The 69,207-nt window shown below is 51.8% G+C and overlaps 1 protein-coding gene and 1 pseudogene across 2 annotated transcripts; both read right to left on the bottom strand.

Moving 5' to 3' along the window:
* Window positions 1-33,761: 33,761 nt before the first annotated feature.
* On the bottom strand, window positions 33,762-34,601 carry GCG54_00015370 (uncharacterized protein; the record flags this gene model as incomplete). Its single annotated transcript, XM_045415163.1, has 2 exons — window positions 33,762-34,184; window positions 34,539-34,601. The coding sequence occupies 2 exons, from the start codon at window positions 34,599-34,601 to the stop codon at window positions 33,762-33,764; spliced, it is 486 nt and encodes a 161-aa protein (XP_045267145.1).
* A 3-nt stretch (window positions 34,602-34,604) lies between these two features.
* On the bottom strand, window positions 34,605-35,297 carry GCG54_00015369 (annotated as a pseudogene). Its single transcript is given in 4 exon segments — window positions 34,605-34,699; window positions 34,724-34,964; window positions 34,978-35,122; window positions 35,157-35,297. Coding segments are annotated over 4 exon segments (622 nt in total).
* Window positions 35,298-69,207: the final 33,910 nt, after the last annotated feature.

Here is a 69,207-nt window from a genome sequence, read left to right as displayed (position 1 = left end):
TAGGTAAGGCTTACAAATCGGTTTCTGAACGCTAAGGTTATCAATAGTGCCAACCTCAACATGCTCTAGACCTTGGAACAAAGAGATGGAGGAGATGAGGTCGGCGATCAAGCAGTCGGCTTCTGACTTATTTTTCCACGACTGAACATGTAAGCTTTTTGGCCTTCTAGCTGACGTGCTGGTGTACTGCTCAACCTCGAGCTCCTCGAACGCCAATGGACCCTTATTGATGACGAGAGTGTGAAGGTTCAGAAAATCAGCAGTCTGCAGAACAGTCGCGTCTGTGCTGGACAATCGCGTATACTCCAAGGTCGCCCGATTGATACATACTCTGCATCGACAACACAGACAGGAACTGGGATTGCGGATAATATGGATGCTATTGGCATATAATTGGATCTTGCCGTGCTTGATCTCCGCCCAGGTGATAGAAATCATACACACTTCTCTCCATATAGACGGATAGACTAGATAGAACCAATCCCATCAGACCATCAAAAAAAGGGATGAGGTGCTTTAGTGGTCTCCCTAGTGATATATAGCACGTGAAAACGTGGAGATCAATGTCTCGGGGCAGCTTTGCTGGCAGTCTCAGCGGAATACTTCTATCAGCAGTAAATTTGGGCCAGCCCATTGTAATTGGAATAAAGGAGGTTTCTTGGGGATCGATGTGTGGTGGCGTTAGAAGCTAGCAATGAAGAGAGTGCGGGGAATCGGGCTCAAAGGCATGTCGTTGGGTTAAGAGCTTTTATGCAGCCATGTGATTAAGAAGCTGCACCTCCTCGTTCGCGGATTGGTTCACTCCCCCCCGGTCTGGTCAGCCTGGAGTATGGTGCAGCCACCCAAGCTCCCACAGGGATGTGAGAATTTGAGCATGTATGTTCGTGGCGGACCATCAATCATTCTTAAAGTGAGGTATATCATTCTATGGGGGCACTTCTTTTCTTCAAGCATGCCGATGCAATCTACGATCGATCATCTTATGGTTACAGATTGAAAGCAAACATAAACCTCACCGTGAGAGCCATACAGCAATCAACAAGGTGCGCCTCCAGGCGGCAAACTGCGAAGAAGAAAAGTTAGGAGTGAAGAAAATACATCTCAATCGCCTGAACCCCAAAGCATTTGTTCTTGGGTCAGTCAGATGCCCATGTGCGAAATTAAAAGCGTAAATAGTCGCTCTCGGCTACTAAAGTCTCCTGAATAATGTGAAAGTCGGCATTCGAGGGCGTCGCAAGTTGCTGAATCGGCTCTCCAGCACGGAGCAGCTGCTCCGCTTTCGGCCCCGGAAACCGTCCGAAAGTGGGGCCTCTTCACGGCGTTCGCCGAGCTTGGTGGGCTGGTGTGTGCTTATCTAGGAACAAAGCGCGATGCCAGGTCTCATGATTTTGTCCATATAGAGACTTCGTCAAAATTATTTTAATGGTAAAAATTGCGATGCGTAGAGGCAACTCTCATTACTCCCGCCGAAACAACCGCACAGCCCAAGCCGGCGTCTGGCTTAATGGCATGTCTAGCGGAACGCCGCCCTATTACAAGGGACATCGCCCACTTTGCCGAATGCGGAACTCTTGTGTGAATGGCAAACCTGCCACCGGTACCATTCAATCCATTCACTTATCCACTTTGCGGTTGTGAACATGTCTTAATTTTGCAACCGGGGCCGCCGCAACCCTATCTACGCATGAAGACCGGCATCAGTTCGGGATCGGGAATTGATCATCGTTGTAAGCAGACATTCCTTCACATCGGGCTTTTCGAGCGATGGATAGTTTGAAGATGGCTGAGGTGTATGTCTACAGAAGCCAGTCCGCCCAGTGAAGACTTTCAGATGATGGGATTCTGACACCAGGGACAAGACTGCGAGTGCCGTGAGCGTAGACCATATTTCAAAACACACACTTCATGCGATGAAGATTGCTCGAGTTCTGACAGCAAGTTTTACAAGCAATGAAACCCAGCCAAGACTCAACTACAACTTCTTTCAAACAATCTTTTTCTTTCGACGCTTTCGTCACCATCTTTGTTAAGGATGCTGAGGCGAGGACTTAAATTAGAGTGCGTAATCGGTCTGGCTGTTGCTCTTCTGCATAATTAATACTTGTTCAAGATCTTCCGAAGCCCTCTGCAGCTTTCTTATAGCCGCCTTACCGGGGAAGAAACGAGGTTTCGGTCGATTGGTGGCTCTTACTGGAAGATCCATGGCACTAAGCCATATTTATTGACATTGCGCACGGCTCTTTCCAACATATAGTGGGGCATTCTTGGAAGGTATTCTCGCATTGGTGCTGGTGAAGAACTCAACTTGTCTCTGGTATAGGGAGGGCATGTTCAGGAATTTCAGGGCCACCGAGGGGGCATTTTCACCATGCATAGGTAGGGCATTCGAAAGGAGTATTTCCTCAACGAGCGCGCCCCTTCAGGGTGCTCTGGACAGGCGTTTCGCACTTCCAGGTGGTTCAATAGACGCACTGGTCTAGTTGTGAGTATTGTAAGACTTCCAGTCCATCCCAGAAGCTGAAAAGGGGTTTGGCTGAGTACACAGTCAGTGCAAGGAGATGTGCAGGCGGTCTGGGTGTCTTGCTTCACCCGTATTGGTTCTTTAAGGTGATAGATGAAGGAAGTCCGAAGGTCTGTCCCACTGTTGGCAGTGCGACTCTTTTTTTTCCGTGATTCATCAAACGACTGACTAGATCCACAACACACCATCATACCCTTACACAAGCAGTACTCGAGTGCAAACCTATCGTCACGCACTAAATGAACTTTCCGAGTAGAGACAAAGCTTGCCCGCCCAAGTTATTTCGCTGGATGCACTTCTTGGATGCTCATTTTCTTGTGGGCATCGGAAGATTGCGCCTTTCGTGCACCTCCCGATCATTCGCTGCTATAGGCGTGCGTCTCAATCGTGCCGGCTATTGAACTGTGGAAGCTGCAAATCTGACTACAAAGTGCTCAACTGGTGCCCCGGACGACTACGCTGATCATAGACAGGCAATCAAATAGCAACTCCGTATTGATAAGTCGCTCATCATCATCAAGCTTCTGTGTGCTTGATAAGCAATGTCTTCAGCGGAGAGTCTGTTGCTTTGGTGTAGCTACTGTAGTATATTAAGTGTACTTGTCTCTCCGTGAAGCAAATACAGACGGCATCATCCGGTGCGATTTCACTGAGATACTGATTTGATAAAGACGCTTACTTTGCATTTTGCAAGAAGGCGCAGTCTTCAAAAGATGGATGACAGCAATGTATTTGGGCTCCACGAACCCTACCAAAGCACTGTGTCCTCTGAACAGGATTAAAACGGGGCGTAATTAGTCGATCTGTCGGCGTTTTCACTGAATCTTCCTACATTATTAAGAAGACGAAATGCAATCCATAAATCAGTCATGGGATGGACCCAACAGCTTCCAACATGGTGAACAGGACATCTTGTCTCTATTCCATGAGAGTTGTTCTATGAGTCATTCAGCCTTTTGAATCGTTCATTCCAAACGGCCTCAACCAGGTCAGTGAACAGCGTTGGCCTTGAACATCACCTCTCTGGAATCCACAATGACCCTGTGGGCCAAAACAAATGGATGGATCTTAGGTATCTGAACCGGATACCTGTATCCGTCGTCAACCTTCAGGTTTGACGGTAAACGATCTGGAGCCCGACCCTTGATTGATTTCGCCAACGTTGTTCTGTCGAGTGTTAGCACAAAGCGACGCAGATCCTGAACGAGATAAGACTGTTATCTTTCGTATGCAAGACATTCTTTCGCTGCATAAGCCAGCGATGATGTTTTGATGAAAAACATTTGTCCTGATGACAGTTGAGAAAAGGCTTTGGTTGGGCTTGAGTTCAGTCCTAGGACTACCCGCTCCGATTGCACAAGACTTCGCTTGAAATCTCGTGCGGCTCATACGGATGCCGTTGTCGTCTGTATGGTCATAACCATCGCCGCTGTCCCACAAAATACTTTTGGGCAGCAGAATCAAGATGTCAACCACAGCCATAGCAAGCCAGACCATCGCCAGTTATGCAAGCAGCGATCTACCAATAGCCAATACGTTTCCGATGACACAACGCCGTCGGCCAGCCTGATCGTGTCTTAGCCAGAGGTATCGAATTCTTTCTCTGATCACTCAGACCCCAGTGGAAAGAGGGGTGCGCATCGTTTAAATCGGAATTTCAAAGTGCCGTCATATTCAACGGTCATGCGACTGACTAGTCATGCGACTGACTTAGCCTCGTTTGAGTCCCTCAAGATTCTCAGCGACTTTGCCGTTATAAGGTTTGACATTGCTCTCGGCGGAAGCGGAAACTGCAGTGCACATTTGCTCTCTTGCTTCTTATTGATTTGAGTGTTAATAATACGTCGCTAACATATTCGGTAGAAGAAAACTGAAGACTCGCACGAGAACAACACCTTCCTCGGAGAAACAGATAACCAGGCTTATGTTTTACTTAAGAGTATAATGAGGTTCATAAGGAGCTTGCCGCACCGCCCAGGCCCGCAGATGACGCCACGCATTTTCGCAGGTTGTCTGGCGTGGGGCCACAACTGAGTCACAGCTTCCCGTACCCGTCGATGTGGAGCAACCCGACACAGGCCTCGCCGATACCCAGCCGACAAAAAGACCCATGGCAATGGTCCAAGTGATCATTCCCACTCAAAAAGGTACAAACGACATGCAAGATTCTGGACAGGCTGCCTTGGAACCCAGGATTGGTGATCTCGGGAAAGCTTGGTTTCTTACCATGTCAAGAGAGAACGAAAAGAGAAATACGACAATCGTCGCCGCTCTGAGCTACTATCCAGGGTACGTTTCTAACTTCTCTTCCTGTTCAGAACCAGACCCTGCGAGCTGAATGTGTTCTCGAAGTAACATTTATCACTTGTCGCATGGGCTGCGTCCTTGGAATTTGGTGATTATCAGATTGTTCAACAATAATTATGTGCTGACAACGGAGCATGTTGTCGATCGTGAGACGCCAGCAACAGGTTGGTAATAGCAGCTACATTCTCCTTGACCGAGAACTGTCAAGAGGTGGACTCAATCAGTCGGTGCATGATCATTTTCGTAACGTTTTGAAGTTCTCCTTGTCTTTCTCTCTTGATTCTCAACTTCTGTCACGAACACAACTAGGCATCCCTGCCCGTGTCAGACATCAACGGACTGGCACTTGTCTCCATTACTCTCACGGCCTCGCATTGTCAGTAGCTTCAAGACATCACTTGAAGATGCCACTGAAAAAGATAGAGAGTACATATCCTCGTAGTCGGGCATTTTAGTTGAGGAGGCCAACTCCACACTCTGCAAATGAATGTTCCAGTCCCAGCTGGTGTTGAATCGTCATAACATACTGTCAAGATTGCTCGTTTCGGTCATCCCAATGTTTTCCAGGTCAATGTAGCCGTACAATTCCCATTGAGGCCACAGCGGTTGCGCATATCGAGATGTCCACCCTGAATAGTGAGGTGTGAATCTTGGGAACAGCAGTTTGTAGTAAGTGATTCAATTTATTGTGATTGATGTATTGCGATACGCGGGCTCACTCGCTCTCGGCTTCTTGTTTGTTGCCCAGAGTCCAATGTCATGCCTCGTCAGATTCAGGTTTGGTACACCTCGTGAAAACGACTCGCCGCCTGATTTGGCAATGTCAATCGTGCTCGGTGCCCCGGTCTCTGGAACCCAAGAAGGACCCCTGAGTATCTAATTTGCCAGGAACTTTCTCAAGCATGAGCGTTGAGCATTACTGTAGTCTTTCAATTCAGTGTAGCAAAACCGGATGGTTTTCTTCCAGAGCAGAGAGGAGTCGGATTTTCGCGATTAATGTCGACTCAGCAAGTCACAATGGAAAGGGCTGCTAGTGATTTTACATGAAATTTGTCAAACTGTTGAAATTATGTTTTTCAAGCCCCCTCCTGATCTTCCTATTCCATTTAGCCGTATCCCGTTTCACGGTCAGCGCCCCCCATAGGACCCCCCAAACGACAGATAAAATCATTCAAATATAAGTGTTCTAGTAGGCTTGGAACTTCATCATAGGAGGTAGCCAAATGACGTGGATCCCACTACTGAAGACGTGCATCACAAAGGCGCAAGCTTCCAACCGGCCTTTACCTGGCCTCGCAGTCGCAGGACATGTCCAACACATCATGGCGTCTTCCAACCGCAACAAATATTGCAGCTCACAACGGCCGAATCAAAAGGCGTCCATCATCGTTTTTACTCATTGAACCTGGCAGTCAACTCGATCATCCTATGCCCTCACTGAGCTCCGCCCAGGTGGGGCGGAGACGGGGAACTTCATCTCGTAGCCTGCATAATGATACGTCTGAACACCATGAGAGCCTACTCCTGGAATGATGATGACTACCATCCGAAGATAAAAGTTGCATACATGCTGACTTGACAAATATGCATACCATCGACACCGTCAAAGGGAGAGATCATTCTACGATTAGGGCCGTCTTTCTAGGTATCGACGAAACATTTGATGAAGTGTTCAGCATTCGCGGCTTGCTGGCGAGCAGAACAAGCAGTATACATCTGAAATCTGAGTCGGTGCACCTTTATTCATTATTTGTGCTTGAAGAACAGTTCCTGGTGATACGGGCATTCAAATCCGTTCATGAAGAGAGACAATTCGCATTTGAAGAGCATTCTGATGGTACCACAAGTTTTTACACCGAGAATAGAAAGTTTAGTGTCTTCATTGTACAATTTGCCCTCAATCTTCCCCAGATGTGAAATATATGTTTCATGGAACTTGCCACGTCTCTTCTTATACGCAGCCTGGATAGAAAGAACGCCGCTTACACACAAGAACCGTGTTCTAGATTCCTAGCTGTTGCGAATAATAGCCCCTCGTCATCATACACCGGTACGCTACGCTGTATCTTGTGTAGGACGGTGTTCCACTCAGTCTGTATACCAGGTGACATCGGCGCTGCCTGTGAACTGCTTCCAGTGGCATCAGCAGGGTAATCGTCGCCGGTGGTGATATAGAGCTTTGCGCGAGAACTCGCGCTTCAGCCTATTCCCTCATCAGCTAGCCAGATAGGCGTTTCGTCCAAAACCGGGATGGCATTTACCTTCGCGGCGTTTGTGGCGTTCGAAGCAGCAAATTAGGTGCTACGTATCTCGTCGATATTCTGGACAATGGCCCTGCGCAACGGTTCCTCTCACCTGAGCTCCGGACTCAAGGTTGTGACCGGGAAACCTTCAGGTATATCGGCCTGTTGCAGAGCATTCCTCAAGAATGTCGGGACACCGTTCTTGTACATACTACCCTTCTGTGATCGATGGAGATCAGCGTCTTCATCGTGTCATAGAAATGCATGCGTGTGCCAGCTTACCCGCGAGTTGTTAGGGGGATGCCGTGAGCTCACGGGCTGAGTCGCGGATTTCATTGGGACTGGAGCCATCGTGCAAAGTTTGCGGGGCTGCTTCGGTTTGTGCTGGACGCCCAGCTCTGATATCGAAGATAGGCTGAATGGCCTGAACGAATTCATGAACGTGATTGGACAGGCGACACATATGCCAAGCCCAAAAGAACGTGAAGATGGCGGTTAGGCAGGTGGTTTGCGACGGAAGACGGTCAAATGAATGATGTAGCAATTGAGGACGTCCTCACCGGGCAGCAGCATCTTCAACTGAATCTTCAACGGAACTGACACGTCAGGGACGAGAGCGCGTCCAAAGGTCTGGTCACACCCGATCCCACCCACCGACATCGTTTGAACAATGCATTCCTCCTCATTGCGGCCAGCCTTGCGACTCCTGCCGCCCCTGAAATCGATGAGAAGAGATCTTCATTTGATGGTTGGCCCTTGCCCTTTCTGTGAGTATTTCACAATCTCAGTGGGATGGAACCTGCTGTACCCAAGCGAGGCAAGTGACTCGACCCATTCTTGACCATGAAGACTTCGTCATCACTGACCCATGCTGTGGAGGACAAGTTACGGAGAAAGAAATAAGTGGGTATTTGGTGAACAGCAAGACAAGACTAAAAGCTAACCAGGAGTCAAAGATTTATGTCGCGCATCGTTGGCATTTCAGTGGTAGACGGCAGATTCATTGTGGTATCAGCGGGCTTTCAGAGTAGATTGCTGAGTCCGAACGGCATGTGGAAGCCGTTACGTTGATACAAGATGAGAGAAAGGTGGTCAAAGCGTCTACATTTGTTGTTAATTATTCAAGAAACTTGAGATTGTCACAGCGGGGGGGTCCAGACGCCGTTGTTATGACCGAAAGCTTCTGCGAAATGCCTCGGCTCACTAATTACGGCTATAAATTGATCAACAACATGAATATGCTAATCAACATGGTCATGGAGGTCGACATTCCTGCTTACGACAGTTGGCAACGATACTGGACTTAATGAGCTGCCGAAAGGCTTGGAAAGAGGGAAAGGTCCGGTTGGTGACTCTGGGGTTGTAGGCCAGGACGCAGAGAGCAATTGCAAAAGAAATTAGGAAGTTCCGAGGATCCTGAGATGCTGGGCCAGACCATCATGACCGATGTTAGCTCGATCGCACATCGGAATACGGCGTAGCTCACAAAAGATGTGTTTCTCGTGATACTAGACGACGGGTCAAACATGAGAATCCATTTCACAAAAACCAGTTCTTCAGCAGAAAATATATACCTTCAAGACTTATACAGCATCTTCAGCAAGATACACAGCGTTCAAGATTCCAGTCTTTCATGCGGCCCGTAGCTGCGCATATTCTGTTAATCTTAGACGTGTCCTCAAGTATTAACACGGAGTGAAGTCCACGGTTCATTGTCGAAGCGGATGTCTGAGGGCTATCTTCTAAGACTTGCGGACTCTGTAGAATTTGAATACCCTTCATGCCGGAAATGGATCAACTGCGTCGCTGAAATGTAAGTTAATTGCTAGCGGGCTTCGGGTCTTCCGTAATGAATTGCAGGGCGTCTCGATACTCAATAGCCTACGGTGATTCATGAGTGCCTCCGCGAACATGACAACGTAGCACTGATCATTGTACACTGTCTTCTTCCCCATAGTTGTGTATCCTGAGCTCATTGTCTCATCCCTATTGCTACAGAGCGGCGAGTATTCGCCGCATGCGAAGCTCATCCTCAATGAGGCTTCCAGGGCTTCGGACTGATGTGTCATCAAAGAGTGCAAGTCTCGGGCTCATAGAATCGCACGCGGACAGCAAAACGATTTGATCATTTGTTGAATCAGTGGCGTCAGTGTACTGAGACCTGGGCGTACTAATAATTACAAGCTGTCACTCGCATGTCTGCGAGAGGAAAAGAGTGTGTACCTTACGCATGATGGCTGAACGATACAAAATTTGATTTGCTTCAGGCTAAGCAACGTCAACAACGTCTCGGCTGAAGGTGTGACATGCACATGGCGGCTTCAGGAAGCTGGTATTCCCGGGGGTTGTTTCCATATGAGTGAGACTAGTTAGTAGAGCATGAGTTAAGATGTGCTGCAGGGAGGGTTTTGGTGAGTACGTGGCTACCAGGCATGTTTCAGCCTCCGTTCTGCTATTAGAAATTTCTGTTTGTCGTTTGTCGAAGCTGTCAAAATCTTTCGCGGAATCTGTGGATGGGGAGTATTTTGGCTGTAAGAATAACTTAAATTGAGACTTTCGTAACACCTGCGGCACCTCGCTTTGCACTGGGCAGATTGTGGGCAGGTCGAAACTTCACGAATGGGCAATGGGTGACGGGTGACAGGCAACAGGCACCAAATATTGTATTGTAGCCCGAAAAGAAGCAGCGTGAATGGTCCCTCTCATTTCAGATCAGGCGAGTCATAAGACTTAATGATCTGGCGACTTTTGGCAACCTAGGTAGCTTGCGCGAACAACAAAGGCCACCTTCCCAAGTGACAGTTGCTGCCTGACTTCTTTGAAGGTGCAGGTCGAAAAGTTTTACGACTTGCGCACCTTGATGGACTCGTACCTACCATCAGCGTGTAAACATCTCCACTAAGACCCTTGCCATTATCGCCAAATGAGGGCCGCCTGCAGGGTCTCAAAGTGGTCTTCAGGCTTGTGATCAGATGTACGGGCGGTGTTCGTGGCGGCTTTGCCTCACTATTACCCTCTCTACTAGAGTCGCGGTGGTAGGCACCAGACAGCCGCTCCCAGGCATCAAACACTCTATTCCTGTGGGGGTTCTCGTGTCGATATTGTCAGTGGACAACCAGATCTTGCACACGGTCGCAGGTGTGGCTAGTATGATTGTCAGAGAGATGGGCGAAATGTTTTACACAATTGGTCAGTAGGAGCATCATGACAGCGTCAACGTTATGGTGGAAGAGATGATTTTGCAGCTGACCGCTAATCATCGCAGAAACAGAAGTCACGCGTCACTCGAGGCTTTGACGCCACCCTGAGGGATATCTACCTGTTTTCGCATGTAGGTCCGTCTCCGCAAAGAAAGGTACTCTCTGGCAAGATGTATGTTGGATTGGACCAGACCAACAAGAGTTGCTAAGCTATGGGACTCCTTGAAATATTGGAAGAGAAGTTTAATATCGCCCAGACAAACTGATGGAACGAATGTCCATCTTCTAAAGAATCCGACAAAGACCGCCGGAGATAACAAATATAGCCAAGGAAGTGTCAGCAGGCTGCGCTGGCTGTTCTCCAAACAACTTCTAACATCAAGAAAAGCATGCTAGCGAAGTTGGTCGTCATTCGTTGTTCAACTAGACAGGAGGATTCTTCTACAGCAAGCTTAGCTACAGCAAACACATTGCATATGTTTTAAGCTTCGGACTGGTCGAGGAAATGATGCCCTCCCACAGACTCGCCTCTGGTTAAAGGGCCCACGGATTAACGTCACAACTTACTGCTCAGGCAACCTTACTCAACTATCCATACGCACAACATAACAAACACACTCCCTGTCAGGAGTGCAATGCAACATCACAAAACAAAACATTAGTCTGCGCAAATTAGTGCATCGTCGCCATTACATTCAGGGCTCACTATGCATACTCATCCCACCCAAATTAACCGCACAGGAGGGGTGTTGTTGGCGTGTCTGGGCAGAGTTCGCAGAGTCTGCAAAGCCTCTGAGAAAGTATGCGTATGTGAGTTGGGCTCACCCCGGCTGGGGCTGATTCGGTTGTCGTTGCCGAGCGCACGACAACATGGGGACGAAGTAGAAGAAATCAGTGCGGCAATGAAAACTTTTGCTGTAGACTCAAATGACGTCGAAGACAATGAAGACAACAGCAGAAAATACAAAGCTGGCGACAGCGACGGCCGTAAGACGTGAGACCACAAGGGGTTCGCAAAACCTAACGATAGGTAACAGGAGTTAAGTCCAAAGGAAAAGGCGGCACTCGCAGCGCACATCGTTGTGATGATTCCTTCCACGTAGGCGCGCTTCCAAGAAGAAATAAATCGCCGTCAGAGATTTAGTACCTGAGTATGGCAATATTGGTAGGCTTATATCTAGCATCCGGCCAGGCTCGGACTGATCATTGAGTTTCGACGCCGCAATACCGGCTATATACGGTCAACGCCCTTTCGAAACAAACAACTGAAAGTGTAAGCCGCTGGGTCCACAGTTTCTCAACTCAATACGAGCTGAGGAATGCGTGCCGAGCAAGGACTGCTTCCTGGGGGGATCAATTTCTGCTAATGAGGCCGCCAGAGGAGCAACTCACACTCGCGGGTATGCTGCCCTAGACGATTAAAGTGTCGGTAGCGAGGAGCGTTTCCAGTTCAAAACTGTACCTTCTCTCTGTTGAACACAACATAAGGACACTCCATATGTTGGCTGGATGAGAGATGTCACCGAGGCAGGCGTTGACCACATGAAAATGATCGGAAAGGATAAAAGTGCAAAGGTAAAAATAGACAGAACTTCGTCAGACGTCGCAATTTCTGCATTACTATCATTCATTAGTTTTTAGCCATGCATTTCGAACTGGCATCGTGGTAAATCGCCAATTCACACTCTCCCAAATCACTGGATGAGCTTGCAGCTCATAAACTTGGCTTTTGACCTTCTTAATCTCACCAGGAGGATCGCTCTGCTGGTGATTGAGGGGAAAGCACGTGGATAAGGTATCGGAGAGCTCAGTCAGGTTTTGCGTTTGTGTGGCTAGGTGGCTATGAGAAGGCTGTGACGCGACAGATCAGACGAGGATGTAGGAATGTTCTCTCTAACACGTCACAACAGGTATTTTCCGCGTGATATTGATAGCTTGTGAGCCAGCTTATCATGTTGAATGGAATATATACTCCTTGGTTGGTTTTCACACCTAGTGCTATTTGTGAGCGCGATGTCGGCATTCATTACGTCTTTGCTTTAACATCTCGAAAAACAAAACGTTGGGGTTGCTCCTCTGTTTTCGGAATTATAGTCACCTCCATTCTTGCATTTCGGGTCATTTCAAGAATCACACCTCAAGCCACGTCCGGTTCCCACTCTGTGCCCCAGGCCATCACTGCGTGACCGGGCGAGACCTCGCGAAATTGGCATCTTGGGGAGGGGGGTGTAATCTGAGGGGGCGACTTGGACTTTTCACCTCTGTATTCGCCAAGGTTCGCATCCGATGTCGGTGGGCAGAATCAGCCACGGGCACGGCTGAAAGAAAGGGCTTGATATAGAGGTGTGGATTCTCAAAGATTGCCTGGCGTGGGCCAATCTCGCTCAGATACCTCACCACGACATGATGGTTGAAACGCTCAATCACTGTGATACCGTAAGAAATGAAGAGACTTGTCAAAATGAGAATCCGCTGAACCCCTGTCGACAAGGCTTTGTTGGTTGGTGGGTTACGGGGAAGCTAGTTCTGTCATTCACGATTGTGCCAAAGTGTAGGGGGTCAGCGGATTTTCATTCTGACAGGTCATGACGGCAGCTGAGTTTCATGCTCGCTTGAAGATCAAGCGTGAGATTAACGACCTGCGCTTTGACGGACACGTCCAAGGCTGAGACCGACGAAGCCGTGACAATCAGCGGGGCTCAACTGCGATGGCACGCGCACTCGAGGCTCGTTGGTGTGGGCTGCTGGAGAATTTATGTGGGAAGCGCGATGCCATCGCTGGCTGAAGGCCAACCTTTCTACAAAGAGCGGCGACCGTTTCTTGAGCCTCAGATCGAGTAGATAGACCATTAACAAGAAAGGCTCACCGATTGCCGAACGGACGCCGATGCGAAGACTCAAACTTGCGAAGGGATCCTGGAAAGTTATTTGCATTCGTTTGCGCTGCTCCAGCATCTCGCCGGCGCTCAATCCCGAGATATCTACGCCACCGAGAAATACTGAGCCTGATGTTGGCTCGAGCAACCGCATAAATGAGCGTCCGGTCATTAATTACCCCTCGCCAACCAAGGTGAGGGTTTTACCCGCGCGGACGCCGAACGAAAGGTTCTCTGCCGTATAAACCCAACAAACGACAGCTGAAAAAGTTCCGGAACGAATATGAAAGCGAGTAGTGAGATCCGACCCTTCGAAAAGAGGTATCCGAAACTTCTGACGGCGAGTCAGACTCGCCCTTAGTGTAATCTACTGTCGGGAAACGCATCGGGTGTGGTGTTCCTTGCATAGACTCAAGCCGAGACACTACGGATAGAAGCGATTTAGGGCACGGATGTTTCAGATTAGCAAACATTTCAGCTGTTAATCCTGCTTCAACCGCCTCACCTTCTTATATTGCTACGATATGATCGGCGACTTCCTGTGTCATATGTGATATCGAGAACCGCATGCCCTCTTCCTGTCGGGACACTTTCATGAGCTTAAGGATCTGCGTTTGAATTGTAACGTCAAGCGCCGTTGTTAGTTCGTAGCGATCAAGAGCTTGGGCTTGCCCGCGAGAGCCATCGCAATCATGACACACACTGACGCATTCCACCCGAAAAGCGATACAGGCATTTATGAACTCGCAAAGCTGCGGACGGAATATGCATCTTTTCCAAAAGCCGAATGGCCATCTTCTCAGCCTCCTTTGGGGAGAGGTGGTGATGTCGGATAAGTGTCTCGCTCATCTGGAAGCTGATTGTCAAAACCGGATTGAGCGCAGTCATCGGCTTTTGGAAGATCATTGCGATTTCATTTCCGTGGATTTGATGACTTTCCGCTTCGGCACACCCAAGTCATTTGTCATTAAATCTAGCGGACCCCTGCATATTGGTAGAGCCGGGTGCGGCCAGTTGCATGATGGTCAACGCGGTGACGCTCTTGGCCGAACCATACTCACCAGCGACTACTAGGGGTTTTCCCGGTTGAAATGTAAACGAAACATCATTCACGACATTGAGGGATGCCTCTACCGTCGAAAGCTGAACACGCAGATTTCGCATTTTGAGCCAGGCTTCGGCATTACCACGGACCGGGTTGTTCGAGGCAGGCAAGGAAGTGTGATTCGCCGTAGTTGCTATTCTCATTGACTTCGTAGAGGTGCGTGGATCAAACTCATTGCCCAACATATCGCATAGCTGATCGACAAAAAGGAAGCTTATCAGGAGGGCGAGACAAGGCCATCCCAATTCCAAAGGATTATTATCCATGTAAGAGGGGCGCTTCTTTGGACGCCTCCTATCATCAGACCCCATGACTGATCTGGAGGGACCACGCCAAGGCCAAGGAAGCTTAGCCCGCTCTCGATGACGATCGCGACAGAGACTGTCAAAGAGAATTGCACCAGTAGGGGTGCCGCGATGTGGGGTTGTGAAGTCAAGGATCCTGTGCCTGAGGGTCTCTCCAAAAGTTAGGCGCGCAAACTTTGGGGCGCAGGATACTCCAACACCAACATCAACGTCTTGCTGCCAAGACCTGCAAATGTGATGATGAGCATAGCAGAGATAATTGGCGGAAACGAGAGGAGTAATATCTCGAAAGTTCAGATAGTGAGGAATTTGGCGATCCTACGAAAGTACCTGCCCAAAAGTCCGCAAATGTCGCAGCTCGCGCTCAAAGATTAGCTGGCTTAGAATATCACAGCTAAGTTCATCTTGCCCAAGCCAATCGGCCAGAAATGTCAATCGCAGTCGGATCACAGGATGCAACCCAGCGGGCTGGTCGCGAGGGAAACGATGAAAAGCAGAAGGCCTGCCGGTAGCCAAACTGGCCGAAATCTCTCATTCTGAAGGATAGACAGGCCAAGGCCCTTTGTCAAGAATATTGGACCAGGGGTTCAAATGCAGCTTATCCCATCGACTGCTAGATGGCGTCACTACAAACCGTCTCCAATTTTCTCTAATTCGACACCTTTTCAGGAGTTTTTATTCGCAAAAATGAACAGTAGTAAGTCGGATCAACATCCGATTCGCTATTCCCCCGCACACGTTTGTACTGACGCCATCTAGCAGTCGATGGGATATCAGATCCGTCAGAAGGCCGATAAAAATGTCAAGCACAATTCCTTGGACTAATAGATAGTCCCAGATATCGACCGCGCGGACGAGAAGCCCGCTGAGACTTGGCCAGTTGAAACCATATACCACGAAAACCGTTCCGCCCGGTATGGCTCCCAATTGTAGGCCTACTGCTGTTGTTACTGGGCTGAGTGAGTTACGCGCAACGTGTTCGACGAGAGGACCACGCTTTCCGTGAGGCCTCTGTTCGGGCAGTTCTCACGTACTCCTGCTGAACCATGTCAGGAATGGTCGATCTCGCCGTTTGATTATGATCGCGGGGAAACCGATGGCGAAAGCCAAGCACTGCATCATCAACAGCAGTAGAGGGCAATCAGGGTTCGCAGTAAACGGAACGAAGCCACACGATGACACCAAGCGCAATTGCGCAAAAGTCAGAATCATTAGGGTCCCTACGACGAAAACCAGGGCAGACAGTGCGATGCCGGAATAAAAGGCGAGCATCCGATCTGCGGAGCCCCCCCGTCTGATCGCGGAAACCACACCGAAGGCAGGCTGATGAACATCGATAAGATTGTTAAGCCGATAAGGAGCTCTAACGTGAGAGGTAAAATTTGCATGATACTTCCTGCGGCGGACGCGTCGTCGGTGAAGAACGATGTTCCAAGAACCTCTTGCCCGAGGCGCAATGAATAGATGCCATTTCGTTGCATGACAGGCTTGTTGATGCCAAGCCTTTCCCGCATGATCTCAACCGCCTCCGCCAGCAGTGCAACACTGCCCGTGGAGAGCAGGACCTCTGCAGAGACATCGGAATTCATATAGAGCAAAGACGACAATTTTTGCGACGGCGTAGACGAGACAAAACGATATTGCCAGCCGCTTCAAGAGCTACTGGAGCATTGATTGCTATATCCGTGGCTGTCAGCGGAAGCTTGCGCTTTCGAGGGCGCAACCTATTGCGAGTTCAATAGAAGGTCTCAAAGCTAGTGATGGATTTCTGCAAAGCGTAAGCTTGGGGCCGCCAGTGCAGGGAGTCAATCGAAACAATATCGGCCGAAATGCTCTGCAATTTGTCGTATATTGCCTTTCAATTCGCCAGGCCCGGTTCATTATGTTGCGAATTCAGGAGTTTACCAATATGGCCCGGTTTTCTTCCGGACGAATGACGGCAGCTGGGCGACTGAGAACCGGTGAAGATCGATATTACATCAGGATCACTGGCACCTGTTTCCCCGCCTGTGATGGCGAATTGATATTGCCCCTAATTCCCTTGCGAAACGCGGACACTCAACTCAGCAGCGCCAACTTGATTTTGAGACCAATGGCAAGAAGGTGTTGTTAGATGATTTCAGCCGTATCTTCAGGGTAATTGTATGTGCTCATTGACGACAATCTTACCGTCAATCCTTCGACACTCGAGTTTTCACAAATGCCTTCGCGCGAGCCGGATCATAGTTCCATATCTGCGAGAGTTGTTGATCGTAGAACGGGCTGTCGTCCGTGATAGGAAGACTGGTAACAACCTGTCCTTTCCCCGGAACGGCCGCAGTTACCACATCTCGTTTGAATGCATGCGCGACGGCAGCACGAAGCATGGGATTTTCGAAGGTGCTGGTCTCACAGTTAAAGACAGGATACATGAAAGGCCCGATCGTCAATTGCAAGGTGAGCTGCGGATTTGCCGCAATGCTATTCATCTCTTTAGGTGGGACATGCTCAATGATGTCGGCATCGGCGGTCTGGCATATACATTCTATTCTGCGTAAATACTCAACGACCTCATGTTGATCCTTAGTAGTCCATGTTTGTAGAAGTCTCTCAACCTTTAAAGATCGATCCGAACTCTCTCTCTGAGTTGATGATTTTAAATGGTCCAGCACCTATCTTGTTATCCGGCTTCTGGATAAACGCCGTTTTAGAAATGATCATGGCAAACTGTCAACAAGCGAATCGGCAAACGAGGGCGTTCGTTTGTCAGGGACAAGTTCAATATTTGCGGCGTTGATGATCCCAATTTTCTCGATGCCCCGAAACCTATTCGCAGGATAGGCTGTGGAGGCCTCCGCCACAACCTGCTTGATCGAAAGCTCGACATCTTGAGATGTTACCGCGTCGCCACTGTAAAAAGTGGCGGTATATCAAATCTTGAAAGCGTAAGTCCCGTCGCCGTCGTATGTCCATGTTTCGGCGAGCTCTTTGCGAACTATTCCATCACTGCTATAGCCGAGAAGGCCGCAGAATACCTGCATCCTCACCGTATCCGCAGCGGCACCAGCATAATCGAAAGGCCGAAGATTTGGCGGAAATCAGTCCGACAACAAGCGTGCCAGGCGGCCTTGCTTCCACTTTGCCCATATAACCAACCGCCTGTGGGCAACCCGCCGCTCAGTGCGGCCCGTTCAGCAACCTCCGTCGATTGGCAAGGCCCTGGGCAAGTTCGCTTATGAAGTCGAGAGCAGAAGGTGCCTTGGTCACACCATTTGTGTTGCAAGCTTCGCACGGGCACACGAACCTCGCGGCGGGTTTTTGGGCCATGATAGGTAGGCTGTCAAAAACCAAACTTCAGCATCCTTATTCGGCCAGGTTGTAGGCACCCTTGTAACCTTGAGGAATAATAGTGCAACATTTTCGACTTTGATTTCACCGGCAGGTTGGAACAGACTGTGACTACCGCCGCGCATGCGCTTGGAGCAAGTTGTCCTACGGCAGAAACCTCGTGTCGCATGTGAGTTCACGTCGGTGGAAATTTACAGATTTCGTATTGCTGAATGCAGCAATCGAGGCGGTGGTCTCTTACAAGCGCCCTTAACCCCTCTTGACCCGTTCGAGGCAGTTACCAATAGCTTGTCGGAATAAATCGCCCAAAATGGGCTGGATCCAAGCGAGATCGAACATATCGGCCACGGGATAATCGCCGCGACAAACATGATCATCGAGCGGCGCGGCGTTTCCACAGGTCTTCTCACGAAGAAGGGATGCCATGATGTTCAGGCGACTGGGCGTCATAATCGGCCAGGCCTTATGATTATCGAGTGCGGAAAGTTGATTGGCTTGTTTAACGTCGTTATCGCGTGGTGGCGTGTGAACAGCTAGACGCCCAGGGCGGGTTTCTCACCGAGATTGACGATAAGGCGCTGGCAACGGATGCGCAAAAGCTTTCGGCAGACGGTGTAAGGCCGGTTGCTATCTGTGTCCTGCACTCGTATCGAAACACTGTTCACGAGGAGCGGGCACAAGCGGCGGTCCAAAGAGTTGTCCCTGATGCGTATGTGAAACTTTTCTCTAAAGTCTTGCCCGAATTTCGAGAGTTCGAGCGTGCTTCAACGATTGTCTTGAGTGCCTAGTATGTTGGTCCCAAGATGCAGGCGTACGCGCGGAAACTCCATTTACATGCCAAACCGCCAAGCGTGGTGCTTTCAAGGTTCGGCGGATTGGTCTCGTTAGTATTCGCAAGGCCAATTTAGAGAGGACTAAAATCTGCTATCCACACTCCACGCCTTGAGTGGTGCCTGCTTAGTGACAGATGCTGAGTTGCAGCTCTAGAATGTTCCACGGCCAGGAGGATGTGACGCCCGCCATGTGACGGGACAATCGAAACAACGTAGGAGAGGGTGTGGGAACAGAAAGAAAGAAGCTTGTGTCATAATAGAGGGACATTGGAAGCCCGGCTGCTTCTAAAAGGGGTGCTTTCGTCGGTAAAAACCGAGGATTTTGCCACAGCGTGAAGTGATGATGGTGTAGAGCTGGTGACGGAGAAGACGCGATGATGAACACGGTGGACAGTGAAACTGCAGAGAGACAGCAGTCATGTTGGTCACTAAGGAGGTTGGTAACAATGCAGTCCTTCTATTGTTGAAGTTCGTGTAGGCGTCTTTCTAACACCACGTACATTTCAGACACATTAAACGGTTCGGACTCAACATTAATGTGGCTTGCGTCCAGAGAGCTTTCAGATCTGTTCAGGCCTACGAAAGTTCTAGACGCCTCCAGGATATGCCGTGTGTCCTTAGAGGTTCCGACACATACATCCCTCACGCGGTGTAACGCGATGAAGATTGCAGCCACCACTGTCACTCATGACAATAGAGAGAGTGTTGCTATGAACGGTACGAATAATGACTCCAATCGTCCTTTCTCTTTGCCTCCTCTCGGTAGCACTATTCAGACTTGAAGTCCTAGCAAACAACAACGACCACGCCCTTCTAACGGCCAACGTCCGTAGGCCAGGAAACATGTCAAGCTAGAAACAGTTGCAGCTTCGCAGACAGTCTGAGGGTATGCAACGCTGTTTGATGGTGTGACGCCCACGGACCGTGGCATTTCTGCCGATTTATCGGCAGGAGATAAGTGCTGCTGATAGTTATAGGTATTTAACTTGAGCGGCGAGTCTATAACACTTTTGTGAATCCTTATTGAAGATGGTTTTCCCTGTTAGTATGATTTGTTCTGCAGCTGTTGACGACTATAGGTTTGCAGCTTCTCGGTAAGATTTACGGTGATACTGAACGTAAAGCTGCGGACGCACTTGATATTTTGGTCTCCCATCGTTGTTCAAACCCACCTTGCTGGACGGACACATGAAGGCGTGTCTGCTTCGTCTCGCCTGCCTGCCTGTCTGAAACTTCAAACCCTCCACCTCATCTGGCGCCTTTTGCTCTTGGATCTTCTTTTCAAAAGCCTGATGATGACATTGGAAGCATGGACTGTTAAAAGCGTTGTGAGACTTGGCCTTCGCCGAGCCGGCTTGGCTAGGTGATGGACTTCTGGTGTGAGAGACCAATACTGCCGTCCTTCCATCGTCCCTCCCGTCTTGCTTTAGTAACGGTGTTGATACATCATCGCGAGACACCAGGGGCAGGTATCCGGTCGTCGCCAGTGACATGATTTGCGGCGCTGCGGCGCTCGCCGAGGATGGCTTCAGGACAGCAAAGCACTGTAACATGGACGAGTGTGTGGACGAGTGGCTGTGGAAGCTGTAGAGTGGGGACACCAGGCACATCTGACCTAAGCAGCTTCTCATTCGCTGCAATGCCAGTGCAAGTCGGGAAAAACCCCGACTTGCTCCAGCCCCGCCTAACGTGCATCACAGCCACACTGCCAGTATGGTGTGGCGCACCAGAGGCCGCACCAGACTCACGAGCATTTCGGTGCATCAACAACGAGTTCTCAGAGATGCGACTTTCAATTTTGTTGGATCAAGACACATTCATTTGTGCGGGATTCCGAGAAAACGTGGTTGATGGTGAAGGACGGGAGCAAGGGGCATTGGTATTGACGCGACGCGACGCCTGCACGTCGATACTGAGATGGACGGGAGTGCGAGATGCTACGTACTCGGGGACCCTGAATTGGAAATCTCCCACGGCTGTGACTGCCTTTGGAAGAGTCATATGGAAGCTTTTGGAAGGTGGTGGCTGCATTTAGGCACCCGTCGGTGTGGGGGTAGGAGCTTCCGCCCACTGCCTGAGGATGACGATGACCAGCGGGGGGGGGGCTTCCTTTGTCTTGCAAGCTGCTGCAGCCAACCAGAGAGCCGTACCATCTGGGGAAGATGGTACGGGCTCTAATGAGCCAATTACGGTCCACAGTCAACCAGTGACTGCTGGCGTTAGCAACTGTCCCGCCCGCTGTCTCTTCTCACCCCCACCAAGTGTTTCCCCCGCACTCACAGCTCCCATCGCCAAACCACCATGATGCACCACGATGCTCCGTTCGATACGAATACAGCACCAGAGGCACAGCGATTCGACGTGTGCCAAATTTTGGCTTTGCCCTCCTTCATAAGCACATCCAGCAGGTCAGGTCAGGTCCTAACTCCGACTAACCCAATGGAACGGATCGAATGGTTCATGCCCGCCGTCCCACCGCTTATCAAGACACCCACCAACTTGCAAACAAGGTATGCATCCAAACCTTCGCTCGCAACCAATACCACGTCTCCAGGCTTCCACGCTGTATCATCACTTCAACCGACTCAGGCGATTGCAGCGGACTGTAACAGTTCAGGTTTGCTGTTTTCTTACCCGCAGTCCCAGGCCGGGACAGTTGCCCCACGCCAGGTGCTGGTTGCCGGCGCCCCGCCCCAGATTACCAGATTACCATATGGTAACCTGCCGGTCCCGATACGAGCTCGGGTCGCGTTCCCATCCACCAATATTCCAAGATTACGAAAGGGCGGCAATCATGGTTCTGGCGGGCCGGCTTCTCCGCTCTTGCACCGTCCCGTTTGATCTCCATCGGCAAATGGAAATCTATCCGCCGTGCAATGACGGGAAATAGCATACAACGAGGCGCAGATTGCCTCAGGAGGTCGGATCGAATGGTAGGTAGAGAGAGAGGATGCAATCAACAGCCGGGCCGGGCCGTGGGGGGTGACGAGCAGGCGGCCCCGGGGCATGCTCCGAGAGGCGCCACACAAGGTGGGGGTTCCTTGACGTTGTACCTACTACCTATGCAGTAGTCTTTCGTGAGCGGACGGAAGAATGCACGTATCTTGCAACAGAGCTGCTGTCGGCTTCACCGCGATGGACGTCCGCCGGGCCATTCCAAACTTCCGCAGCCCAGATCCCATCGCTCCTTGTACCCCAGTCCGAGCTGGCAGCGACACGGCCCGAGTCGACGACTGCAGCATCAAGGGCCGTTGATCACCCCTACACCCTGGAATGGGTTCATTCATTTGCATTTCGCTCCTCGAGGAAGTCCCGCTTCCCAGCTTCCAATCTGATTTAATTTTTCCTGAAGGCATCGAGGAGCCGTCATCGCCCCGTCACCACCAGACGAGGTACGTACCCGATGTGGGCATCTGACCTAAGCAGCTTCTCATTGGCTGCAACAGCTGATGACCAGGGACACTGGTTTCTTCGTTCCGCCTGCACGAAAACTGCCACCCCTTTTCCTCAAAGAAAGCTCCCACTGACAGTCAGACTTTTCTACCCACAATGTCGCCGTTTGCTTAGGGGACGACAATCTGCCTCTTGATGTTCCTGATGCAGGACCACACAAACACGTCCGGTTTGGAGCGACATCACTTGAGTGCATTCTATTTCATATGGGGGGAAGTCAGCACCAAGCAGTGGCTGCCCGTTGGAAGGAAAGCCAGCTGCTTAGGTCAGATGCACACCAAGGTACCTTAGTGTACCTAGGTACCTTAGTCGCATCTGCCACTGCAGCCAATCAAAAAAACTGGCGACATCTGGAGTCACGGCGTGCATCAGCAAGGCGGCAGCCCGAACGCCGTCGGTCATGGCCTACAGAGTACCTCGATCGATCCGATGCTTTGCAATCGAGTCAGTTGCATCCCTAGAACCAGACGAGACGGCGTAGCAATGTCGAGCTCAGCATGCTTGCTGGCCAGCGTGGGAGCGGGCCTTTGAGCCTGCAGTCCCAGCTTCCGTCGTCGCCGCCGTTGTGTGTGGGATGTCGCTCCCCCCTCGTCTAACGCCGTGACAGACCCCCAGCTCCCCACCGCCGCGGCAGCTGCTCGCCGTTGTCGCTGAGCGGAGATGCCAGGCAAGGGGAATAGCCTTGTGAGTGCAACCGCTGCTGCTCAAGGATGGTCAATGAGCGCCGGCGGGTGGGCTGTCACAGTACTGCGTACTGCTCTCCAGCAAGAATTGGGGATGACTAAGAAACATTTACCTGGGAAAGGGATTCTAAAATTGTTGAACCGTGCGCTGGTGCAAGTCGGACTTTTTTCCGACATGCACGGGCCACCTGCCAGCGTCGCTGCTTCACCACGACGGGAGAAAACTGCGCGAAACAGGATAACAACCGTCAACACATATAAAAAAGAGACACGAACTGTTACTTTTCATCAACCTATTCCCAGTCTGGAGAATGAAAAGCGTCTTGGACGCAAAACGATTGTCGACGCGATCCGGACCATTTTCCCCGCAAAGAAGACAAGGCCGAAGTGCACTTCCCGGTGCCAACCCGAGCGCACGGACTTCGTGGAGTGGAGTCCTTTCTATCGCAGCCAATGAGACGCTGCCTAGGGCAGATGTCTCTGCCATTTCAGCCAATTAAAAGGCTGGCAACATATGGGGTGGGGTCATCTACTTCGTCCCCCATACCAACTACTTGCAATCAATTAGCAGTCAACCAAGCATTGCATCGCGATGTGGCAATCAAGTCAAGTTCGGGGAGTCAAGTTTAGGTCTCAAACTTGATTGATTGCCTTGCGTGGGGCGCTCCTTCTTCCGGCTCACCACGGCGGACGACTGCATTGACAACCAGAATCATCGAAACACATCGAATGCACCGCCTGGCTGACATCCGGTCATTCGAGACAATGGAGCCCAACTGCAGCACCGAAGTTCGATACAGATGGAGCACTGGACGGTGCTGTGCGATTTCATGTCCTGTGGTGTGGGGAGTTTTTTTTACCAGCTATGACCTTATGCGCTGAAGGTGCGCTAAACCTACAGGCCCCTCAGTTCTATAGCTAACTGCCTACCTTGGGAATTGGATGTATGCAGCGTGCCCGGAGCCGGGTTTACGGGGCCTTTGGGGCCTTCGGAGCGGGGCCGCGGCCGCTGGGAAGGGAAGAAGACGGCCGGCCAGCAGCTCCACCCACAGGAACATGAACACTCAACTACTAATTCCCATCACAGGTAGGTAGCGCAAACGGTCCCAGCACCAAAGGTTCATCGATGCGGCGGGGTACAAGAAGGATTGATTGCTGGAAACGACACCGGGGAGAACACACTGAGTGTTGAGCTCGTCTTGGGTCTAGACGTGGATGTCTCGCCGTCAGAGAGCTTCCTCTCGATATCGCTGGACGGAACTGATGCACTAGCGCTTGATGGGATAGTCGAATTTCCGGCAGCTTACATGCCGCCATTCGCCCGGCAATTGAACGATTGGGTGGTATTGGTTGCCTTCGAGCGTTGCGGAACGTGCTCTGTCCGTGTTGACTGACTGCGAGCCAGGTGAAAAGTCCCAACGCGTTGCTTCAGCCAATGAAAAGGCTGGCGACACCTGCGTCTCGGCCATCGGTGCACGGATCCGGACACAAAGACCCACCCCGGTTCCCACCCGGAGCCACACACGGTACTCGGGACCCACAATCGCCAGGCCACGGGTTTGGAAGTGGAGACGCTAGCGATGCACGTACCCGACGCCAAGAATTGCACGACACGCAAAACCGACAGGTTCAGCATTTCGCACCACGGCGCGCAGTCTACAGCGCCAGCGTTCCTCTCGTCCTGATGCTCCCGGGCTGGCCATACCCAGGCACACAGAAGAAAAGAGGCGCATGGCATAACATACGAATACATAACTTATGAAAATCATCCCGCCCACGACACATCACCCCTACATCCGTCCCGGTCCCCCCCCCCAGACGCACCCTTTCCGCGTCCAACTTACGATCTGTCATGCACAATACAATGCTCTCTCACTTTGACACCTCCAGGCTAGCCAAACCTAATGTCATGGCGGTGAAGGAGCATGCGTGCCGCAGTGGAGATCGCCAGTGATCCGAGAATGGATGGGTCGGAAGAATGTGTGCGGAGTTGTGTGCGGTGGTGGCGTCGTTGATCCCGCCTTCAACCCTCCCGGAAGGACGGCAGCACACGCGCCTCGTACCTAAGCGCCGCTGCGGCAGACTGTGCTGGGCCGGGTACAAGTCGCTGGGTGATGGTGTGTCTGGTCTTGTGGGTTCGCGGGAGGGGGGGACAGGATGGTTCGTAGCGGCATACTGCGCGGGAACAGTGGGATGGTTCGCAGCAGCGGGCGGACCGCGCTGCTGAACTGCGCTGTGGTAGGAGGGTTGTTTGTGATGTTCTTTTTCCATTTGTTGGTTTCCATGTTTTCTCTTGATTGGGGGGGTTGCCGGCGGCGAACCACAGACGAGATGTGCTGTCAAGATGGAGTGGAGAGACGGGAGGGCATAGCAAGCGAGATGAAGGCTATGAAGCTCAGCCATGTCCGGTCGGTAGCTTGTGTTGTCTAGACGGACGCTGCCGACGGAATCAACGGGATGATCTCAACTTTTGGAAATGAAATGGAAATGAAGATGGGATATACAATGCCAACATCGGGCGGGAGGAACCCAGAAACCTTTTCATTTGCTTCTGCCTTGGTCTCTTGTTTGCAATTTCTTGACCGCCATCCTCCTCGCTCATCACTCTAATTGGCACGTCTCAGTCGCTCGCAAGTCAGAACAGCACATCTAGGACATGTCTCGCATTCTTCTCCGTCTTCCACAGCCTTGCTACAAGAAAGTCCTCCACCACTATGTCCATCCCCTCGTTAATGCTCAAGCCCTCTTCCTCCAAGATCAACCGCGGGCCCTCTTGCATGGTTATAAACACTCAGTAGGTCGGTCTGTCCGCGATTCGCATGCTTCTGCCTGCCCCTGCGCCCTCTGTCTCCTCAGGAATACTGACTGTTTCTCCACGAGCCGTCTGTTCTATATTGGAATGAGTCCTGTCGATTTCGATGTGGTTCCGACCAGGGTGAAGCACCGCGTACACCTTGATGTCTTGAAAGAGCTGCATAGAGAACTTGGCGAGTTGCGCCTCCAGGCCTGCACACTTCTTCCTGGCCTCAAGCATTGCCTTGGACATTTCCGTCCACTCGTGCGACTGGCGCCTGATCTCGTTCATCATATCTTCGCGGCGGCTATCTTCTATGGCTTGCACTGCAAGCTGCGGCATGCTGTGCCGTGTTCTTCACAGCGCGGTCGTTGGCGTGGCCGGCATTGGTTGGTACTGAGAGGGTCTATGTGGAGTTAGTGTCGGCAAGATGCATGAACATCGTGATGCGGAGACGAACCTATCGTGGGGGATGCCCCCGATCCAAGAGAAACAGCAGACCAAGTTGCAAACTGAGTCTGGAACTGCTGCTGCTGTTGTTGCTGTTCCTGTTGCCGCTTTTGCCGGGGCCGGTGCATAAATTCGGGGTTATCAATATGTTCATCAAGCTTCTTGGACAGCAGCCTTTCAGAAACGCACCAACGTTGCGGAAAAGATTGTCTTGGGCGGATAAGTTTGACCATGACATCGAAATCTGCCGACATCTGGCTGGCTGAAATCGTATTCACATAGCGGCTGCGCAGGTAAAGGAGTCATCTTTTCCACGGTATTTGTTCCTCCATCATGTGTTCAAGGTACTCATCTTCGCTCTCAAAGCCCTATAGCGTGAGGACGGAGCCAGTTTTTGCACCGGCCCCAGTTGGCGTTCTGGGTGGAGCAGAGAAGTTTTCCAGGGCGGCGAGAGAGCAGCAAGAACAATGACTGGCGGTATCAAGGGGGAGCAGGGAAGAGCAGAAGAGTTCGCAGGCAGGCAGACGGCTGCTGTTGCCCATATATGTATGAAGTGTTGAGCATCCACGCGAGACACACAATGCATGTCGTGAAGAGCAATCACTGACGACCCTGGGATGGGCACCAGTTTGTCGCCAGCGGCCGCTGCAGAGGCATGGAACGCAGAGCGGGCAGGGGGCTCAGGGACGGCAGCACGGATCATGTCTCAATCCCTCTGCATGGGCGGCGGCAAGATTGGTTCAGCGAGACGAAGCAAACAGATCGCAACCAACGTCGATCCCTTTTCCGTCCGTCAGCCCCTTAGCCAGCGAACATGACCTCAATCTCTCCCGCCGTCGGGTATGCCATACCTGTTCCACATCCTCATCTTCCGTGATCAACACACTACCAATCTCAGAACCCTGTTGACAATCCTCAACCTGATCAAGACGAATCATGCATCCCCAGCGAGAGCCATTCTGCCTCCTAGACGGGAACTTAGACTTTTGTGATCATTCGAGCTATCTCATCGGGATATGGAAGCAATAAGGCTGATACAGACCTTCAGGACCGTCCAACACGGCAATTCCGGGGCCGCTATATGGGCCAGCTCATTTACAACGTCAAACGCCAGAACCAGGTCACCTGGGGGCCGGATGACAAGATCATCATGCGGCATTTCCTCGCCAAGGGCCGCCTGTGTTCTCATGATGTGGGCGGCCTCCCGCTTAAGGATCTCGCCAAGTCCCTCAACATCTTCAGCGTCGACGAGGAGATCACTGCGGTGGAGTGGGCCACTATCGTTGGCAAGATACGGTCCTCACTGCGCAACACCCTCAAGGACAACACTGCCAAGGGCGAAACCGTGGGATCGTAGGGCCTTCTGGTCAGGTATTACGACTTAGATGCGCGCAGAGACAAGCTCCGTTGGCCTGACGCCTTACGCGACAAATGGATGAGATCTGTTCCATCGCCGCCGCCCCCACCGCCGCCAACGCCTCCATCGCAATTTTATCATCACCGCGGACAAACGCTCGTGGTCAAGGCCAGCAGCAGGGGCATACACTGGACCGGGAAAGGTCCCGGCAAGAGCGGGGCGGACGGAACAGCCGTGCGCTGCAATTTCCTTCGGCGCGAGTCATGCTGCCGATCAGGGGTCATCAGCCGCGGGAGGGCGGAACGAGTGTATTCCGGGGAGCTCCCCCTGACCGGGAGAGGCTGCACGCATTGGAGCGTGTGAAGCAGATACTGGATAGGCTGGCAAACACGAGGGACCTGCTGAACAAGATCTTTGAGGAGGGAGGCCGTCAGAGTGTCGATCTCAACAAGATCGCTTTACTTCCCAAGATGCACCCTTCCGTAGTGCTTGAGATCCGGCAGGCTATCCTCACGTGGGTGCAGTCGACGTCCAGCTTGGGATCTCGGCCTGGCTCAGCTGAATATTCCCCCATCACCTACGAGTCTCTTCGCGGTGAGTTCATGCCAGATGAGGTGTCCGACAAGCTGCAAAAGCCGAATAAGTTGAGTTTCTTGGATATAGACATGGTCTGGAAGAAACACTGCGAGGTGGTAGACGTCTTCAAGGAGCTTCGCGACACAGGGTTAGTTGCTGAGGCTATGACGCTCTTCTGGTTGAAAAGTATGTAGTGGGCAAGTGGCCCCAATGTACATGTTAGAAAATTATGGTGCTGTTTCTCATTAATGCAAGCGATACATCAGTTTGAGAATGCGTGAATCCGTTGCTGATTAGGACTACTGTGGTATGGTTCAAGTGCCTTGCCGTGGGATGTTGAATTGCTGGAGTTGAAGTTGGAGTACGAGGTGCGAGACTGTAGTCAGCCCCACTCACTGTTGCCATTTGAGCATCATACTGTCCCTCCTCGCTCATAAATCACATGTAGTTTTTCGCCTTGAAACAAGTTTATTTCATTGGGCTCCGCGAGAGATGTGCTCATTCGTTGATGTTTGACATTTGGGCACAAAAGTAATGGATGTCTGCCGTGGACGTTATTATCATCCCGCTTAATGAGTCGATGCTCTCATCATCGTGCATCTGGCTTCTATTACAACTCATAAAATTTCAGTCACCAACCGCTATCTGAGTTCCTATCAGAGACAACAGCCCTTGAGAAGCGTAGCTAGAAACTCACACAGCGATAATACTATTAAAAGGAGTGACCTTGCCACCTAACTCTCATACAAGTTTCCGAAACCTTCAAAACACCGCTGCTCAGAATAAGAATTGCTTTCGTCCACTCGCGACAGAATCTCAAATGCATGACCGTCATTTTCGATGTGAATGAGAGTATTCGTCTTCATTCAAGTAAGAATTGAGTATCATAGTGGTCAAGTGCGTCCAAGATGAATTTGGGGCTGCTATTCTCAGACTCTTTTTCATGCTAGATGAACGAACTCCTTGAAAATAATATAATCGAGAACCGTTGGATACCAAATGAATGAGTGATCTCGCTGGTGCATCGGGTATATTGAGGCACCGGGGGATGGTCATAATGTTGGTTAATTGTGGTGCCGCAACCAGAGTCTCAAACCAGATGTTCCCTCAACGAACTCGCTTTAAAACGGATGATTCATAACGTGGCAAGGCATTTGGGCATCATGATCGATATCTTTTTGGATGCTTATGTGTTTGTCGAAGCTGTGAGGGGTTTTCGAGCATCAGCGGGAAGGTTGCAGGACGCATATTCTCGTCGGTGCATGATGACCGTCCGAAATTTGAGAAGCTCCAGGGAATAGCGACTCACTCGCACACAGATCAGACTGTAGCTCAAATGCACTTGAACTTCACACATCCAACATCTCATGCCTGTCGTCGACGAGCCTTGAATCGACCAAGTCCCCTCCATTTCTTCCATAAGACAGCACGCTCATCGCGCTGCGCTGAGTCGTCACTTCCTACGAGTATTTGAGTGCGCTTCACTCAGGCATGCCGACTTGAGCTTCGCGATGCACGTTGACGTGTCGCGTCCCATTAGAGAGACATCAGCGAGGCCGGTCTTGGGTTCTTGTGATGTTGATGCTCACTTGATGGCGCATTTATCATGGATGGTCAATTGTCGATCTTTTCCCAGCCAGCCGGCAGGATGTTGGCTGTCCGAAGCTCCCACTGATGTGGGAGTTCTTATGTGAGGTCCATGATCAAAAGCTCCCACTACTGTGGGAGGTTTTGAGATTTTTCGATTGAGCCTGCTTAAGTGGGAGTTTTTAAGAAGAGCCCGTGCCGTGACTAGGAGCTTTTGGAAGGTCCTCAAAGACGATGATTGACTTATTCCATCCCGAATTGACTGATTCCGCGCAAGGTGGTGCTCTTCAGTTTGACACCCCATGGACATCCAAACCTGGCTAGAGCGAATTCCCGCGCCTTGCACTCTCACTCTCACTCTCGCTGCCAGCGACAACAGCAACGCATCACCGCCGATGTTGCCAACACTGTCACTCCCTCCCGTATCATGCTCGCGGTCGCGGTCGTTCTCCCCATCGAAGGCATTACCGTCGTCACAACCGTCAGTACTCAAGCGACATCACCAACTTCTTTTATCACGATGGGTGTCAAAGTCGAGCGATTGAGACTGCGGCGGGTAACACCGACCGCGAGCAGCGCAACGAGCCCGCAAGCCTCGTTCCTGCATACATGGACGACGATACCCCTCGACAACATCCCAAAAATTCCACGCAAACTGCAGCACCGGCACCCAACCTGTCTGCCTCATCGGCTCCGCTCTCAAGGATCAAGATACTGGCACATGCGACGACTTGAGGACTGCTTTGTTGCTGAAAGACGACGACTTTTCGACCCCTGCGTCGTTCGCCGACGACTCTGGAAAGCACAGCACCGCCGCAATACGTGCTCGACTTGCTGCAAAAAGCTTACGACTGCTACACCCGCGGTGACTCCGAGATTACCTGGAACTTTGAGGTTCACCATAAGCTCCTCCGAATCGCTCTCCGCCGCGGCCCACAGCCTCATCTGTTAGACTTGAGACTAACAATCCCGCTCAACAAAGAGTACGTACCCTCAGGTAGGTAGACCAACAACAATCCAAATCAACAAGGAGTACGTACCCTAAGGTAGGAAGACTAACAGATTAACACCACTCAATGTTGCTTGGCGTTGGTCCTCCTGGCCTTGGAGGCGAGCGTCCACCAGCATCCCGCCGCACATCACTCTAGACAATGTCCAATTACCCAAGTCTGTCTTCAAACAAGCGACAACAAGTTGCTGCAGGCGAGCGGGAGCATAGATGTTCTTGAAGTTATCACCAGCTGAGATAAAACCAAGACTATCCTGGCGACTTACATCTGCACCCACTCCGGCTTGAGCTGAACTGGCGACAAGGCAGTCCTTTGGTGCGAGTCCGCAGCATCAGGAGCTGTTCATAGTAGGCCTCTGAGGGATAAACGTCCTTTTGAGCAAGAAGGGCCCAGGGCGCGACAAGCATCATGATCTACAGCTAGCTCAATGTCTTTGATTGCAGCACTGAGAAGTAGTAGCAGCCAATACATGTGAAGGAGATGTATGACAGCGCTTCATGAGTACCCCAAGCAGGATTGGCAGGATTTTATTCTCACAGACTGTGAAAACAGGTTACCACCAACAACAAGTCACAATCTGGCGAAAGGATCTCACGCCGCAGACGAACATACACCTCCCGACCCCAGCAGACGTCATAAGTAGGATTACGGATTCTTGCTGATCAATGTGATCGTTGGAGGGGCAATGGAGGCAGAGAAGAGACAGTTCCGGAAATTCTCCGGTACATGGCAATCTTCAGCTGACACTCCCGCTCGTGGACTCTGTAGGATGGCTGGAATGGCAGTGAGGGCCTGAGCCTGATATTCTCATTGCTGGAGATGGCATATATGCCATTAAGTCCTCACGCTGTTATCAGGGCAAGGGCAGGACGCTCCTCAGAAGATAGCGCCGTAAACAGTTTGAGTAGATACAAAGACCCGGATGGCATTCGGTGACTGACGGCGCGGTGGGCGGCGGGTGTGACGGAACTTTAAACACTATACCAGTCTGCAGCCAGTGTGATTAGCGAAGCGTCGGGTGGCTCGAGAATTGCGTTGGCATATTCGGCGATCATAAAGGGTCATCCAGATCCTTCTCGTCCAGATTCCTTACTCCCTCGGTATACTTAACGGGGTCGACCTGGGCTTCCCTCGCGATGTTGGATGACTCTGCCGGCTGTCGTGGGAGGGACAAGCTGGGGTTAGTGAAGTCCGAGGATCAATGAAGAGAAGACATCAACCGGCATTGTCGACAGAAGTAAAGTATTCGGTGAAAGCGACCAAAAGCGCCGGAAGCCGTATGGCAGCACTAAGATACCGCTCCTCTGAGATTGAACACATCGTTTCTTGTCGCTGCGAAGCGTTGCTTCAGCAGCAATTCCAGGGGGTTCGAGAGGGTGAGTGGCCTAAAGACATTGCTGTTGCCAGCGGACAGGCGGGCTGGATGAGAGTTCGCTGTGATTAACTAGGTCAAAAAAGTAAATTAAAAAATTTAAGGTCGAAAAACGGAAGTCGTAAACCGAAGGCCGTAAAACGAAGGTCGTAAAACGAAGGTCGTAAAACGAAGGCCGAAAAACGAAAGTCGTAAAAGGAAGGTCGAAAAACGAAAGTCGTAAACCGAAGGCCGAAAAACGAAGGCTACAAAACGAAGGCCGAAAAACGAAGGCCGCAAAACGAAGGTCGAAAACGCCTAACACGTCAATCCTGCACTAGCTTGCTGGCGAGTTTTGATTTGGGATTTATCTCTCTCTGAATCGTCGAGCACACCGCCCAGTAAAATTCCGGGGGGCATGGCTCGGGTTCTAAGACTGCAGCCAGCCCTCTCTTCCCAGCTTCGTGGAAAGTCGTAGAACTGCACTTACCCAGTTGTTCAACAATAGACTGGGCGTTGGGATCGGATCCGTGATCGTCAAATCGCGCGTGCGGGCAAGGGTTCGCCTGAATGAACTGGCCGGTCAGATCATCTTTACGAGAACACTTAATTTTCCTGTATCTGCGCGGCTATACTTCCTGTGGACTTTGTTAGTCCTGTAGAAGACGATAATAGCGACGATAGCGATAACGACGACGATTGAAGCGACGAAGACAGAAGCGATCCCAGGCAGCACGTCAGGCCCGTGATGTATCTCAGAGCAAAGCTGCAAGCGATACGATCGCCTTCCAAGGGGTCTTGCAAGGGATCGAACGAACTTCTCAGGATAAATAAGAGACAGCTCTCTTCAGTTGTATCGTGAAAGGAAGTTCGCGCCAGGAATTCTTGTGGGTGTCCCAAGCCGACCGCCTCTATCAGCCAATGCCTTTCGACGAAGAACGCAAGCCTTGCAGGGCTTCAGGCCGTCTGAGTGGCAACGGTCAGTGATGATACCGAAATAGAAGCTGTGAGCAGGCCTGATTAACATATAGACACTGATGGACCTGGGGACGCCTTCAATATGGCTCAAGGCCTGTGTGAGAACGCTACTCAGCTGCCGTCCTAAAGAGACTAAGGCAAGGTCTCAGCAGATTTGGCATGACACGTTCACTGCCCTGGCAGGAAGTAGAGGACCAATGGGGTCATGACCGGTTCATCACCGTGCTGTCGGCTGTCCCAGAACACACACGAATGAGCAGCATCACCATGCGCGCCAAGTCTACCTACCATGGAGGCGCACCGCATTGAGATTGTCGCCGCCGCAATGGAAACCCCCGATGCGAAGGCAGACATCTCCTGGGCCAACAGCGTCCGCAGCAGTAGCGCTGGTCATGTTGGTGATTCGAAAATCGGCCATCACGGAACTCCACAGACATTTAGAAACACCGAGAGAAAGGCGCAACTGAACCTACGCATGGCCGACGACTTCAAGCTGGCATCTTTTACACCAACACGCAGCGCGGCTCACATTGTGGAGGCGGGGAACAAGTTTCAGAGCGGGCGGCCCGGCAACGCCTCCGAGTGGGAAATGATGAACGCCTCAGACGCCTCACAACGAAATCGCTGGCGATAAAACCTTGACAAACCGTCTACCAGGCGTCATCCAGTTTCGTAGCGAATAGATGTTTACCATCATGAGGTGAGATTTGCACCAGAATGTCTGGTCATTGGATGGTGATTTGACTATGTCTTCTTGATGCATCCTCATCAGTGCTATAGCGACTTCCGGAGACCGAGTTTCACACTACATGACGCGGATATTAGCCCTCAAGAGCGCAAGGTCATCCGTCAAAGGTAGTTCGGCCTCCTCCCGAAAGCACATACAGAGGATTCCAATGATCGTCGGCATTGGTATGACGGAGACTGCTGAACCTTGAAGTCCACCAAGGCCCATCTCACTGTTTCCAAAGCCGAAATATTCTTTTGCCGTCAGCTCTATCTCCAAGTGATCCATCAATATAGTGTCTGGAATGATCACCTGGTCACCAACAACTAGTAAGGACACAGAGCTACCAATCTCTGCAATGTAACCGACGGCCTCGTAGCCTATTGTCGACAGTATTGCGCCGCCCACGTGACCGCGATCGACGTGCAGGCTAGATCCGTGCACGGCCAAGGTCGTCACCCGCACAATAATGTTGGTCTTCTTGATGATACTTAGCCTGGCCTATCTTTTCCTCCAACCTTTACCGGGATGAAAAGGGCCCATATTCAAAGAGTCGAATTCTGACCTGCACAGATGGGGGAAAGGGGAGGCATACTCATTGTAGGTATCGCAACCAGCAGTATCGTGATTAGCCTCAGGACCAGCGCCAGAAAGAAACCTTTCTCCAGGCCGGCATCTCCATGACTGCCATGTTATCTGTCAAACTAACCCGCACCCTTTGTGTATCAATCTATCAACATAAAAACATAACATCTGCACAAGAAGCAGCACGACTGACTAGATGACATAGCCCGTGCATCAACAGCCGCTTCATGCTGTTTTTCTAGGCTCAGTAGAGCACTGTGCCATACAAACCCGCCTCCGACTCTCCTTCGCCCTAGTCCTGTCGATGGCCGGAGCCACGGACCCCAAGATCATTGTCTAACCGAGCAGCAAGCCCAGGCCACGCTGCAACACATGATCTGCGTCCAGGCGGAAATGGCTGATGACGTCCACGCCGGCTTGCCCGAGATCGTCTAGTTTTTTTCACTGCAGTCCACATTTGGTATAGGCGAACCCGAGAGATACGCTGCAAAGCAAATAGGTCCTGACGCAGGAATTTTCGGATTCACTGGCGCCCCTGGCTAGTGGCAGAAACATCGCCCTCCAGTGGTTTTTGATGTTGTTGAGCGTAATTTTGGGGATTTTGTCGGCATAAAGCTGACGGGGATGGTTGGCGTCCCACCGCTGTCACTGGCCAAGCTGGCCGCTTGCCTCGGCAACTTAGGCTTGTAGAATGAACTGTGCCTGCAACTTTGATATGCCGGCCGTATTCAAAGTCGGCAGCCTATTCATGATTCTTTCATGTATTTCCCCAAAGTCGTCTAAATTCCAGGTTTCAGCAAACGGAGTAAGATTGGGAACAATCTCTGGCCCGACTTGGTTGTGTCTCTGCGTCACTTAATCCCAGTGCCATCGGGAATGCTCGATGACCGGGCTGATCTAGTGCTCGGCGGTTTTCGGTTCTTTGATGTATTGATGAACTGCTGCTGCCGGCCTGCTGTCTCACCGACGGATGATTTCGGTTTTGGATCTGGCTGCTAGCATGTTCAGGTACTTATTTTGCGTCTGCATCGTCATCAGTGGCAGACAAGTAATCCAGACATTTGGTCAACACTCGAAGCCTATGAATGCATGTGACTCAACAGCCTGGCCTAGGCGACCCTTTGCACTCTATTGAGTATTTCGTGGTTTATAACATAGACAACAAAATTGAAGCCGCGAGACTTCTACAGGTTATAACAAACTCAGCAGGCTAGCAAGTAGGCGCTGTCTGGCGAGGTATCTTGACGTATTTATACGAAATCTAACGAGAATCAAAATTGACAGCTGACTAGGACAGCAGTCGGCAATATTGCATGGCGAGACTCTCTGGCGCCTTGATCCAGCGTCGACAGGTCTGAAGTCATCTCTGAAGTGTACAACATGCTTCAGTTCTGGCGGCTAGATCCTGCGACGTTGGAAGCCAGGCAGAGCCAATACTAGCTCGACTTTTCGAATGATTGCAGGCACTATATATATAGCACGTCACCTTCACGGAGTATTTATCAAGCACCATGCCCGTATCACACGCATTCTGGAGATTGATGAGAGACAAATCTGATCAGGCACCCCTCTTCTCATCACCCAACAACCAAATAAGTAGTTATCTTACTTCAGTCGTTCACCATTAACAATACGCAAGCGGCGCAACGGATTCGACTTCATCGTGTGGCATGGCAATGTTCATCCGGCACTCTTCACATGGGCTCCGTTATTATGCGCCGCGGCACTCACAGTTCGCTGGTACATACGATTGAGACATATGCCCGGCCCTCTGCTTGCTGTTTCTTCTCTATTGTGGCCTCCATGACCGGTATGCAGCGGTAACATACGCCTCAAGATCCAAGAGGCAATTCAGAAATATAGTAAGCGTGACGACCCGTCCAAGCGTTCACAAAGTTCGCTAGCCGCTCGCCCAGGATCTCTCGTTCATTTTAGTGCGAGAGACGTTATCATGAGAGACCCGGACTTCATGAAACACATACTCGGCATGAGGTCGAAGTACAAGCGATCAGACTGATGCGACGCGATATAGATGGACCCCTGGCACGATCATTTGATGTCTAGTAGAGACAACGCAACACACACCAAGCTTCAATTTAAGATGGCTGGAAGGGTGAGTTGCATCTTCATCCGCCTTTCCGTGCAGCCAGATAACGCGTTTTCACGAACTAATAACAATCAAGATCGAGTATATTTCGGCAAAGCAGTTGTCGATCTTAAAGTTAGGATAAATTAGAACATTCTTGGCGTCATGGGCTTAATTAACACATATGTTTTCAAAGACAAACCGCTTGATTCCAGATTGAAGTCGCAGTATTTCACTCTGGACGTTATATGTGACGTCGCATTTGGAAGACTGTTTTGCAATCCAGCGTCTCACTTAGCTATTCCCAAGTACATTCACGCGATGGAGCACAAAAGTCTGAGTATTGTCGTTGCGGCTGCTCTTCCCTCTTTAATTGCTGTGCTGTTATAGTCAGGCTTCTGGCGGCTGTTGTCTTTAGAAAGCAATGACACCAGCCTTAACAAGTTGATCCGGTATGTCTTGCTCAATCCAGGCCTGTCCAAGCGCTGGTCTCAGACTGTTGTTGCACATATGGTTTGTATTGATTTTCACGGGAGCGCCTCGCTCTCAGATTTTGGCAGAATGGCGAAAGAGATCGCCAGCCAACGATTCAGATCTAGAAGGACGTTAAAGCAGGATATGCTCGGTACTTTCATGGCGCAAGGCCTTACACAGGAAGAGGCATCATCAGACATTCTCATGCATATATGCGGCTCGTTAAGCTTTCTCTGGTATCACACGTCAAAGCCTCTGCCAACTTCCCCTCACAGACTTGCTGGATCGGACACGACGGCTACTGCGATCCGAGCTATGCTGCTTTATTTAATCACTAATCCCTACGTCCCCTTGACACTTCCTGCAGACATTGAACGTGCTAGGCTGTTTTGGCCTGTCATGAAGGAATTGGAGGCATGGGAAATGGCTTATCTACAGGCGGATATCAAGGAAAGATTGTGTGTTTTCCCACCGGTCGTTGGATAGAAAGAAGCCCCCAGAGGCGGCAACACCTTCAAAACGTGCACCTGCCAGAAGGAACTTGTATCGGTTACGGGGCGCGCGGTATTTCGAGCTGAGCCGAAGTTTGAGGGCAGCATACAGACGAGTTCCTACCAAACCAGTAGTTCAAGGTGTATTTAGAGATATTGAAACTGATAGAAGGGAGGCTTGAAATTATGTTGGGGCACGGCAAGCGGAAATGTTGGCGATGATGAGCTGCATAAGGTATTCGTCGAGGTGGGTGGCTCTAGTGAATCTGGCGCATGGCTCTTGCGAAGGGAATCAACTAACGCTGGAAGCAGCTGATGTGGAGCTACGACTTCGTTTTTTACAACTTGGTTTCTTCCTGCAGTATGAATTCTAGATCAAGGTGACCACTAGAAGAGAGTTAGCATAATGCTAACGTGGTTGCAAGAATGTTACTGCGCTGCCTGTCGTCGGCCCGTGGAGATAGACTGCAGCGGTGGTTAGTGTTCTGGTCACACTGCCACTACATTTGAAAGATGCTTGTGAAGACACTGAGTCCATGACGTTTAGATTAGGAGGACGCGTGAAGAAGCCTCTGCGAGCCGGGCGCGCCCAGTCACATCAGCTGGGATTATGAATTAATTAGAAACAAGATTGAATTGTCTAGTTAAGATATTTGGTCTTGCCAAACTTCTCCATCTCCTTGATTGTAAAATGACAGCCATGTCAACCAGGGTCTAAAGAATGGCACCCCAAAGCGCTACGACGCTACACTTTCTCTGTAGATTCCGCAGCCTGTGGCAACGAAATGACACAGAAGGCCGAAGAGATTTGGACCCATATCATCTTCACTGCTGGAATCTGATCTTCTGCGCTAAGTTCGGGAACCTGAGTCGGTTTGTCTTACATCCACTACAATTCCGATGCGGCCTTTCGTTCAGTCCGATGAGACTGAGTGGTTGAGGTTTCAAAATAAATATTTTCGGGCCTTTGGTCAGTATTGCTTTCCGTTACCTGGAGGGATGTCCCACTTGGAGGTCCATAGATGTCTTTAGGCAGTGCGACAGCGTCAACCCTACATGATTTGCCCGTGAGAGTCATACGGCAGTCAACAAGGTGCGCCTCCAGGTGGAAAACTGCGAAGGAAACGTTAGAAGGGAAGAAAGGGGGTCCACGAGATGAAATTATGGATACAAATTACTATCGAGTTTCACATTGCATATCTCACTGTATATCAGGTAGTCTCAAAAGGAAAAGTAACTGCTGTTCAGTTTCATGTACAGATAACCAAAAGGGCAAAAAACATGCAACACCGGGCATTCACCGGTCATCACTCACCTGACTACTACTCCAGTCCTCAGTAGCCTGTTTACCTGACACAGAACGGACGGGATCCTGAGTTCTCCAGTAGGTGCATTCGTATGTGCTACGGTAGCTCTATTTACTGTTAGAATGAGCCGTGTTGTTTGTGCGTGACCAACATGAAACGTCTTTGCCACAAGGTCGATCCACGATCACCAGGGACGACAAGCTACGCTGAACAAGATTTTCAGACTCCCTGCTAGAACAAAGATTTGGGCGTTGCTCATAAAGGCAGCTGAGAAGATCTGGCAATTGTAGTCGCAAAACATACATCATAGGATAGGCATTCGGGCAGGCCTTGAAGGTCTGGAAGAGGACAATCTCAGGACATGAAGCCACCTGGTGACGTTTTTTATAACAGCGACCACCCACCTCTGGTAATCCTGATAACTGAGGTGTTTGCAAATGTCAAGGATGGGAGCGCCACTTCGCGTACTAAAATGCCAAGACATCTGAACTGTCTTGAGCCACGGACTTTCTTTGTTGGCCTTCTGCTATGATCTAAGATTCCCCGCTTTCTCAAGCCCTGCCCCTTCTTATAACTGAGTTCATTCCGTCGTATGCTGGGAGTAGCATCCTGTAAGCAAGATACCTTGCATACCAGCAGCATACAGCCCTACTTGTTCAGGTACGCCGTAGCGCCTCATCCTCTGCTACATTGAGCTTGGGTTCTCGCAAGGAGAGCACCTGGGTCCGTTCGGATGGCACAGTCGTCTGAACCGCTCAGCACGTAACGTGGTATGGTCCATATGCTGAGACGCGTCCGCGGACGTCCCGTGTGAAGCTTTGTTTATTTTCCAATGGCACTGGGATTATTCATTCATTCTTTTTACGTCCTATCTGAACCAGCGTGGCTGGGACTTGTATATACATGAGTTGCGAGCATGACCGCTGGCGCGGACGCGTTGTGCCCAGAAAGGGACGTAGCAGGCGTTAAATGATACAAAAAAAAAGGAAAAAAAAGAAAAGAAAAGAAAAAAAAGAAAGAAAAAAAAGGAACTTACCTGTAGATCATGACAGAAGGGCTCACTGACACCCCCACCTCTTGGGCTGCTAGTCCTTGCGAAAGCTTCGTGGCAAATTCGGTCGCGTTGGAGGATGAAGGGCCAATTCGGAAAATATACGCTGCCCGCCTGATGTATTGCGTCGAAGACGACGTCGGAGACAAAGACGACGTCGCGGATGAGTACATCTAGATACAGAACGAGAACCGGCACAGATGGTGTTGGAGATGAGCGTGCTGCCACAATCCGCAGCAATCCCAAGAGACGAGGAGGAGCAGTAGCGACGATCTTGTGGTCGGGGATTGAGAGATGAATCACCGTGTCGATTATCTCTGAAGCTTCGCAAGTTGTCGATCTCCTCGATGATAACCCCGTTTTGGGAGCAATCTTCCGGGCAGCCGCTGTCCTTCGCAGTCAATCATCTGTTCAGGCTGTATAATTTTCTCTGGTTGATCGCGAGCTTTGAGTCAAAGTTGCACGCCCGCATCATGTGCCCCTCCACGATGCCATGAGGCAATCAAAATATAGGATTTTGATGTGGGAGGAGAAGCGTCACGGAAAGAGACGAGACAGGCTCACCAAGACATACAGGAGAACTGTCCTTTGTTGATGAAATGCATTGTGGGAATTGAAGAAGAGGAGAATAGGAAAATAGCTACGCCTTAGCTATGCCAATATCATGGAGGGATGATCATAAGGAGTTCAATCTCTGCAGCCGGATCGCATCTCGCAGCCTGAAGGAGATTTGGGCATCAGGCACGCCCCGGACTTGTCTGTCCACTGAAAGACGTCGCGGCTTTCACTGGGGGCTGTCTCCCGTCCCAAGGACCAGTCTTCTAATTTGGTAGCAGCGTCGTACTGCGCGTAATCTTACATGAGGCCCTTGTGTGGTTTGCTTCAGTTAGCTCTCTTCCGAGGCCGGTCTTTCGCATCAGGCTCCAGTCCGGCTGGAAGGAAAACTTGACCTGCGAGAAAGTATCTTGGCTTCGATGCGTCTGCACAGGTTCTACCTGAGAGACTTCTGCGCTTGCGTTGATGGTTTCCTTGGAGCCCATCAATATCCGAATAGGATTTGATACGGCTGTGAGTAGTCGGGTTATAAATCTGGCGGGCTTTTCGGCATTCTGAAGTCAATTTCTGGAGGTAGTCGATGCAGTTTTGAAATTTGTCGTTAAAGTCAGCAAGACAGGGGATGTAGGGGTTTGGGCGCGCGGCACAGCAAGTACAGAATGGTCAGCGAATGGACGAAGTTGACATTTGACTTGCTTAAGGGAAGAAGTCTTGAAAAGGGTGACATGCAGAGCTTGGCGGCAACTGGTGTGAAATCTCCGAACCAAAACTCCACGTGGTGCATTTTGTACTTTCTTAGGGTGATCGAGCCTAAACAATTCATGATGCCATTTGTATGTTCCATTCTGTATGAATAGCGCAAAGATGACATCTTCATGAGTCAGCTAGATCAGCGAGAGAGAACTACTAGAGCGCTATTGTTAAAGCGAGTGGCAGTCCCTCAGAAAGTGGAGAGCCTAGTGGCAGAGATGGATGCATCGGGAGTTCAATGGGTTCGCAGATGTATCATTGCTACCGGTTTTCATTTGTGATATCGCGCAGACGTCCACGGGAAACGTCCCCGTGGGCCACACCTCCCCATCAGCCGATCTGTGCTTCAGGACTTCTCATTGCGGCTTCAGCTTCATCATCGATAATGGAAACTCTCGGCGTTACAGCTCAGCGGATCTGTCGAATATGATAATCGTGAGAAACACAAGGAAGAACTCAACCATTCGCAGTGACAGCACCTGAGGGCGTTTTTCAGCACCACTAATTCGCATGGTAGCAAGGGCTACGTTTCAACATAACAGTTCGGCACAATGTCTATCTAATTGAACCGCATGATATTCAAGACCAACCGCGTGACACAGTCAGCCACACAGGCTGTTACTAAAGGGTGTTGGGCGCGTATTGCGCAGTTGTGTAGAAGTCTGGGAAGAGATATTTCGGTGAATCGGCCCGAAAATAAAGGGATTGAGTGCAAGGTAGTAGCGTCAAGGTGCTTACTGGAAGTCTGCAAGCGGAAATCAGTATTGGCTATGCTGTCCACTCCATCAATCGACAGCCGGTCATGGGCAGAACCTTCCAGCTGGTTCAGGCCCATAGGCGCATGTAGCCGTGCCGACTCCGCGTTCGGTTGGATCGGGCTCTTCTAGATGTTGCTATTGATTTCCGCTTTGGCCCTGAGCATGTCTGAAGGGGTCCGCAATTACTCTTAAATGTGAGCAGACAGCCGACTCACACACTTTGACAACATCTACTTGTGCTTTTCTAGGGCCCTCGCAGCATCGCCTCATGCCCTTTATCTCACCAATACCCTTGTCATGTTTAATTTACACCGGTGCTAGACACGAACAAATTCTTATTGTCTCTACGATAGCGAGTTTTGTCCGGAATCTTTAGTAGCCAAGAGAATACAGCTACCGCAAGCCCACAAAGTTCTAAGGAAACTTTCCGACACTCATTGAATACTATTTCATAGGATGTTCTATAAATGTTCTAAGCGTCATCTTTCTAGTTTAACGACACCATTCAATACGATAAGGCGTAACGTTTTGCGTCCCAAATTCGGTTTTTCATAGGTTGCGGGCATCACAAGAAAGCACCCCGAGATATTACTCACAAACTCCTTCCTGGCTTTAGTGATTCCACACGCATGTTGAGGACGAGCATTGTCTGGAGTTGGAAAGCCGTCACCACTGTCATCATCGTGAGAGTTGATCAACCAGCTCACCGCCATCTCTGGAAATTGGTACAACAAATTAAATTGCCTCAAGAGCGTAGATCAGCTCGAATAAAATTAGGGACTATGGCTGTGTTCTTGCTTTGTTGTAGCCGCTCTGCAGGGCGAAGAGGTCTTTGTCGCCATGAACTCTATTGTCACTGGATGAGAACAACCTACGGGCGCCAATAAAGAAGTGTTGAATCGTGGTACTGCTATGAAATATGGCCTCGTTTCACTCGACTGGGGCGTTTGAAGCCTGGAGACAGTTATCACTGGAAGCGAAGATTGGATGTACAATACAAGCCAAGAATGGATCGACAGAAAGAGGAGCTAAGAGACGAATCGCTAAAAGTCAACCTCAGCTTTTCTGCTCATTCAGACGCCGCGATCCTAGTGTAGTGTTTACTTGAGCTAGCTCCTCAGATACGCTGAAGATTCGTATCAAGAGAGCCGAAAAAAAAGAAAAAGGAAGAGGAGAAGAGAAAACCAAGAACAACCTTTGAGAGCCTAGACTTTTTCCAGATGACAGACCAACCAATCATTAGATAAAAAAACAGCAATACTTTTGTCATTACCAAACATAGAAACAAGTCAGTCTCGATATGGGTTGGTGAACCAGCGGACAATTTACCGGTCAAATTTGGAGTCTCTTGGCAGCAACCAGCCCCCAAGGGAACACAGGATTGCACTGTCGGCTCTTCCGTTTGAAATCTCAGCATCGGAACCTTTCACAAGCAGCACATCGGACTCGACGAAAACCTTGTGGCACCGACCAGATGTTGTCGCCACCTGCATCGCCCAGCAAATATGGAAGTCTAGCCCAGAGCGGAGAGCTGTGATTTGGACCCGCGCGCCCGTACATGTGCGCACTACGGCATGAGACGGAGTGCTCGTTTGTCGGGCCATGGGCGCAAACCTCTGATTCGGCGCCGGATGCAAGTTCATCGGCTCTAAAGTCCTCTTAAATAACTCCACTGACCAAACTTCTCGAGAACAGCACTAAGGCTGATGTGTTTTCCATTCTGGCTGCTATTGACACATCCGGTCCAACAGACTCCGCCCCTGTGTCTCCCCTCCATTAACGCTCTCGCATTCTCATGTCTCAAGACTCCGAGTCTGCTGACACTCCGTGCGACTGTGTTAACTACGGCACCATTCTTTGACGCCTCAATTTCGGTAACGCGAGAGCCGCGAAGACCGACCCAACATTCTGGTTTCCCCACCCAGACAGTCCAATGGACGACATCAGCCAGCAAGGTCAACGTCGGCTGGCCCAAGGCGACTTAAGACGTTGGTGTTGTCCTTGGCCCCGTCGATGTACCTGCGATGACTTAAACAGACCACTTAAGTCGGCGGATACCTGGCATTCGTCTTCTGCGGCAGAATAGAGTATCTCATCGTTCCCGATTGTGGCCACCAATCCACCTACCGTGGGGGATGCTTGCTTCGCACCTTCAAGACACAAAACGGCTGGCTGAGGTGTACCACGGACACGATTGGTGAGAGATGCAACGCACTTGTCTCACTGTTGCCCGCTCTCTTGGACAATTTTATTCAGCACGCCGCTAAAGTTTTCGTTGCCCGCGGCCCGTCCTTTCGATACCGACGGTAAGGTATCCTGAGGGTGGCCAATTACCTTATCTCAGTGGCATCAGTGGACCCGCCGTCTGCCGGGCATGTGTGGCAACTGAGAACAACCATGACATGCTTTTGACCACCACTACGAGAAGCCCCTCGAGTCGCGACAGAAGCAGGCTTGCTTCTGTCCTCCTCAACCGCTGCAGACACTATGAAGACAGTCAACCGTTTCTGCCCACCCTGATAAATCGCCGCAACAGGCTGTACTTTGCTCTGGATCATCCATTGCGTATGTGTGCTTTTTTGCTCCAATTTACCTCGCGGTTGAGCTCCTAAACGAGCCTGGTGTGAGCGGTCGCGGGTCAACGGGGGCAGAAAAGGATGCCCGCACACGAATACAAGTTATCAGGTTCAGACTAACACAGGTCGAGATTACGAAGAACAGAAAGTCTTTGATGGAATCAGTGACAGCTCTGTAACTGGCGAGGACAAGTGCGGCGACGTAGCTATCTACCATCGCGGGTTCGCGCAGCGCCAGCAGATGCGGCTAGCAGACGCAGTCATCCATCATGTCAGCATGGTTCGCTGCCAACCGCAGCATGCGAGACCTTGGTGCCGCGCGGCGAAGTAGTCATTACAATAGGAACCTGCCCAGGAGTCTGGACAGTGTCACTCACAAGCTGAAACCCCCCCACCAAAGATTTAGTGATTCTCTTATCCAATCGGAGTGCTCTACTGTAAGCTACTATCTTGAATAGGTCCTTAACACCGCTGCGCCCGTCCTACCCTAAACGGTTTTCGTCGGTTGACGTGGACGTCTCCCGACTAGGTGCTCTGCCTGCATGCTGCCCTCCAATCTCTTCCTTCAAGCTGACTAGCATCGGGTTCTGAAACCTCGAGCCAATTGTGCGCATGATGTTCCTGTGTTCCTCGTCAATCTGCTGTGTTGAAAAGTCAGCTGCCGGCGTCTCAGCAACTGGGTGTGGTGGTCGTGTGTATTCGCGGACTCGACGCAGGGCCGAGGCTAAAACCTCGGCCTCTTGCTCGGCAAGGTCGAACTCAGACTCAATGTTCGGACTGAGACGACTATGCAGAAGCTCCGTCACATAGCGTGACAGATCGTTGTCCCATGGAACCGTCCTGGGTTGCAGGGCGGTCCAGCCGCGACCCTTCTCGAGTGCGTCGACGAATTGGAAGAAATCGGTAATGAATTCGCAGGCGAGTATGCCATAGGCTAATGCCTGCGCCAGCTCTCGGACAAGGGGGTCAAGAAACCTATTGTTGATCCGGAGCAGATGGGCAGTGCTGTTATAGAGGGAAGTTTCGGCATCCAAGGGTGTGGGTGCTTCCTGGGGCGCAGACCGCTGGAACCAGCGTCGCGTCTGAGTAGGTGCATTAGTTTTGGCGGGAGGAAGAGGCGAGGAAATTGATGCGAGCCACACAGAGGACGTGTCCATCGTGAACAGCCAGCAGGTTGCGCAGGCCTTGAGACAGCTCGAAGACATGGCGCGTCAGGGCGTTGAAGTCATCGTCCATCGGCAGCTTGGTCTCCACGACATCGTCAGCTTTGTGGTATAGATGCTGATTGTTGGGGAACCAGGGCTCCCCGTCAGGGTCGATGATGGGCTGTCTGAGGAGAGCGAGTCGGCGCCGGGACTGGCGAAACGCCCAGTCGCGAAGGTTCGCCACAGCTGCGAGGGGATTGGCAATTGTCGTAAGCGTCGATCGAAAGGACGAATCGCAAGCGAAATGCCAGTCGCCTGGGGCTTCCTCGAGAGGGGACTTGTTGGTGCCGGGTGAACAGCGAATGCAATGGGCGCCGAGCTCGGGGTCGTCGCGGTCGAACAGCAGGTCTCGATAAGCATCGACGAGGGCGGCAAGCTGCTGGGCAGGTTCGCCGCCATCAATCCAACTGAGACGTACGCTGGCGCGCTGTAAGCCCCGGAAGGGGCGGTCGAAGAAGTTGTCGTGGGCGTGGCGGTACACGTTGGACCACAGTGTTCGGGCGTGTTTGATGCGCTCGTGGAGAGCATAGCCGACCAGGGCGACGTCGTGGTTCGGATCGAGGATGAAAGCAGCTGACGGAGGGAAAGCAGGGCGCTGGCCCGACGGCACGTCTCGGTGATGGCGTCCTCAAGGTCAAAGAAGACGCGGGGGTCCTGCTGGTCGACTCGCGGACATGTGGTATAGCAAGGACTCGGCGGACGAGGCGCGCAGCCAGAGGACGGGCAGCAGGCGAGAGGTGAGTTCAAGGGGTGCCGTGCCGGCGGTACGATTGAAGGTATAGAGGGTGCCGTTGCTTGCCTTGAACAAGACGACAGGGCGACGCCACGAGCCGGTATCGAACGAGATCCAGACCCCCGAAGATGCGAGCAGTGCGAAAAGGCTGATGATGACGGCAACAATGGCGAGGATGATGACGACGGCAACGATGGAGAGACCGGACCCTCTCGGCCGCAGTCTCGTGTTATATGCAATCGGTGGCATTGTTGTCGTCGTCGTTGTGGCGGTTGGCGCAGTCTTCGAGCCTGGCAACGACAGCGCAGTGGCTGTTAAGTCCATGACCTCGCCCACCTCGTGTATGTAGGCCGGCGGGGAGGGCGTCGGGACGACGAGGGTCGTAAGATACTGAAGGATTGACTCGGGGCCGAAGGAATCGAAGTGCAGAGAAATCGGCTGCGAGTCGTCGGGGACAAAGGGCTCGTGGAAGCACAGCTCAAAGAGCTGGAGCTGGGGAGCGCTGGCGAAGACATCATGCTCGTCTTGGTTGCGGTTGTTGCTTTCGTACTCGTCGTCGCTGCCTCTCGAATGCGGGAGCTTGACGGTAAATCGAATCATGTTCAAGCTATTTCGAGGATGTTGGGTGCGGGAGAACAGCTGCGAGGGCATGGTTGATCGCAGAAGAGGCGATCGGATGATGATGAAGATGATGATGGCGATGTCGCAAGAAGCAGCGTGTGGTCGCTGGGACAGACGCCGAATCGAATTGGTTGCGGCATTCTGGCAAAGTAAAGCAAGGCGGATCGGGTACTTGATGTAGCTGACTGGGAGGCGGATGTTCGCTGATTGTCAGGCAGCCGTCGTTTGTCGATTGTTGGAGCATGCCCAGGTGGCTGGCTGCTTTGCGAATTGTTCTGTCGCATTGCGCATTGAAGCGACGTGTGGGCCTCCCTTGAGTGTGCTCGACACGTGACACAAGCATATGATCGCAGCTGAGTCATCAATGTATTACATCACCTACCTTGGCGGAACAGGTCGGACAATTTCCCGACTTGCATAACTAGTTATGCAGTAGTCTATCTTGCTCCATTTTCTACCTGCATAACTGCATAAAACCTATGCATCATCGTCATCGTCGCCGCTCCTGCAATGAGTTTCTTACGAGCCGAACGCACAATGGCTGCTGCCCGCTGTCTGATGCCTTCCACCACGTCGCCACGCTGCCTCAGCTCGCGCTGCTCCCCTTGCAGGCCAACCAAAGCTGCCGCTATGCCCTCGCGTGTAGAGCACCTATATCTGCACACAGTCGAGAACGCCGCCGAATAATACGCAACTTCTGGGTCCCTTCCCCGACTTGAGCCAAGTTTATTTCGACGTCGCTATCGCCTCCATCACCTCCGACAATGGCGAGTGTGCGGCCAGCACCACCACTCTGATTGCTGCGGAACCAAGCCTGAGCCTGAGTCCAAAACTCCCACAATGAAGGCTCTGCCTGCTGGCTCCAGCTGTATGCGATTGTCTTGTCGCCAAATTCAACGGCCGAGTCGATTACGCTCCGCATTCCGCACGCGTAATGCGATACGCCGTGTACCGCCTGGTTCACCTCTTGTGTTGCCGCATGTAGGATGCCCCGCCGAGCCGCGCTGGCCAGGTCCAGGATGGCTCCGAACCTTTCCGCCCACTTCTCGACTTGCGCCGCCGCTGCCGCGTCGCTTTGGCTGCCCGAACACCACAGGTTCCAGCTATCTGTCACATACTTTCTCAGCCAGGACTGCCCTGCCAAGACATTGGGGACGTTCTCCGCGTTATCCACCTCGGCCACCAGGTTCCTCGCTGCCCTGATCTCCTGTGCAATGGCGCTAGCCCACTGTTGCGCTCGCTCTTGATCCTTGTCTGATGTGCTGACGGCATCTTTCTGCAGCGAGGATTTGCTGCTGTGACTGTCGGTACTGTGATGGCCGGCGCATCACTGTGAGGGATCGACGCTGGTTGCGGAGGCGGTTGGGCATGTCGCTGGGGCTCTCTGGGGATCGTTCTATTTCCCGTCCTGCGGGCTTGACGCTGTACCCATATCGCTGTCGGTCCTCTCTGGGAATCTGTTGGCGTTCTGCTTCGCCCCCTGCGGGCTCGACGCTCTGTTGAGATTGCTGTTGAAGTTCTTCCCTTTCTCTCTCACGTTGCCTCCTTCCCTCGCGTAACCGACGCCTACGCTCTCTTTCCATCGCCATCGCCGGGTCAAGATTGAAGTGCTGGACGCCATTGTTGATGTGTCCAGAGTGGTCTCGAGGGTGAAGAAGCTCTCACGATGTCTTTCAGTAATTCTGTTTCTGCGAATCAATCGGTGGCAAAGGGAGAAATCCTCGAGGTTTATATTACATCGCTAGGCTTTCATATCAGCTTTCCTTGGCTATCGCGTTTAAGCCTATTTCATCCTCGCCCGCCTACACGTCAGGTCGCCGCCCTCAGTCAGTGTCATTGACACAAGTGCCACGAAGGAGATCATCAGCAGGACTAACCGCCATCTCCCTCTCTGTCGATGTGTAGTCTGTTTCGAGATGGGTCCGTAACAGCAGACCAGTGACCGCGGCATGGTTTCGCACGGCTTGCAGCAATAGGCCATCTACGTGGAAGTCCAAGGTAGGCGGAGGTACTACTGGCGGCGCATATGACAATCGAGCTGTCGCCTGTGCCTTTGTTGCTGCATAAGTCTTTTCGCCTATCTGGCGGTCTGGCCGCCTGGCCGTATTCTCTTTCAGTTGTGCCCATCTGTGCCCCGTGTCGGCCTTGGTACTTCAAAGCCATGACAGCATGTTGCTGTGATGCCCTCAAGCATCTGGGCCAGCCTCAAGCGCAGAGGGTACGCGCCGACCCGGCACTGTCCAGCCACGTATCCGGGCCAGCATCATTCCGGCGCGTCTGTCTCTATATAGAAGACCCTTCACGTCGGGTTCTGAGTTAGAGCATACAAGCCGTTTGATTCACACAAATGCTATACGCACTTTATACATAGTTTACGACACATCAACGGCTCCTCACTAGCATACTCATCCACGCCTCAAAATACGCGCCATGCGGTGTGTCAACTCATGCTGCTGCTGCATCGTTGGCGTGCCGATCGCCTGCTTCATCTTCTTGAGTCTTCTTTCCATCTTCAGCACATCACCAACCACCTCGTCCCCGCCATCATTGTTGCGCAACGCCGACCGCAAAGATCCATCTGCCTGTCAGATCTGCTCCACGCTCTTGTCCCTGCGACAGATCGCACCCCCTGAATACCCGGAGATGGCACCCACTCAGCTTGAGCTTCTATATCTGGACCCAACTGACGAGCTCTTCGTCCACCCCAAACGCTCAAGCCATCCAGGTTCAGACCAGCAAACCCGCGTCCATGAGCTGGTCAGCGAAGCTGAGGAAAAGATGAGAGACAAATCGTGGTCTGCATACCGTCGTGGCGACAGACCAACGAGGCGCAGAGCGACGCGTCATGGCTGGTCGGCAGCGTGCTGCGGGACGACAACGCCCAGTTCTTGTTACTGACGAGAGTGCAGCCCAGCCTGGGGAGCGGCAGCCAGAGTCCATGGATATCTTTGTCGTCTCCGCCGGTCTGGCCTATGAAGGCAATGGTGGCGAGAACAAGGGCCATAGAAAAGATGTGCAGGCATTATTGGGTTGCAATGGGGCTGGTATCAGCGGAGTCGCTTCAGCACCACGCCTCAAGGAAGTTGACGCCGACTTTGAATACCTGAAAGCCCTGCACTGAGACTACCAGGTCGCCCCTGAGGCCAAGTGGCTGGATGGCTGGGACTCGGTTGACGGCCCTGGGCTGTTTGGGAGTTAGCTGGGGGTTGAATTCAAGAAGTGGCGCGACGGATGGGTCAAGGGGGGCAAGTTGCCTGTGCCTCGTCCTTCTCTGCCCCAGGACGAGGAGGGTTCAGAACAGGAGCCGGCGGCACCTGGCGGCACCTAGCGACAATTCTCAGGAAGACACTGTTGCTCATGGCAATACAGGCAGCGTGGGAGAACAAGACGCCCGCAACAATGCTCCGCCGGCCCGAGCGCAACCGGGACTTGTTACCAGCATGCCCAACGAGTCGGCGAATACATCCAACAACTCGTCGACCGCGGCGTACATCAATCCTGGGTTTTACCCAAATGTCGCGGCGCTCACAACTACCAACAACTTCTTTGAGAACACCAAGTTCGAACTGCAGCCATCCCAGCGCCAGACAGCAGCTAATATCTCTACACCTACGCAACCTGTATCGCAGCCAGCCCCATCCCAACTGCCATCCCAGACCAGCCTTAGCTCCGGGGCCACGATTACGAAGCTCACTTGGGCTGTCCGACTTAAGCCACAGCCACATTAAGCTCATGCAGAGTCCAATGCGACCTCTGGGTCTGAGCCCACGTCAACCGGCAACCCCTTCAAGGCCGCCCAGGTCGAGCCACAGCTATCCCAGCTCCAGCCAGCGGCCAATGTTTCTACACCTACACCGCCTGTATCGCAGCCCCCCCCCCCAAGTCTCAACCATCACTCGAGGAGAGCTTTGGCTCCGGTTTCACGGCGACCGGCAACAAGTTTAGCGCCGCCAAAGTCCAGAGGCAGACTTCCAGGAGCCAGTCTGTGCCCATGGTAGACAATATTCTCTCTGGAACTTCGCGAGCCCAATGGAAATCAACCCCACCACCCACAGCTCAGGCACTCCCTGATTCTAGGGCCACGAAGGCAGCGTCTCTCAATCTTCTCCGACCCAGACACAGCCACCCAGTATCAGCCGTTGTCCCAAACGGGCTTCGGCTCCAATTCCAATCGCACCAAGCGATATGTTTAGGTCTCCTCAGGCTGGGCTGCATCCATCCTCGGCCCAGCTGGCGGCCATGGCAAACAGTGTCCCTGGATCCTGGTCACCCGAGCATCAGCCCTCTCACGCCCAGCTGGCGGCCATAGTAACCAATGTCCCTAGATCTGGCCGAGCTGAGCCACAGCCATCCTGAGCCGAGCAGACTCTCCAGACAAGCTCAGATAGTCACGCCACGCAGAGAAAGGTGATGTATCATCTGAAGACGAAAGAGTCCGATGGTTCCGCCCGGGCTGGCGCCTCGTTCCGGGGGACGTACTCCAATGAGGAGCTGCGGGAGTTTTACAATTACTATCGGCTGGTGTACCGGCCGAATAAAAGGAGTGGGGGCTGATGGAGGTTCTTTTTTGATTTCAGTCTTTGCATCTCGGCGCCAGGCATGACTGCATAAAATGAGTCTATTTACCAAAAAGCATTTTCACACTGACTTGAAAAGTCCACCCTACCAATCATCTGGAAGTACCAATACTGGCATACATGCACGCAGCAAATGTTGGTCTAGGTACCTGCCATGCCGTTTCCCCGTTTTTGATAACCTAGATGCCGTGTTTTTGTCGTGTCGAGGTGCAGATCTTTGCTGTGTACAGGCAGATCCACTCAGCAAACAAGCACCTGCATGGGCAGATGAGCACTTTGGGAACTTGGATAGTTTGAAGAATAGGAAGAGAAGAGTGAGGCGAGAAGGAGGGTTCAGCAGATATATCAATTTCAAGCTAATGCACTCCACGAGACGCCAAGATAAGGGTTAGGTTTACATAGGGAGCAATCTATCAATGTATGATTGAAATTGCAGTCGGAATTATTACGCTATGAGGCATAGGGGAGGCGAGAGAGGGGGGGAATGAGGATGTTACACCTAGAGGTCAACTTGCCTGCGATCGCTGTCGTCGCTGGACCGTCACGTGGCATCGCGTTTACCTTCATCCCACATGAGAGTAATCGGCTAAGATATCTAGACGATGGCAACGCACATCACGAGCCCGGCCCCGGCTGTGTCGCATTAAATCCCGGACACCATGTCCGAAAATGGCGTTACGAGCTCGCCGTCTCTTGAGCTGTAGCATTGGCCGTTTGACACGTCAACAGACCCGGCAACGCAAGCAACATCAGGAGTGGAAGTGACCGCATGCTGCAAAATGATGTCTGAGTTAAATGAGGAGTCTTTAAAACAGATTTGGGGCTCATGTCGTGACATATGCCGGCTCCACGGTGCTGGAGAGCTGTTTCTGAAGCTTCGACAAGGACTGGACGTATCGTTTCGAGTTGCGCTTATGTTTCACCACTGCTCGTAGGCTCCTCGGGCATGCAAGACTGTCAAGTCGTTCTTTCGTCTCTCGGTCCAAACGGGTGTGTCACGCCCTCTTCCAGGCCATTCAGTTAAAGACTGATAAACTTACTTCGGTCACGACGAGGTCTTCCGTCGTGCGGCCTCGGTCGCGCGTTCTTCAACCTCACCTGCCCACCGCTGTTTCAACATTGCAAGCGTGTCAGCATGTTGCTTCAACTGTCCGAGGAAGCCACCGGCGCTGTGCATCCACTCTGGGCGGAGCGAGCCCCAATTTCTCATGGCCCTGGCCCAGGACTCAGCCATTGGTGTCAGCTGAGACGCGAATCCCACCATTGCTTGCGGCAACATGGCTGCCACGAGAAGACCAGTGACGTGACCTACAGTCACCTGAAAGCTCGTGTCGATATGAGGCATGATGGGCCTAGGTTCTTGAAGCGGAGCGTACGAAGATCGTTGATGAGCCTGATGGTGCTGGCTTTTGCCGTTGTTGTCTTTACCGACATTACGAGAACCAACCCCAAGCTAGAGTACCTTTGAACAATAAGAGTGCCTCGAGCAAGGGCTCCAGGGCATTCTTTGCCGCGTTACGTAGCATGAACAGGATTCAGACATTGGCTAAGAGCATGGCCTATGAGAAGACGAGCTTCACAGCCTTGATGGGATTGAGCAGCAGGCAGTGGCCAACGGAGCGCATAATGTCGATGAGGACGTTCGGCCGCGTCAGCAGCCACCAAATTAAGCCATTCGCAGTGCTTGCTGTCTGTGTCTGTTGAAAAGCCGCCGCTGAAGGGTCAACCGGAGCCATCGGGGCGATCATCTCCGTCTCCCGTGGGGTAACGGGGCTTCGACTCGGTCCGTTTCATCACGGCCTACGGAGGCCAAGAACGTGTCTCTAAATGGTTTTTGGAGGGTCTCAGTCCTAGCTGAAGAGTCATGCTGAACGTTCGAGGAGGCATCCCGGCGGACTGTTGCTGGTGTTCTGTTTGCTAAATTGACCGCTGCATTGTCTTTGTCGACCGAATCCCAAAGACTGAGGAGGGCTTTACTGGATACCAAGGTGTTTTGCTGGGGCTTGAACTTCCGTTTTGAATTGCCGCAGCGGCCTTGTGGAGAAGTCGTATTGCATGATTTGGATTCATGTTGCGATAGGGGGGTGAACTGAATCGAAATCCTACACCTGCGCGGAGGACACAGCCACGAAAGAGGTTGAAAAGTGAATGTATTGAAGATTAATGTAATATCGAAACTCTTCGAACTAAAGACGGCATCTAAGTATACATGGTCCCATCTGAGATTATATCTCGGTCTCAGTCTTACGCTGTCGTCGCAGCTGCCTCACGGAACAACACGTCTGATTTTCGCAGCTTAAACCCACGGGTATTCCATGCGTGTCGCCTGCAACATGTAACACCCTTTCTGGATGATGAAAAGGCTAGCCAAAAGATATTTCAGAGCTATATCTCCTTATGCCGGTGCCCCAGACCGATTCACGACCTCGCTTCATTCGTCTTCATTCAGCGAGTTGCTTGGGGCGTCATGTTCCACGATAGCCTCACCGAACCAAGCGCCATTATGAGCTTCATTTTTCGCAGCAAATACGAGCGCCATATCTTCGCAGCGCCCCGAAAACTCCAATTTTCTTTATCCCTGGTCAAAACTTGCTCCGTTTTCTCCAGCTTGTCTTACTCGTGCTCACTAGACGCCCCTATTAGCCTGTGTCATTAAACTTGATTGATGAAGCCTAGGTATCTCCAGAGTTAACACCTGCTTGCTTCACTTGGACAGAAATGACGGCATGCTGGATTTGAGTTGTGATGGTGGAACTGGTTCACGGTCTCATGAGAAAAGAAAGCTGACAAGTGAAAAAACGACAGATCAGTGTCGATGAGGTGAACATTTGGGGATTTAGTTTTAAACGCCCACTGTCCTACCGGTCAGGGTAATCCAAAAGTAAATAAAGATACCCAACAGGACATCATAGAGGCCATACCAAATCTCATCGTGAATCCTTCTTAGTCGATTTGAAAGACGCCAGGAGCTGAAGCAGCTACAAAATCAGTGTTCGACGCACGGAGTCCTCATTAATCTCAGCTCAGACGATCTTTCAACAACGTCCTGTTGAAAGCGAGAACACTGGATGGGCATTCGAAGGTACCTTGTAACACAACCTCGTCACGCCTCAACTGCACTGAAGGCGGACGAGACCACTACCCGGCCGCCGTAGAAGACCTAACAACGCTCGCAGCACTCAGGGTTCACTGCTAAACCCATGCCTTACATGCCGACGCAGCCCCGGCACGAAGACAAGGGGAGGGACAAGGTGGAAAATGGTGTGAAGGACCGCACGCGCGACTTTGGCGTGAGAGGTTCATCACATTAACTAAGGCTCCCGTTCTCACAGAACTTTCGACTGCCCAGTCTCCCCCTGTGTTGTATGCTTCCCAAAGTGCCAGGCTGAGCATGATTCTTCCGCTTCCGAAGTAACCCTGCACACCAATACGGAATGCAAGCTGGGTTGTTGCTTCAGGACAATAATTGGGGAAGGCCAACTGGTGCAGTGCTCGGACGCAGCTCACGAGACAGAACATCGCCATGGTCAATGCGAGGTGGACACTGAGTTGCGCTATCCTTCGAAATCTTTCATCGCATTCCTAGTGCACTCACGATCGTCCAGATGGTCCTCAATTTCTGGCGCTATTTGGTTATGTGACTAAAGGACATGTACTTCCTGCGTTTTATTCGTCCTCTAAGACGACATTGCCTGTGGCTCAACATCCCATGCACCTCAGCATGTTCTTAGCATCTGATGTTAAGATTGAGGCTAAAAGGAGGGTTAGCTCCCCTCGACAGCACGATCCTTACCGCTCTCAGGCGGCGGCAAAGTACGCAGCTCATCCTGGATTCCTCAAGAAGAAACGCGCTGCTCCTCTGACTGTCCATTACCAGGCTTCAAACTGAGTATGCGCCGCGTTGCTGTATCTCGTAGTTCCGCTGTTGGTGCTGGCACTGGTGCGGGCAGGTTTCGCTGTAAGCCTGAGCGGGCCAACGCCCATACTAAGATATTCATCGATATCAATAACAAAGCCGTTACCGCCTGTCTCGGGGCGAGTGCTGGTTTGAAATGCATTCCAGTTTGAAGCCATTAGCACTACCCGCACTTGTTCGTGCGTGTTGTTGTTGCCGCTGCGAAGGTGATTGAAGCCAAGTCTGAGGTTGCGATTGAGATTGTAGTTGATAGTCTGAAGGTCAGGTTGAGCTCCAGGCTGTGGCTCAGTCTCATGCTGTTGAGATTGCTGCGTCTGATCGTGGAGGACCTTCACCAGATTCCTCATCCGGGACCGCAGGTGGCGAACTTGGCATCCAACGTGTTTTGAAGGCAGTCAAGACGCCAATCAGGCTGCGGTTGTCAGCATTGAACCATTTCACTAGAAAGGTTTGGCTTTCATCGACATCTGGCTCTGTAGAGCACGCGAGGCTCAAACTCGCGCCCCAGCCATCTCGTTCACTGACCCACGTCTTCACAGCGTCGTGATCTGGACTTGCCTTGATGGTTTGCCAAGTCCGCTGGACCTCGCGGCAACGCTGATTGAACAATCACAACTTTTTTCCTGTCATGATTAGTTGGAGTGACTGTGAGAAAGAATGCTCTGGAGACCTATTTAAACATCGAGAGTCCGTCTTCTGATTGAATATGAATAGCTCAATAGCGAGACTCAAGTAATAGAACAAGGAGTCAGGTGCTTCTCATGACTTCCTGGGGAAACCATCATGTCCTGTGCGAGAGCGTTGTACTTGAGGCCGAGTTATTCGAGTTCCTCCGTTTCTCTCCACCGTGGTAAGCGTGACTTCTAGAACTTTCCGCAAACCTTTGTTGATTTGTGGATCTTCTTAATCAGTTCATTCATCCAATGAGACAATGCCTTTGAAAGAACTTGTGTTTGGTCTACGGCTGGTCGAGACCTGCGATTGAGCAAGCTTCTTTGTCGGCCCTAAATCATCTCTAGGGAGTGATACTTCCAAATTGTAAGCTGACAGGAAATACGATGTTCGCAGGCCTCGAATGACCTTGCCTAAAACACTCTGGAGTTGGCAGAGAAGGTTGGACGGCACAATCTGGCCAGTCCCGCCCTCGTCGGCCTCGTTACAGATATTCGTAGACATGACTTCTAGTCACATGGAACCTTGAGAGGCTGTGATGATTGGAGATTCTGAGTAGCCCAGCAGTGGCAGTCACCGTGGCACTTGAGTTATGGATAGTGGGACTTGCATCTCCAGCGAAGGACGTGAAGTAGTGCTGAACGACGGAATAATTAATGAGACGGACGATTCAACAGCGGGGTTTATAAAGTCCCACTGCTTTTTTTATTCTTTCTCACACTGCTGACAGTTCCCAACTGATCTCATGAGCCATGCTGGCCTCTGCGTCTTTGAAGTCGTCCCCTTTGATTCCGTACTCATTCAGCACATGTTCGAGTAGCTGCGGAGGCGGAGGTGGTGCCAGCTATCCAAGCCTCTCCTCGCTGCTCTCTCAGTGGTACGGCCCGAAAGCGTAAGGGAAGAAAGAAAGGCAGGATACACCTCCTAACCTTTGTGGCGCGTGTCTCAAGGTTGCGGTCAGGGTTCGAAATGCCCAAGCATCGAGACAACCTTTCGGAGAAAATTTCGTGACGCCCATGACCTTCGTCCCCTTCCGATTTTTCCTGCTGGCTATCTTGTCTTGTCTCAGCTGTTCTTCTTTGCCGGTTTGTAGTGTTTCTCTTGAGCGCAGGCCACGTTTTCATCTTCATCAGCCACTCTGAAAGGGCATGAAACGCGGCCGTCTGTTAATCCACGTCCCAATTTCTCAAAGCGCAGGGGCGTGCACACGAAGCACTCGAGACTTTTGGTGTTGCTGGGTCTTGAGCTTTCTTGGACGCCTTGCAAAAGCAGCTGCCGCGTCTGGGTTGCATCTCTGGTCGCAATTGATGACGGAGTTGATTCCTTGTCGGATGCCTTCATAATGGAACCTTGGCCACGAGCTTTTCCTCGATAAACCGTGATACGCCCTGAATGGGATGGCGCCCACGACGAGGACCCGGTGATCCTCTCCATCGGACCTCTCGCTTCATGAATCCGTGAGATCGGCTCAGCCTCCCCTGCTTCGCAAGTTGACCCAGCGCAGATCGCGCCGAAAGTTCTCCGAGTCCCATTTCGAGACTCCTGGTCTTGACGCGTTGCAATAGATGCTACAGGCAGAGCACAGAGACCATGGTTGGATCGCCCGCAGACATGCCAAGACTGGCAACATGAGCATCGAGGAGGTTCGCGGGATATGAATAATGGCTTGAGTTGTTCTGTGGCGCGAACCTGTACTTTCTGTGTGTGATGGTGCGAAGCCCGCCGGGTGCAGTCATTGCGATAATCGCGCCATTGAAACCCATCCAGGCCCGTAGGAAGAACGGCGGATCGAACAGCTAAACGAAGTTGGGTGCGTCTTTTGGACACTTAAAAGGCCCCCGGCGGCGATTTTGGACGGGACAAACTTCCTTTAATTTGCGAGTTCCTGGGGTCGGAAGGAAGCGATTGCGGGAGCCGGGGACTGGGACGATGAATGAATGCTGGCGTTGTGATCCTGGATTGATCCCCAGCAGCCGCACCTCGGCAGCCTGGATCAGCCTCAGCCATGCAACACGGCGAAATCCCCCCCTAAATAAAACCTAACACTGGAGCTTTAAATCTGCACCGCCGGGGTTGCAGCGCCTGGGTTGCATCGTCGTGGCGGGGAAGAATGAGGCAGTCGTCGCAAATTGACAGAACCATGATCACTATTACCACGGCCGCGACGGGAACGGGTTTTTTTTTTAGCAACGGCAGAAGAATGCTGCGGCTTAACGATTGGAGGCTCGTTTGAAGCACCCAATCAATGCAGTTCATCCTCATCCACCGCTCCGTGTTGACCTTGAAGCTAATGGAAAGCGAGCGTGATGCCACCAGAGATGATCGGTTCGCTCCTGCTGACGCCAATTTGCAAGTCCATAACGCTCATGCTGCCCTCTTGGACGAAAGCGCCGACAGAGATAATATCGTCGGATTTCCATTGCTGCCTTCATCGCGCCGTCAGCCTCGCGCAAAAACAAAATCGCACAATCCCTTGCTGGCTGTGTTTACGTCACACGATGCCTTTCCTCGCAGATCCATTAATTACCCTATCTCTCTACGACTCCTTCTTCCACGTCCCTCCGTCCTTGTTTTCTCTCATGTCTCCGCTATACTGCTTTTGTTCATCTTCTTTGTTCCATTATCAAACTCCTTCCCAAGATCCCCCCGCTCATTTCTGCTGCCACAATATTTGCTGATGGCGAACGATTCGACTGCCCTTCTGGAAACGCGCCAATCAGTAGGTATTTGTCGAGTAAACCCTCTTTTAGCGATCCAAGCCCCTTCCGTTTCCAGTCGCATGTTGTTGAATTCAGTCTGGGCTTTTGCTTTTGCTACCGGGCGCCTCAAGGTCACTCCATCATGCAAGTAGTGCTGCTTGTTTGCTTGACACAGGAAACTATTTTGTTTCCCTGTATGCCTCTCTAGAGGACCGAGAAGCATGCAAGATTTGCCCTTGTCGTTCGGCATAATTCAACAGGGCAAACACAAAATACTCCAATGCATAGCTCGATGGACAACCAGCTCACCGGCCCCCGCTGCGTTAATGACTTGGTCCCTGAGGTTCCAGGGCCCTCAAAGAATTCTGACAGGGAAAGGGAAGTGGCATTCATGCGTTCTCTTCTCCCCACCCATCACGATCTGAGAGCTCTGACCTGCGCGCCACTGCTAGTATGTCATCCGTCGAATCCTTCATTCCAAACGTGGCAACCTCGAGATTCAGTCGGTGTGGAACATAATATCTGAGAGCATTCAAACGCAGGCACTTAGGACACAAGCCGCGAGTCAGATTCGTACACTGTCTTCGCCACTCAAGCTCCATCTCTCGCGCGATGTGAGTCAACTGATCGAATTATTCCCTTGGCACCTTTCCATCGGCTACCTACTCACCTCTGTCGAGGCTTCTTCTTGGGCTTGGTGACAGTGCTTCCGTTTCCGCCGGAACTAAGGAGGCGGACGGTCACACGCAAAGAGGGAAAACGGTGCGGGCATCGTATTGTCATTGGACTGCGTGAAATGTGTCTGTTTTAATTGGTAAAGCTGCGCGTTCCCCAACTCATTGCATTCCCGTTCATGATTGAGTCTTAAGCCCCTGCCTGTGTCGGCACTAGCCACCCAGGTAAGGCATATAAGAAGAAAAAGCAAGCGAAAAGAAGCAAGGCAACCTTCCATGTTTTGCTTCTCCCCCTGCTCCCATTACTCAATACCAGAAGCGATGGCACCAACCATATCCCTACTCATCCTCTAGCCGCTTACCCCTCTCTCGCAGGGCTTCTATCCTTCTCGCAACATCATCCGATTCGAGCTTCAGCGCGATTTCCGCCGACCGGAGTCCTCTTTGAGACTCAGCAAAATCTTGAAACCTTTGTCGGTCTTCTTCAAGCTTTGATCTTGCGCGCTCCGACTGAATGACGTCCTCCACCGAAGGATCTGGCAGCTCTAGGAAGCCCTGGAATATCTTCTCGCGGGCAAGGGCAAAGGTCTCAAGACGTGTCAGCTCAGCATCTAACTTTAGTCCCGGGTAATGCTGGGCCCCAACTATGACTTCTTTTGCGTCGTTGATGTGCTTTGAGTATGCCTCGAGCTTTTTGATGTTCTCAGCGCAGACGCGCTGCAGGCTGCTCTTCGCCATTGCGGACCATCTTGCAAGTTGAGCCTTCGCTTTCCGGATATCGTCAGGAGTGATCCGTGCAGCTTTAGGCAACGGGTCCTGGTAATCCAGGTCGACTACTAGATTGTCCAAAGTAGCATGCAACCCCCATGGATGTCTGTTGTCATCATCGGCATCCTCCGCAAAGGATCCGAAGAGCCTTCTCCAGAGAGTTACGTCGATGGTTGAGTTTGGTGCCTTTGCCGCAACCAAGTGTGCCACAATGACGAGAGCAACAACGCCAGAATCAGCTCCATCTCTTTGTAGAATCGTTTGCTTGTATCGTAACTGTGGCTTGTCCTTTACCCCTTGCAATAAGCAGGTCTTCCCTAGGGTCTCGACAAGGTCAGTGACGTCGCTTCGCCCAGTTGACGTCATGTGGTTGGGATCGAAGACGTCGACGCAGATGTTGCCCTTTTCGACGACTAGGAGGACCCAATGATGCACCTCTGGCAGGTGCACCGGGAAAATGACTTTTTTGCCGTGTCCAATCTGGCATTCATGCCTCTCGTGGTCGGTGGCACATGTAGACGCAAGCCTTGAAAATGAGTGTGAGTCTGTTGATCCGGCCAGAATTCGGACACATGCGTCGACTGCTTGAGATTCCAAACGTCTGCCCGGGGCCAGGCTGTCAAAGATATCAGGCGTCTGCTGCAGGCTGCCAAGACCGTTCTGGGGTGTTTCGCTTCGCGTCTTGACCGTCGTTGCAATATTGTGACGGGGAGCACTGCTTTGGAATGAGAGGAAGTCCACAGTAGCTTCGATAGGCTTGGAGTTGGAAGGATGTGGTGGCGACTTGTGGTCGAGATCTGGGTGGAGCTTGAAGCGCAGATCGACGTCTTCACTGAGCGGGGCATGGCTGGTGTTTCGAGGAAACTTCTGGTTGTAACCAGCTTTACAGACGCTTCTGGTGTCGGGAAATAAGGTATTGGAGCCAGACAGCTGGGTTTTCGGTACTGTGACGGAACCTGGGAATGCCGGGTTGTCGTCGTCGTCTGGTGGAGTAAACTCGTTCTTGGGGTTCTTGCCAGAGTCGTCACCTAAGCCATGGCCAAATGTGTATTCCAAGTCGTCGCGAGCGCTTCCAAGTGATGCGAACTCTTTCTCGGCATCTTGATATGCTTTGTTGCTGATCAGGTGGTTGTTAGCGGGCGGTGCAGCAAAACTAAGGTCTCTTGCGAGGCCTTGGTCGTCGAGCAAATGGTCTTTGGAGGGCGGCCTGGAAGCGTCGATGTCCTTCTCGAGGTCCTTCTCGTTGAAGTTGAAGGCAACTATGTCGTCTCCAAAAGCAGCAGCAGACAGCTGAGGATCGAAAACCCTCAATTTCGGAGTGGTGCATTGGAGCGTTTGAAACCTGCGAGGTAGTTCAGGATCAGGATCTGCCGCCAAAGACTCATCGTCATCGGTCTTGCTGTCTTCGTCTTGTTGGCGAAGAATGTCTCGGGCACGAATAACATCAGACGGGAGCCAGTCTGCTCGACGAGAAACGCCTTGTGCAGACACCTTGCCAGAACGCCTTTCGGAGTGGACCTTCTTGAGTACGGGAGAGGCAAGGTCGAAGGAATACGCCGAAGCGAGGGTTCTTAGTTCCTTGAAGAACTTCTCGCTGGTAGTCTGGCCGAAGTGGGCGGTCAATTCTGCGGGGGAGATGTCCCAAGTGTCAGCAATAGCCTTCAGAAGGCCGCGCAGGTTGCTGGGCGTAGCTTTGGCAGAGACGGCGACCAGATCTGCTTTAGGGGCGGCTTTGGGAGGTGGGGTTGGACGGGCGGGGGTGATGGGTGCCAGGGGCTTCGAGGAATTGTGCACTTTGGATAATCTGGCCATGTTCGAGTAATGCAGGTCGATATGCGGGCATCCGAAAGAGAAGAAAAGAAAACACGGAGCGATGCGGGTCTGAAGGCTGTGACGTTGATGGATGGGAGAGGCGACGTTCACTGGAACAACTACCTCAAGGTAGATGACAGTTGGTGACTTCTGCAAGTAGTGCAGTGCAGTGCAGTGCAGTGCAGGCCTGGGAGGCAGCAATTTGAAGTTGGGGAAGGAACGAATAGTGTCGGTCAGTGGTGTTTCCTTCCTTCCTGCTTGCCACTTCTAGAATGGAACCCTTCTAGGATGGAAGGTGCCGAGATTGGGTCGCACCCCGAGCGTATCTTCCATGTCGACCATAGGGTTCCACGTCGAAGCTGCCTCCAGTGGAGGTTAGGTTTGATTCACCCACGAAATACTGATGGAAGGCCGCAAACATTCCATCCAATGCCAACGGGTGAAGCGCTTTTCCCAGGCCCGAAAGACCGCAAGCAATGCTCCCCAGGAACAGAGACAGCTCTCCACGCCGCCGACAACCGCCTCGCCTATTCGCAGCATCTACTGCCGACGGGTTCCGTCGAAGGGCGATTCCCCACTTGAATCGGTCGGCGTCTTTGTTCGAGTCGTTGGGGGCAAGGAAGATGAAGGCTCCATTGTCGCCGTGGCCTTGAGAGGTTATTGCCTTGACAGAAGGGCCTTTGCCGTCTGCAAAAAGTAAGAAAGGCCTCCACCCTTCTTCTGCTCACTACTTACTAACCTTTCTTTTTTTCAGACTTGTCGATCTTGACTTCCTGAGCCCCTCGACCACGATGACTTCGCAGAATCCTAACCGACACCACTGGTTCGCGTCATGGCGCTAGACGACATGATATCATCGCCACAAGGGCATCGTTGAGTTTCCATCTCGATCATGGCGGGTTTCCACATCGAAGCTGCCTCCAGTGCCATCAAGCAAGCCCAAGAAGCGCGTCGCTGCCAACGAGGCGGGCACACACAAGAGGTCGGACACCGAGGTGGATAATGCCGGCGGCAACCTGGCTTTGGACATGATCATAATCTGGACCCGCGTCCGACAATAGCATCCATAAGGAGGGTGGCTGACAGATCACCGCTAGGGAGGGTGATGAACACCGTACCGAGATCATGTTTGCCAATACTCGGAGTGTTCGAGGGAGAGGAAGCCGAGATCGCTCGCTTGAAGAAATCAACAGCCTTTGTGTCTGCAGTGGACGAGGAGAAGTTTTCGCATGTATGCCCTGGGAAGTGATAGCTGATGCAAGCATGTACGGATGGTGATGGATACTGCCCAAACGCAATCTTTTACATCCCATCTCTCAAGTCTGATGCACGTGCATAGATGGAAGGAGCATCGTCAGCCGAAATTACTACCTTCGAATCCTTGCTCCCCTCGTTCATCATGTACTAGTTGTGCATCTTTGGTATGGCGGTGACGCGGACGGCGTTAAGGCAAGCCCTGGCATCGTCGTTTTCAGGCTTGTCCTTGCTAACAACGAAGTCCTCTGCATTGTTCACCTCGCCACTGAAACCATACGTTCGCGTATCTAGTCCCTCCCGTTTCATCCGCTCTTCATGTCAAGGCACATAGCTTGGTTTGTGCATGTCAATTTCGCTTTGGTGATGATGGTCTCTTGTAGATCGGTCGCCTTGTTTTTGGCCCGCCAAGTGCGTGGAGAGGCAGCGTGTGCAGGGACCTTAATTGATGGCCTGCTTCATCGGATATGGCCGAAATGGAGGATGCTCTCCTGGAAAGGTGGCAAGCCGCGGGAGCTTCTTGCCCGACTCTGAGGAAAGCTTCTCGGAGATATCGAGTAGTGCCGCCCCATTTTCAAGCGGATGCAACGACAACTCCAACCTTCTAGGCGGCCATTGAACACTATTTTCCCTCACATGCGTTCATGTTGAAGTACCAAGCAAAGTTCCCCCAGGCGGCGGGGAGACGGAGGAATCCGGGAAGATGCGAACTGCAAGAATTGTGGGATGCAACGTCCAAGAAGAGGGTATGAACAAAGATCTACGCCGAACGGCAGGAAGCTGAGGCAGAATTCTGAGATTCGCTCAGGTGAACTCTCGATTGCGTGCTGTCTTCACGGAGAGAGAGCTTCGCGTGTAATGTAGTTGCGTGATGGGGCATATTGGCCTTACTCAGATGCGCTTGCGACTTGGAAGTGGATAGATGGGGAGAGGGGTAATGATCGAACTAGATCCGCCGAAACAAAGAATTTGTCGCGAGACAGGGTCAGGGACAAAGTGTGCCGGGTCCACGAAGGAATTGCTTTGATGGGCTGCACTGTTCAGTGGCAAAGAACCCAAGTTCCTGAGCCTCGACCTCAACTAGAACCAGTGCATTCGAGGCGCTCGACCATGCCATCTTCGTATTCGTTATTCTATACCCATGCCCAACTTCAAGATCGTCTTCTCGGAAAATCCGTGCAACTAGCCACCGTGCCACCGGCCATCCTATGGGCCTTCTCCGATCCCAGCCTCCCTGTGTTCATTGTCATGTGCATCTTGTCGGGCATGTTGGGAGATACCCAGACCGTGGTACTTGGACGAAGTCGGCGTCGATAAAGTTGTTTGACTCGAGTTAGAGATTGGAACCACCAAGGAGAGCGACTGGTGGGTGTCCATTAGTGGGAGCCTTGCAGGTCTCCCCATCCGCCGAGCTTGCTCGCTGTCGCTTGACTGTCTGTGGGCACCGCCGGCTGATCCGGGGCACATGTGACATGATGGTTTTCAGAGCGTATCGGCGCTGTGACCCAGTATTCTTATGGCCAGCGTCTTGTATCAGCCAGGCTGGGCAAAGCGCGTTTCGTAGCTTCGATGCCATCGCAGCCATCCGTACTGTCTCCAATACTGCCACAGCTGCTGTTCTGGGGAAGCTGAAGGCATTTCTAATTTGCGAGGCTCTTGGCTGGAAAACCGAACTTAGCCAGACCGTCTTCCCTTCGAATATTCCTCCGCTGCTGTCGTGTGCTATCGGACTTTTTGAAGCGGTATGAACGAATCTCCATCGAGCAACGCTGTCGTCTCGACCCCCTGTCCGATGTCGGTATCTCGCGTGACCACGGAGGTCGGGGCCCTGGAGAAATGATAGGCCTGATAACCCGGAGCACCCAGGCCGCGAATATTCGTCAGAAGACATGGAGTGGACGCGCCAGCCGGTACCTTGCCTTGTCGTTGGGTATTTGCGTCTTGATAGGAAAGATTGATGCTTTGTGCTTGCTCACCGCAGTCCACGGTTCGTTTCGGGATGGATGACTCCTCATTCGCAGCGCGCAGACCAGACATCTGAGTCGCGCGTTTGTGGTCAGATTTAGGACTGGTCTGGAACCGAACGCTCTATCGGCAGAGACTTTCACTGTTTACTAGAGGCCTCGATAACTTTCCCTTTGCCCAAAGACGTCATCCTGGCCTGCGTGCTGCGCATGGCTCACGAGACGGCCTGGCTTACGGCTGGAACAATAGTCTGAATGTTGGTCAGAACAGCAGGATGGATCCCGAGAGAGCAGGCGTGGGTTTCGGCGGTCTCGGTCTCGAAATCTTGTAGCATTGTTCGGCAGGCAGCACATGGCTCGCCAGACGACCGGAGACCTTAAATAGCCATCTTTGCTGAATACCATGAAGGAGCGTGAGGATCGCCGACAAAGGAGCCGACAACGGAGGAGATCGACCGCGAGATGAGGCGCTGTGGGACGTCGGGCCAAGTGTCTCGGCGGCAGAGGGGAACGTCAGAACGAACAAGGTTGTCGCCTGTCAGCGCGAAAGCATCATTGGCGAGAAGAGGGTTGGGGAAATCATTTCGCCGGCGCAGGAGCAAAGTGGGTTGAAGAATCGGGCTCGGCCGTCGGCAGAAGAGCCAGAGGTAGCTTGCGGCAAAGGCCAAGGTCCCGAGATGGGAGACTCAGGCAATTAATATGCGATGATCGGTGACTCGGAGACGAAGCGATGCGGGGTTGTCGTGGTGGATAACGCCATGGTTGTGGCCACGATGGCGGAGAGAAGGCGGACCAATGCAGGTAAGGAAGAATGAGGGATTGATGAACACGAAGCTCGACGGTCTGGGTAGGTGGGTGTCCGCGCAGGCAACTACCTATGCTTCACCTGGCCAAGACGCGACAACGGATGGTCGCCACAGCCGGTCCCGTCTCAAAAGCTGACTCTCATAAGCTCCTCTTTCCAAAAGCTCCCACTCACGTGCTCCTCTCAAAAGCTGCTTTTGTGGGAGTTTTTAACGGACCCACTTCCAAAACTGCAGTAGCAGCTTTCAGGCTCAGTCGCTGGATCGTGCCATGCGCTCAGCGAAGACCTGGACGAATTCCCCGTGCAAGCAACCTGCAACCATTTCTTCCAGTTGGCCGAGTGCCCCTTACTTGATATCGCTCAATTGAGTTGATCGGAAAGTGAATCGCGGCAACAGTGAGTCTAAAATCACGACGCGCCGGGCGCATTGTTCTTCCTGCGACCAGAAGCTCCCACAGACAGTAGTGACAGCTTTCGAGCGATGCACATCGGAGCCGAGTTTGCGCAGGCAACTTCGTTGTGGCAGACAGCCACAATGACACTCAATCAAGATGGTGTCACAAAAACTCCCACAGTAGTGGGAGCTTTTGAGATGGAACGACCTCTCCGGCCCGAGCACAAGCACCACCCACTGTGTCCAGCAGCTCCCGATTTGTGGCGGTGAAATCGGGAGATATCCACTGTACTGTCGCTGTATTTATAGAGGGTACCTCCCGATTTTAGCCCTGAAATCGGTAGGTACCTTAGGTAAGGTATCCGCAAGCTAGATGGGTCATACGTAACTCTACCTTAGAAAAAAACTCCTACCGCCTAACGAGATGATGCAGACCCCCGAGCCCTAGACTAGAGGCAAAAAGACATACAACACCGGGCATTCGCCGGTCGTCACCGACCCGACTACTACTCCAGCCCTCATTGGCTTATCTATGGGAGAGCGGACGGGATCCCGAGTTTTCCAATGGGTATGGTCGTATGTGGTAGCTTTCATGCCATAGGATGCTTTTGTGTGCTGGTCGGATAGCTTGTCGCGATGTGCGGCGCATCGTCGGGTCAGCATTCAGCTTGCTCTAGCGGGTTGGCTGCTGTGCAGCCTGTGCACGAAGCCAGCGGGACCAACACTTCCATGTCAATGGTATGTCAATGGAAGAAAACATACCTAAGTGGCCTGCTACAAGAAGCAAGGTAGGTACGGACACGATGCCTGCCTACCTTGCTTGCTTCCACTTTTGGTTTTGGAAGCATCGACCACATGAGACCGTGAGGCGTTGGTATAAGTGGGCCATTGTACACCGGGTCGCAAGTGCGTGAGGTGCACATTGGCCCACTTTTGCGAAGTCCTGCCTGCAGTGTCACACCTCAGAAGAGGTGGTGCGAAATTTCGCACGATCCCCACAATTCTCTCCACTCCAGTACGGATGGAAATGCCGGACAGCCCTCCTCCTCCAGCATCCTCTCGCGCGCACTCACCTGCCTTGGGGTGATACTTGGTATGGGCGCCACTGCTGGCAAAAAGTCGAGGGAAAGAGACTGCCGCGGTTGTGTTTATACTGCCGCTGCTGCTTTTTCTTATTTTATTTTATTTTCATTTGTTTTCTTTTCTTCTACAACCTTTGGGTTTGAAAGTGGGCAGCGCTTGCCTAGCTACCTTCCTTACCTTAGCAGTGCCCCCAGAAACAGCCAGCAGGCACCTCACCCCATCACTCCCAGTCTTTGTCCCGGTTTGGCCACCAGTTCCATTTTCAAAGATCAACGTCGGCATTCCTTAATTCCATCGTCTGCTAATTCTTTTCTACTCGCCTTTGCCTCCGCATTCTCGATGAATACACGCCGGTCCGTCTGACCGGATCCCTCCCGTCTTCGACACGAACCCGGGGCGTTTCCGTCCAACACTGGGAACGACCGAAGGCTCGGTCATCCTTTTCAGACTCGTCGAAACCACCTAGCATCCCTTTGTCATAACGAAACTCCTCCACATACCGCTGCCAGCACCGCCAAATCAGACTTCAGCTCTCGCGCACACGAGTACCGTACATCTCACGCTCCTCGCCTGGAAGACAACCACAGGCTCCCATTCCCACCATCAGAAGCCACATCAACCTCTCTCAGGTTGACCCACACCGCCTCGCCCGAGATGAGCTGCGCAGTTTGGCACTACAAGTTTACTGCGGTCAAGAGAAGCTTGCAGGCCGCTGCTCTCCAACGTTCTTTCACGAAAGATTTCGTGGGCATGTTTTCCCGCAGTCTTCCGGCCAGTTGTACCCCTACCATTTGCGCGTTGGGCACAAACTCCCTGTTCGCGGTCCGATGGCAATAAGGGGTCAGCCAGACGACGGTGAGGAAGGCCTCAGGGGGGCACTGCATGGATCAGCGACCGCGGCCGTACAGCCTTTCCGCGCGCAGTCCATAGATGGTCCGTTGCACGCTGCTTCCTCTGTCGCTGTTTTGGTCTTGCTGCCCGGTTGTATCCTCGCTGTCAATCCCTTACGCCAGCTCTGTCGCCCTCTCTCCGTATCTCCCGGGCAATGGAAATTGCGATACCACGGCCATGATTGCCATCGACCGAGCGGCAGGCAAGCCGCCAGCAACGTCCGCTGCTGCAGCGTCTCGTATAGCGTTTCGACTGCACCTCCTTTGATATTGATCAATGCTGTCGACGAGCGCCCCCATCGCATCATAGCCGCGCTGTTCAGTATCTTTATTATCTCTCTCTCGGATGATGGTGACCTTCTAACCCCGAAAGAGCTCGCGAGACTCCCGTTCCGATCGCTGAACCAGCGGTAGATTGCTTGCTTGCACGTAGAAAAGAGACTACCTGTTCCATCCGAGCACATTCTGTCTTCGTCGGGCCGGGTTTCCCGTGGGGATCCTTAACCCGACCTCATTCGCCGTTCATCTCAATCATGTACTACGCAGTAAACAACGAAAGTTGGACAAATCTCCCTGGCTGTTGAAACATCCTCCGCCGTCCTTGCATGTTGGTAAAGTTCTTCGCATTTGAGCACCCATTCCAATCAAGGCGCGAACTGGGCAAAGAGGGCGGGCAGGAAATTTCGCCGTCACCATGGGCGCCACTCAGGTTCGAATTCAGTCAATTGAAATCTCCTCGACTAACTCTGAGTCACTGAGATTCCAAGTCAAGACCTTTGAGGAAGATTTGCGACGGTAATGGCTCGATGCGACGAACCAAGTGA

This window comes from Colletotrichum gloeosporioides (assembly GCF_011800055.1).
Source record: "Colletotrichum gloeosporioides strain Lc1 chromosome Unknown consensus_25, whole genome shotgun sequence".
Taxonomy (NCBI): domain Eukaryota; kingdom Fungi; phylum Ascomycota; class Sordariomycetes; order Glomerellales; family Glomerellaceae; genus Colletotrichum; species Colletotrichum gloeosporioides.
The sequence above is the reverse complement of the archived record's forward strand: the minus strand, read 5'-3'. Positions and strand labels throughout refer to the sequence as shown.